The sequence below is a fragment of the Nerophis lumbriciformis genome, linkage group LG06, assembly GCF_033978685.3.
Source record: "Nerophis lumbriciformis linkage group LG06, RoL_Nlum_v2.1, whole genome shotgun sequence".
Taxonomy (NCBI): domain Eukaryota; kingdom Metazoa; phylum Chordata; class Actinopteri; order Syngnathiformes; family Syngnathidae; genus Nerophis; species Nerophis lumbriciformis.
Window position 1 is genome coordinate 45,651,993 of NC_084553.2, and position 68,958 is coordinate 45,720,950.

At 39.7% G+C, this 68,958-nt stretch overlaps 2 protein-coding genes across 3 annotated transcripts in view; both read right to left on the minus strand.

Annotated features, from left to right (window-relative positions):
- The window catches only part of atosa (atos homolog A), a 73,254-nt gene extending 62,230 nt beyond the window's left edge, over positions 1-11,024 (minus strand). Inside the window, exon 1 of the mRNA XM_061964457.2 lies at positions 10,076-11,024. Coding sequence (XP_061820441.2) covers positions 10,076-10,178 — 103 coding nt within the window. The 5' untranslated portion in view covers positions 10,179-11,024. The remainder of the gene's footprint in view (positions 1-10,075) is intronic.
- A 34,020-nt stretch (positions 11,025-45,044) lies between these two features.
- Positions 45,045-53,605, minus strand: onecut1 (one cut homeobox 1). 2 transcript variants are annotated; one of them, XM_061963550.2, is made up of 2 exons: positions 52,543-53,605; positions 45,045-45,481 (listed from the first exon to the last, which is right to left on the minus strand). In XM_061963550.2, exons 1-2 carry the CDS (start codon positions 53,603-53,605, stop codon positions 45,198-45,200), a joined length of 1,347 nt encoding a protein of 448 aa, XP_061819534.1. In that variant the 3' UTR covers positions 45,045-45,197. The 2 variants fall into 2 exon arrangements, with proteins under 2 accessions (XP_061819534.1, XP_061819533.1); XM_061963549.2 differs by having other exon boundaries at positions 52,528-53,605.
- Between the last annotated feature and the right edge of the window lie 15,353 nt (positions 53,606-68,958).

Sequence of the window (68,958 nt, forward strand, 5' to 3'; positions counted from 1 at the left end):
ATTGTAACAGATGAACTGCAGTAGCATTATCACTGGAGGACGAGGCTAAACATGTTATACACGGAAGAGTAGCAAGCGGGAGCAGGCAAGCTAATAGCTAAGCTAGCCGATATACTAGCTTGAAAAAACACAAAAAAAACAAGTGCTTCGTAAACTTTAAGAAGTGTAGATGGAAGCACGTTACAGCAGAAAGCAGATATTAACAGGAAATTAACAAGTACAGTCTAGGGAGAGGAAAATATAACAACCATTGAACTGCTCTGTTACTATTTAGCGGCGACTGTCTGGCATACATAAAAGGGGAAGACAAACTGTTCCATAAATCAGTAGTGTTAATACCAAAGGTAGACCATTATTTTTATTTTCCTCAAATCTTTTTTGTTATTGTCGTTTTTATTAATTCCACATTTACCAAGTTATTGTTTAATACCGTCATGCCCAATGGCATTATTGACATTTTGAAACCGCAATACCGTGGTATCTACAATACTGTTACATTCCTATTGTGTACTATTGACCGTTTTGTTCTAACAAATGTATGTAACAAAATAAAATGAGGATGTAGTTTGTATATTGTGTTGATATTGTTATACTGTCAATACCACAGACCATAAATACACTTTTGTACAATTTTTGTCAGTTAATACATGTGATCGGTATCGGCCGATTTGAAACTAACTCTGATCCTGTGATCCGAGGTTTTGCATCAGTATTATACAGCAGGCATGTGATTTTAACTTAATGAAAAATACTGAAAATATGCCGGGGGTCTGTGTGCCGCAAGAGGGGCAATGTTTATTCCATTAGCTAACTTCCTTTATCTGAATAGCCATTTGTGATGTATAATAACATAATAATAATAACAAATATCTTGCAGTCATGTTTATGTTTCAAAATGATTCAACTATTCAATGTCAAAATATAAACAGTAGAAATAATGAACAAAATGTCAGCTCCTGTCTTGTTCTAAAACACCAATGAAAATGAAATTTAGCATAGACCGGCTATACTGTAGCAAAAGTCATCACGTCTGCCACAATCATGTGTGTTCTTAAATGTGTATTCCACGTCTTCCATGCCGAGAGCAGTTTTTATTTGGGCTTAAATGGTAAACAATTGAAATGAATGGGCATTGTCTTATCTAGACGCATACTTTTGTCCAAATGTGGCCAAATAGACGCATTGTGGGTTTCCTCGACGTCGTCTACATCGCTAAAAGAAAAATCTAAGGAAGAGAATCCCTCTGCCATCTTCCACTGGTTTTTTTTAATATATACAAACCCCGTTTCCATATGAGTTGGGAAATTGTGTTAAATGTAAATATAAACGGAATACAATGATTTGCAAATCCTTTTCAACCCATATTCAATTGAATGCACTACAAAGACAAGATATTTGATGTTCAAACTCATAAACTTTTTTTTTTTTGCAAATAATAATTAACTTAGAATTTCATGGCTGTAACACGTGCCAAAGTAATTGGGAAAGGGCATGTTCACCACTGTGTTACACGGCATTTCCTTTTAACAACACTCAGTAAACGTTTGGGAACTGAGGAGACATTTTTTAAGCTTCTCAGGTGGAATTCTTTCCCATTCTTGCTTGATGTACAGCTTAAGTTGTTCAACAGTCCGGGTCTCCGTTGTGGTATTTTAGGCTTCATAATGCGCCACACATTTTCAATGGGAGACAGGTCTGGACCACAGGCAGGCAAGTTTAGTACACGCACTCTTTTACTATGAAGCCACGTTGATGTAACACGTGGCTTGGCATTGTCTTGCTAAAATAAGCAGGGGCGTCCATGGTAACGTTGCTTGGATGGCAACATACAGGTAAAAGCCAGTAAATTAGAATATTTTGAAAAACTTGATTTATTTCAGTAATTGCATTCAAAAGGTGTAACTTGTACATTATATTTATTCATTGCACACAGACTGATGCATTCAAATGTTTATTTCATTTAATTTTGATGATTTGAAGTGGCAACAAATGAAAATCCAAAATTCCGTGTGTCACAAAATTAGAATATTACTTAAGGCTAATACAAAAAAGGGATTTTTAGAAATGTTGGCCAACTGAAAAGTATGAAAATGAAAAATATGAGCATGTACAATACTCAATACTTGGTTGGAGCTCCTTTTGCCTCAATTACTGCGTTAATGCGGCGTGGCATGGAGTCAATGAGTTTCTGGCACTGCTCAGGTGTTATGAGAGCCCAGGTTGCTCTGATAGTGGCCTTCAACTCTTCTGCGTTTTTGGGTCTGGCATTCTGCATCTTCCTTTTCACAATACCCCACAGATTTTCTATGGGGCTAAGGTCAGGGGAGTTGGCGGGCCAATTTAGAACAGAAATACCATGGTCCGTAAACCAGGCACGGGTAGATTTTGCGCTGTGTGCAGGCGCCAAGTCCTGTTGGAACTTGAAATCTCCATCTCCATAGAGCAGGTCAGCAGCAGGAAGCATGAAGTGCTCTAAAACTTGCTGGTAGACGGCTGCGTTGACCCTGGATCTCAGGAAACAGAGTGGACCGACACCAGCAGATGACATGGCACCCCAAACCATCACTGATGGTGGAAACTTTACACTAGACTTCAGGCAACGTGGATCCTGTGCCTCTCCTGTCTTCCTCCAGACTCTGGGACCTCGATTTCCAAAGGAAATGCAAAATTTGCTTTCGTCAGAAAACATGACTTTGGACCACTCAGCAGCAGTCCAGCTCTTTTTTTCCTTAGCCCAGGTGTTTCTTGGTCAACAGTGGCTTGACACGAGGTATGCGGCAGTTGAAACCCATGTCTTTCAAGCGTCTCTTGGTGGTGGATCTTGAAGCACTGACTCCAGCAGCTGTCCACTCCTTCTGAATCTCCCCCACATTTTTGAATGTTTTTTTTTTCACAATCTTGACCAGGGCGCGGTGATCCCTATCGCTTGTACACTTTTTCTGACCACAGTTTTTCCTTCCCTTTGCCTCTCCATTAATGTGTTTGGACACAGAGCTCTGAGAACAGCCAGCCTCTTCAGCAATAACCTTTTGTGTCTTTCCCTCCTTGTGCAATGTGTCGATGGTTGCCTTTTGGACAGCTGTCAAATCTGAAGTCTTCCCCATGTTTGTGTAGGCTTCAGAACTGGACTGAGAGACCATTTAAAGCCCTTTGCAGGTGTTTTGAGTTAATCAGCTGATTAGTTTGTGGCACCAGGTGTCTTCGAAATGTAACCCTTACACAATATTCTAATTTTGTGACACACGGAATTTTGGATTTTCATTTGTTGCCACTTCAAATCATCAAAATTAAATGAAATAAACATTTGAATGCATCAGTCTGTGTGCAATGAATAAATATAATGTACAAGTTACACCTTTTGAATGCAATTACTGAAATAAATCAAGTTTTTCAAAATATTCGAATTTACTGGCTTTTACCTGTATGTTGCTCCAAACCTGTATGTACCTTTCAGCATTAATGGCGCCTTCACAGATGTGTAAGTTACCCATGTCTTGGGCACTAATACACCCCCATACCATCACAGATGTTGGCTTTTCAACTTTGCGCCTATAACAATCCGGATGGTTCTTTTTCTCTTTGGTCCGGAGAACACGACGTCCACAGTTTCCAAAAACAATTAGAAATGTGGACTTGTCAGACCACAGAACACTTTTCCACTTTGTATCAGTCCATCTTAGATGAGATCAGGCCCAGCGAAGCCGACGGCGTTTCTGGGTGTTGTTGATAAACAGTTTTCGCCTTGCATAGGAGAGTTTTAACTTGCATTTACAGATGTAGCGACCAACTGTAGTTACTGACAGTGGGTTTCTGAAGTGTTCCTGAGCCCATGTGGTGATATCCTTTACACACTGATGTCACTTGTTGATGCAATACAGCCTGAGGGATCGAAGGTCACAGGCTTAGCTGCTTACGTGCAGTGATTTCTCCAGATTCTCTGAACCCTTTGATGATGTTACGGACCGTAGATGGTGAAATCCCTAAATTCCTTGCAATAGCTGGTTTAGAAAGGTTTTTCTTAAACTGTTCAACAATTTGCTCACGCATTTGTTGACAAAGTGGTGACCCTCGCCCCATTGTTGTTTGTGAATGACTGAGCATTTCATGGAATCTACTTTTATACCCAATCATGGCACCCACCTGTTCCCAATTTGCCTGTTCACCTGTGGGATGTTCCAAATAAGTGTTTGATGAGCATTCCTCAACTTTATCAGTATTTATTGCCACCTTTCCCAACTTCTTTGTCACGTGTTGCTGGCATCAAATTCTAAAGTTAATGATTATTTGCAAAAAAAAAATGTTTATCAGTTTGAACATCAAATATGTTGTCTTTGGAGCATATTCAATTGAATATGGGTTGAAAATGATTTGCAAATCATTGTATTCCGTTTATATTTACATCTAACACAATTTCCCAACTCATATGGAAACGGGGTTTGTAAATCGCCCGCTTGAATATTCCCTCATCTCTTCGCCGACTCTCTCGTCGTAATTTGGGATGTACATGTCTGTTGTGATGTCCCTGTCTGGTTCGATGACCCGTCCTATCTTGCCTCTGATTGGCCTGTCCATAATGTTTTGCTCTAATCTTAACCAATCGTGACTCATCATAGTAAACCAACCAACCAATCATGGATTTTCTTATATGTAAACCAACCAATGATCATTAAGGTTTCCCATATAATTTGTCGCCTGCCCGTGGAGTTGCTTCGCTACGTAGCTTCGATTTTTAAATTAATCATTTTTAATGGAGAACCGTAGTTTTTACAACTGTCCATCCATCCATTTTCTACCGCTTGTCCCTTTTGGGGTAGCGGGGGGGGGGGTGCTGGAGCCTATCTCAGCTGCATTCGGGCGGTAGGCGGGGTACACCCTGGACAAGTCACCACCTCATCGCAGGGCCAACACAGATAGACAGACAACATTCACACTCACATTCACACACTAGGGCCAATTTAGTGTTGCTAATCAACCTATCCCCAGGTGCATGTCTTTGGAGGTGGGAGGACGCTGGAGTACCCGGAGGGAACCCACGCAGTCACGGGGAGAACATGCAAACTCCACACAGAAAGATCCCGAGCCCGGGATTGAACTCAGGACTACTCAGGACCTTCGTATTGTGAGGCACATGCACTAACTAATCCCTGTGCCAACTGGATTATCAAAAACTCTTATCATATCTTACCCCAACCTGAAACCCTGAATTTATTTTTCACACCCATATGATCACTATGTCATATCAGTGCCAAACAAGACAGACATGTCCCGACAAGTCCCCTCCAACCAAAACCTACCGTAATGTCCCTCAAACCATAACTGCAGTGAAAGTGCTTGCTCTGTTCACACCACTGTAGGCCCCAAAGACTGCTAAGTAAACACCTTCTCTCAGCACCGCAGTGCCTTTTTCTGAGAAACAAGCAGCCAAGTGAATCCTGAGTCCACCACTTAAGGAACCGTATGTTCTCAATTAACAATAGCCGCCAGTTGTGGAGTAGACTTAGTGCCATGGGCTACATCTACAGTACTGCCACGAGCTGTCATCTTTAGAACATGGCAGCCGAGTGAGTCAAGATGACACGGTGATAGTACATTATGGGTGAAGAACTGACTGAGGGGATGGTTGCACCAGACGGGTTATGACTCAAAACACAAGTGTCGTTTACGTGTCAACATTATCGATATGTGGTGGTAGTTGCTACACTACTACCATGTGCAGTAACTAGTTGCAGTTCCTGCACTTTTAATAATTATGTCTGCTTTTTTCGTTCAGGATTTGAGTTATAATAGTAATGTGTATCCGCTGATCCTAGTAGCTGTACAATTCATTAGGGAAGCATTATTAAGTTAATTATCGATAAAGGCATTCTGCCATTCATGAACAAATGTGATTTACTAGTACGCATGTCTTACATTTTCGAAAACATAGCAATGCATTTACCTAAATCTTTTAAATATGTGGTGCTGAAGGTTCAATAATGTATTTTAACTTGACAAGGCTGAGAGCCCTATGAACTTAACGTTGATTATTAATGGTGCACGATAATTATCGGGTCAATATTAGGAATTATAATATCACACCGGTAACATTAAAAAAACTGCTTTGATAACCAATATAAACTAAACTGCTTCAAAGAGATGCGATCCCTCATACTAGGATGGTTAGGGTGTATCAGACGCTCCTTTTCTCCCAATTGCCTTACTTGTAAACTCATCATCATTGTAAACATTGTGTGGGACTTCTTCACTGTTTCAGAGGAAGACTTTTCATTATCTAATCACAACAAAAGTTCAGCAAATATTACGCGAGGAGGAAAAAGACCTTGAGCTTCGACACATCAAACCTTACCAACCACCTGAAACGGCAGCATCACTGCGACAGTGTTGTGAATGCTCGGAAGACACATGCGCTGCTAAAGAAACTGCCCCAAAGCTAGCCGCAAAGAAAGGCCCTGGCTTGTTCCTAGCGCCGCAGCATTTGAAAATTGAAGTTTGCCAGAGACAAGGGCTAAAGTGATCTGTGATCGTGGACATGATGCTAGTGGAGAACCAGCCCTTTGCCATTGTTACAGATATGGCAGTAACTCAACTTGTGAGCTCAATTGGTTCCATAACTGATATCGTAACTCATATCAATTCATTGGTGCCTGTTGGAGTTGGCGTTGAAAAAGTGGGTATTTGTAGTTATGCTATCTCCTACAAAATCAGAGCAATGAGGGTGAAGAGTGGACACTGCCAGTTCGGAACGTGGCGTAGTGACAGACCGACTGGACACTGCTTCCCAAAGCAGCTTCAGGCGTAGGCCGTAAGTAGGCCGTAAGCCACTGGTGGAGGAGCAAGCCTCAGCAATGCCAAAGGAGGATGTCGCCGACTTCTGTGGGGCTGCTGTAGAAGCTCAACTGCTGCTAATGGTTTCCAATGGTTGGAAAACAAAGTTATTTCGATCTCTAACTTAAAGTAATGCCAGGAAGTAAGACCACCATCTAGGGGCAGAAAGGCTCATAACTCAAATGTATGAAAACAACTTAAAGCACAAAAAAAAGCTGACAGACAGCTCATATCTCAAAATACTCGTAAATTGAGGTACTCGTAAACTGAGAACCACTACTTTGTCAGGACAAATCTACATGTACAGTTTGTTAAATCTGCCTTTGAGTTTTTCTTACATCCAGGTGTGCACAAACCACAATTAAAAATAATAGATACAAATAAGTTATCGGTTATCTAAATCGGAAGCAGGAAGTTGTCTGTATAGGCTTGAAAAAATATTGAGCATCCATAATGATCATGATGGGACTGCAGCTTTTAGTTTCTATTTGGTAATAGCACTGACCGCACTCCGCACTCATTGGGAAAACAAAAACTAGGATACAACAAATGAAGTAAATATAAAAGACGTAATTGTCAATTTACAAAAGTTGGGTTTTGGAGCCTTTAAAGTACCAGTAGAGTACCTCTATATTGAAGCTATTGTCATATACATTTAATTTTTTACACCAAAAGACTTCCATAATTTGCGAATAAATACATATGCTTAAAATAGTATACATCTCATGGAGATTCCCGAGCCATTTTGAGAGATAATGAGCTAGCCAGTCACGTGATCCGTGACGTAGAAGAAGCAACCACAGAACATAATAATCAAGCAGACTTTGTGAGAGCCAACAGGATTACTTTGATAAAATTGTAATCCAGAATCTTATTCTTTTGAACCCAAACACAAAGAGGTTTTTAGAAGCAGAGTGAGAAACGGATGCAGCGTTTTTGGAAAAACTATAGCATCAACAGCATTGCTAGGTGCTAAACATAAAAACTCACCATGATAAACCATAATAAAACACTAACTTTAAAATTTCCAGTCTTGCTGGGATGCCAACCGACGGGATTCTCACATAATCTCGTTTAGATAAAGATTCAATCACAGACCCCAGGAAAGGCTAAAAAAGGGGAACAAGCCTCTCGGTCCATGGCCACATATGTCTACTACCAGGTCAGAGATTAATTATAATCTAGAAGTAACTTTTACCAAGTTTGAGACGAAGCAGAAGCAGCCGCCGGTTTAGTGTGTCAGCAATAGCAGCATATTAGCTCCCTGCTATCAATGCTCTGCTAAAACAGGCCGTCTACGTTGATTGCTCATATTTGGTAAATTTTCAGGTCACGACATGTAAATGGAGTATTGTTTGTGGTTTCTAGATGATTTTAGAAGGGTATATAATGGGCGCAATAGAGGACCCTCTATCTGGTAACTCAATTGTTAGCTATTTACGATTTTGAATGCTTAAAAAAAGCCAAAGGTATGTGTTCTGTCCTACATAAAGTTTGTGAATGATAGACAGCCCATCTCTTTCCAATGTTTGCATATTTCCACTATTACTGATCTGATAATATGGTCAAAGTGCAGAAGTGTTTCTCCAGTGGCGTAGAATCAAAGAAAATTTAAGAAAATATTCTGAGCGGAATATTCAAAATGACCGACTGAATTTGTGGCATTTCGTGCTGTTTAGATGGTATATTTACATATTTGCGGATTGTAAATACAATTGGATATGGTTTAATGGATACAATGAAACACAATTAAGCATATAAAGTCAATTTGTTTTTCCACTCTATTGGTTATTTAAAAATAAAAACCTTTTTCAAGATCACCAGTTCAAAAAACTGTACTTAAGGACAAGCTTTTGGATGTGTCCTTACTTCAGGATATAGGTTAGGGCGTTGAGAAATTACCAAGGTTCCTGCCGGCCATGAACTGGAAACTGCTGGAACACTAGTGTCACTGTCCACCAGTGAAACCAACTTGACATCGTAATGGATTGAAAAGATGCCGAAACTCTTGTTTGGTTAAAATATTCTGCAGCCGGATTACCTTCTAGACAGAAGCTTGATGTTGAGACTCGACAAAGATTACGCTATTTGACCACAGTAATATGCTGTTAAAAATACTTCTCGCACATGGTTTACTACACCTGTGGAGTGGGGACTTATTTATTCATCCACAACTTTTTCTACCAACCAAGGATGTTCGAAATACCTTTTGTGAAGGACCAGTGACATCGCCAACTACTGGCCTGGAGTGCATACTACAATTAAGGTTTGTGTGAAAGGGGATCATATTGACAATGTTCTTCAAGTTATCTTCATGAGGTTGTCCCGGAGCCACACATTTTTATTGGCTTATACAAAAACACAGTTTGTCGTGACCAAACACCACAACACATGACTGCAACTCCCCCCGACCCAGCATGCTGTGCTGCATTAGGAGGCTATAATTACACAAGAGCCAGTCCGTATGCCCTTTATATTCTGGTCAGTCACATCATGAATTTGTCTGCTGTATAAAAGGCTACTCAGAAGCGATTCATTACATGAAAGGGGTGACGGCGCCGATGCGTGTTTACGCCCTTTGTGTGCATTGACCCCTGGCATTACCAATTTACCAATATACAGTCGGCCTGTCAGCAGACTTGAGTGCAGTTTCATAACCCCGTCACAGCAACACAGGCTGTGTTGATTGACTGCAGCTAATCTCATCACAGCTGAGAAGAGTGGCCTTGCCTCACTGCCTCCGATGCCACATTTAATTGTGTTGTCACCAGCAGCCACGATGTACAATCAATCACAAAAGCGCTTATGTAAATACATCGATGAGGCAGAGGACAGCCTCTGCAAATGAACACAGAAGTAATACAAACGAGGGTATCCCCACCGCTCTCCCCTCCCATATGTCTGTCCCCGTTTCCCCTCTGCTGCTGCTGCAGACATCTAAACAGGTTGGCAAACATAAGGTTAGGGCGCCTCGTTTCCACAACAGGGGTGGCTTGTCAGGAACAGTTCTTGCAGCAGCAGCAAAGCCTGTCAAAACAAGAGTTTGCGGTGTATGCACAAAAAATAAGGAAAAGCCTTGAAGTGGAGCAGCAAAAAAAAAAAAAAAAAAAAGTGTCATTTGTTTAGTCTCATAAGAGTTGACCAGCTGTTACATCATTCCTCAGTGAGGAAACACACATATCCATTTTGGGAGATGTGAGGTGGTTTTTTTAGTTTTTTTTAGTGGGGGGGTCAAGGGTGTTGAACCTACCTCTCTCGGGCTTCATGTTGTCCAGTGTCATCGGTGGATATTTTGCTGGGTTCTTGTCTTCAACAGCAAACCGTGCAGGAGCCCCTTGTTGAAGCCCAAACATGCCTTATTTTTTTGTTGTTGTTAGCGAGGCGGTGAAGCCCTGACTGGCCCTATCCCGCAACAAAGCGTCGCTTTGTTAGCATGCTACTACTGTACTAGTCCATGGCAGCGGATCGCTCCAACAACAGCAACAACAAAAAATAACAAATACGCCTGAGAAAACAAGTGAAGCACGGATAGTTTAAAAATCCAGCTGACTATAACACACTCTTTTAAACACCCTGGCCATAGTTACGTGGCTTTAAATACACGCGTGCATTCTTGCAAGTCAGCTGTGTTGACAACACAAAACAACCTGACTAAGCTAGCACTTTGCTCGCCTACCAAACGACTGTGGTCGAGTCGTCCTCCAAGTCGCTATTTAGTTCACAAGAGTCTCCCTTTTTGTCATGTTGTCATTACAACTTTTCTCCTCTCCGACACAACAACAACAACAACAACACGACAGCTCGACTTGACACAAAGCTAACGTCCCCCTGGCACGAGAGCTCCCTTCAAACGGCTAAAAACGGGGCGACGGATCAAAGAGGTAACGACACGGGACTCTTTGGATGTAAACTCCCGTTGAGAAGAACCGCGAGTCTTCCTCGTCGTGATGCTTTTTACAGTCTGACCCTCCTCCTCCTCCGTCTTCTTCCACTCCTCCTCACCACCATGATCATCACTCCTCCGTTGAGCTCTTCCTCCTCCCCGCGGCTTGTCAAAACAGCTCTCGTCACGTGTCCCAACAACAGCGCCCCCCTCTCTCTCTTTCTCTCTCTCCTCGTCCTGTTACAAATTAAAAAAAAAAAGTCAAGACAAGACTCCACGGCGTTTTGTCCACCGAGCCGTCCAAAAAAAACTTTTTAAAATGAAAGCACTCGGTCACATGTTGACGTCGCGTTCACGCGGCGTTAGCTACAAAGGCAACAACAAAGACACGCGAGCTGATTGGTCAACGGAATCGGGGAGCGCGTTCACGTGCGCACGTGTCATGAACATTTTGTTCCTTGCGTTGGTTAGTGTAGTTAGTAGTTGAACAAAGATCGTCTACACATGAGACGATGCTATTTGTCTTTTGTTTCTTTTTTTTTCGAACTGATGCAATTTTCCTGGCACAAACGAACGTTTTTGTGCTTTTTTGTAAGCTCTAACTCAATATAGATATTTTTTAATCTGGTAAATATAGGGTTCTCATATCTGTAGTGTAGAATAGTTAGTATTTGAACAAAGATCCTCTACTCATGAGACAATGCTGTTGATCTTTTGTGTCTTTTTTCGGACTGATGCAATTTTCCTGTCACAAACAAACGTTTTTGTGCTTTTTTTGTAAACTCTTAACTCAATATAGATATTGTTTTAATCTTGTAAATATAGGGTTCTCATATCTGTAGTGTAGACTAGTTAGTAGTTGAACTAATATCGTCTACTCATGAGACGATGCTGTTTTTCTTTTGTTTCTTTTTTTCGGACTGATGCAATTTTTCTGTCACAAACGAACATTTTTGTGCTTTTTGGTAAACTCTAACTCAATATAGATATTTTTTAAACTTGTAAATATAGGTTTCTCATATCTGTAGAGTAGACTAGTTTGTAGTTGAACAAAGATCGTCTACTCATGAAACGATGCTGTTGTTCTTTTTGTCTTTTTTCGGACTGATGCAATTTTCCTGTCACAAACAAACGTTTTTGTGCTTTTTTTGTAAGCTCTAACTCAATATAGATATTGTTTTAATCTTGTAACTATAGGGTTCTCATATCTGTAATGTAGACTAGTTAGTAGTTGAACAAAGATCGTCTACTCATGAGACGATGCTGTTTTTCTTTTGTTTCTTTTTTTCAGACTGATGCCATTTTTCTGTCACAAACGAACGTTTTTTTGTGCTTTTTTTGTAAGCTCTAACTCAATATAGATATTTTTTAATCTTGTAAATATAGGGTTCTCATAGCTGTAGTGTAGACTAGTTAGTATTTGAACAAAGATCGTCTACTCATGAGACAATGCTGTTGTTCTTTTGTGTCTTTTTTTGGACTGATGCAATTTTTCTGTCACAAACAAACGTGTTTTTTTGCTTTTTTGTAAGCTCTAACTTAATATACATATTGTATTAATCTTGTAAATATAGGGTTCTCATATCTGTAGTGTAGACTAGTTAGTAGTTGAACAAAGATTGTCTACTCATGAGATGATGCTGTTTTTCTTTTGTTTCTTTTTTTTCGGCCTGATGCAATTTTCCTGGCACGAACGAACATTTTTGTGCTTTTTTTGTAAGCTCTAACTTAATATAGATATTTTTTAATCTTGTAAATATAGGGTTCTCATATCTGTAATGTAGACTAGTTAGTAGTTGAACAAAGATTGTCTACTCATGAGACGATGCTGTTTTTCTTTTGTTTCTTTTTTTTCGGCCTGATGCAATTTTCCTGGCACAAACAAACGTTTTTGTGCTTTTTTTGTAAGCTCTAACTCAATATAGATATTTTTTAATCTTGTAAATATAGGGTTCTCATATCTGTAGTGTAGACTAGTTAGTAGTTGAACAAAGATCGTCTACTCATGAGATGATGCTGTTTTTCTTTTTTTTCTTTTTTTTCGGACTGATGCCATTTTCCTGTCACAAACAAATGTTTTTGTGCTTTTTTTGTAATCTCTAACTCAATATAGATATTGTTTTAATCTTGTAAATATAGGGTTCTCATATCTGTAGTGTAGACTTGTTAGTAGGTGAACAAAGATCGTCTACTCATAGACGATGCTGTTGTTCTTTTGTTTTGTTTTTTCGGACTGATGCAATTTTCCTGGCACAAACGAACGTTTTTGTTCTTTTTTTGTAAGCTCTAACTCAATATAGATATTTTTTAATCTTGTAAATATAGGTTTCTCATACCTGTAGTGTAGACTAGTTAGTAGTTGAACAAAGATCGTCTACTCATGAGACAATGCTGTTTTTCTTTTGTTTCTTTTTTTTCGGCCTGATGCAATTTTCCTGGCACAAATGAACGTTTTTGTGCTTTTTTTGTAAACTCTAACTCAATATAGATATTTTTTAATCTGGTAAATATAGGGTTCTCATATCTGTAGTGTAGACTAGTTAGTATTTGAACAAAGATCGTCTACTCATGAGACGATGCTGTTTTTCTTTTGTTTCTTTTTTTCGGACTGATGCCATTTTTCTGTCACAAACGAACGTTTTTGTGCTTTTTTTGTAAGCTCTAACTTAATATAGATATTGTATTAATCCTGTAAATATAGGGTTCTCATATCTGTAGTGTAGACTAGTTAGTAGTTGAACAAAGATCGTCTACTCATGAAACAATGCTGTTTTTCTTTTGTTTCTTTTTTTTCGGACTGATGAAATTTTCCTGGCACAAACAAACGATTTTGTGCTTTTTTTGTAAGCTCTAACTTAATATAGATATTGTATTTATCTTGTAAATATAGGGTTCTCATATCTGTAGTGTAGACTAGTTAGTAGTTGAACAAAGATCGTCTACTCATGAGATGATGGTGTTGTTCTTTTGTTTCTTTTTTTTCGGACTAATGCAATTTTCCTGGCACAAACAAACGTTTTTGTGCTTTTTTGTAAGCTCTAACTTAATATAGATATTGTATTAATCTTGTAAACATAGGGTTCTCATATCTGTAGTGTAGACTAGTTAGTAGGTGAACAAAGATCGTCTACTCATGGACGATGCTGTTGTTCTTTTGTTTCTTTTTTCGGACTGATGCAATTTTCTTGGCATAAACAAACATTTTTGTGCTTTTTGGTAAGCTCTATCTCAATATAGATATTTTTTAATCTTGTAAATATAGGGTTCTCATATCTGTAGTGTAGACTAGTTAGTAGTTGAACAAAGATCGTCTACTCATGAGACAATGCGTTTTTTCTTTTGTTTCTTTTTTTCGGACTGATGCAATTTAACTGGCACAAACAAACCTTTTTTTGCTTTTTTCTAAGCTCTAACTCCATCCATCCATCCATTTTCTACCGCGTATTCCCTTCGGGGTCGCGGGGGGCGCTGGAGCCTATCTCAGCTACAATCGGGCGGAAGGCGGGGTACACCCTGGACAAGTCGCCACCTCATCGCAGGGCCAACACAGATAGACAGACAACATTCCCACTCACATTCACACACTAGGGCCAATTTAGTGTTGCCAATCAACCTATCCCCAACTCAATATAGATATTTTTTTAATCTTGTAACTATGGGGTTCTCATATCTGTAGTGTAGAATAGTTAGTAGTTGAACAAAGATCGTCTACTTGTGAGACGATACTGTTGTTCTTTAGTTTCTTTTTTCGGCCTGATGCAATTTTCCTGGCACAAACGAACGTTTTTGTGCTTTTTTTGTAAGCTCTAACTCAATATAGATATGTTTTAAATCTTGTAATTATAGGGTTCTCATACCTGTAGTGTAGACTAGTTAGTAGTTGAACAAAGATCGTCTACTCATGAGACAATGCTGTTTTTCTTTTGTCAGTTTTTTCGGACTGATGCAATTTTTCTGGCACAAACAAACGATTTTGTGCTTTTTTTGTAAGCTCTAACTCAATATAAATATTATTTTAATCTTGTAAATATAGGGCTCTCATATCTGTAGTGTAGACTAGTTAGTAGTTGAACAAAGATCGTCTACTCATGAGACTATGCTGTTTTTCTTTTGTTTCTTTTTTTCGGACTGATGCAATTTTACTGGCAGAAACGAACCATTTTGTGCTTTTCTGTAAGCTCTAACTCAATATAGATATTTTTTTCATCTTGTAAATATAGGGTTCTCATATCTGTAGTGTAGACTAGTTAGTAGGTGAACAAAGATCGTCTACTCATAGACGATGCTGTTGTTCTTTTGTTTCTTTTTTCGGACTGATGCAATTTTCTTGGCACAAACAAACATTTTTGTGCTTTTTGGTAAGCTCTATCTCAATATAGATATTTTTTAATCTTGTAAATATAGGGTTCTCATATCTGTAGTGTAGACTAGTTAGTAGTTGAACAAAGATTGTCTACTCATGAGACAATGCGTTTTTTCTTTTGTTTCTTTTTTTCGGACTGATGCAATTTAACTGGCACAAACAAACCTTTTTTTGCTTTTTTGTAAGCTCTAACTCAATATAGATATTTTTTTAATCTTGTAACTATGGGGTTCTCATATCTGTAGTGTAGAATAGTTAGTAGTTGAACAAAGATCGTCTACTTGTGAGACGATACTGTTGTTCTTTAGTTTCTTTTTTCGGCCTGATGCAATTTTCCTGGCACAAACGAACGTTTTTGTGCTTTTTTTGTAAGCTCTAACTCAATATAGATATGTATTAAATCTTGTAATTATAGGGTTCTCATATCTGTAGTGTAGACTAGTTAGTAGTTGAACAAAGATCGTCTACTCATGAGACAATGCTGTTTTTCTTTTGTTAGTTTTTTCGGACTGATGCAATTTTTCTGGCACAAACAAACGATTTTGTGCTTTTTTTGTAAGCTCTAACTCAATATAAATATTATTTTAATCTTGTAAATATAGGGCTCTCATATCTGTAGTGTAGACTAGTTAGTAGTTGAACAAAGATCGTCTACTCATGAGACGATGCTGTTTTTCTTTTGTTTCTTTTTTTCGGACTGATGCAATTTTACTGGCAGAAACGAACCATTTTGTGCTTTTTTTGTAAGCTCTAACTCAATATAGATATTTTTTTCATCTTGTAAATATAGGGTTCTCATATCTGTAGTGTAGAATAGTTAGTAGTTGAACAAAGATCGTCTACTCATGAGACGATACTGTTCTTTAGTTTCTTTTTTCGGCCTGATGCAATTTTCCTGGCACAAACAAACGTTTTTGTGCTTTTTTTGTAAGCTCTAACTCAATATAGATATTTTTAAAATCTTGTAATTATAGGGTTCTCATATCTGTAGTGTAGACTAGATAGTAGTTGAACAAAGATCGTCTACTCATGAGACGATGCTGTTTTTCTTTTGTTTGTTTTTTCGGACTGATGCAATTTTCCTGGCACAAACTAACGTTTTTGTGCTTTTTTTGTAAGCTCTAACTCAATATAAATATTATTTTAATCTTGTAAATATAGGGCTCTCATATCTGTAGTGTAGAGCAGGGGTCTCCAACCTTTTTTGCACCAGTGACCGGTTTAATGCAGGCATTATTTTCCGGGACCGGCCTTCCATGTGTGGCGGATAAATACATGTATAACAAATAATAGCATTAAAAATGAATACATGAAAAACCTCACCCTAATGTTGACTTAGTGGGAGCCCTTGGCCTTTTGCCTTTGCAAAAAATCTCTCCATAGACTTTTGTTTTGTACTCCTTTTGCTAGGAGTGGCTTTAGTATCTGATGGGTTTTAGGTGATACATCATATTCAAGGACAAGAGCATGGTTATATAATAAAGCTACAAATACTTGCCATTAGTTACAATAGATTCCTGTCTATTTCCATTTTAAAAGTTATGTATTCATATTTTGTGCAATATTTCATACGTAAATACACTAATGTTAGCTTTTTTTGCTCCAATTTTCCATGCGTAAATACATGTGTTATTGCTAACTACTTGTGTAATAGGACTGTGTGCAATAATACCAGCACTTTAACTTACTAAACCAAAGGAAGTGTGTATTTTGTTCCTTCAGCACAATTATTATATGCAACAATTTAGCACTTCTCCATCTTTAACTACTATGGTCACTTTGTTCCTGATCTGCCCTGATCTTAGGTCATCAACTTGCCATGTACTGCAAATGGAACCTAGCTTTTGGCTATGATTTGGCACCTTTACATTTTATATGTTTATTAGTTTGCATTGTCCCACGTAAGAAAGATGTAACAAATAAAGCAAATGACGACTTCCTATCAGGAGTTTTATTATATATCTATTAACAAGCTATTTGGTGTGTCTTTTGGGACTGATGAAAGTTAAGTAGGAGAAAATGTGGCCGTTTATAAATTATTTAATGTCTATGTGCGGCCCGGTAGCAAATGCGTCACGGACCCCAGTGCCGGTCCCCGGACTGGTGGTTGGGGACCACTGGTGTAGAGGTTCATGGGATCTGTGAGGATCAAATTAAAATTAACAATCTCATGATTATAATGAGTAGCCCCTAACTTGTTTGCATAAATTGCCTCTGTGATGTAAATAGGCAAGACGGTGCCTTATAGATAGAGCACAATTCATACACAAGGCAATTCAAAGTGCTGTACAGAAAAGTACAATACGTAAAAATGAAATAATCATGAAAATAATCGTAATTCTATTGGAAAACATCAAATAAACTCCTCTCTGAGCTGCCACCTTAACGTGGTAGAGGAGTTTGCGTGTCCCAATGATCCTAGGAGCTATGTTGTCCGGGGGCTTTATGACCCCTGGTAGGGTCTCCCAAGACAAACTGGTCCTAGGTGAGGGATCAGACAAAGAGCAGCTCGAAGACCTTTATGAAGAAAACAAACAAGGAACCCAGATTTCCCTTGCCCGGACGCGGGTCACCGGGGCCCCCCTCTGGAGCCAGGCCCGGAGGTGGGGCACGATGGCGAACGCCTGGTGGCCGGGCCTGTCCCCATAGGGCCCGGCCGGGCACAGCCCGAAGAGGCAACGTGGGTCCCCCCTCCAATGGGCTCACCACCCATAGCAGGGGTCATAGAGGTCGGGTGCAATGTGAGCTGGGCGGAAGCCGAGGGCAGGGCACTTGGCGGTCCGATCCTCGGCTACAGAAGCTAGCTCTTGGGACGTGGAACGTCACTTCGCTGGGGGGGAAGGAGCCTGAGCTAGTGCGTGAGGTGGAGAAGTTCCGGCTAGATATAGTCGGACTCACTTCGACGCACAGCAAGGGCTCTGGAACCAGTTCTCTCGAGAAGGGCTGGACTCTCTTCCACTCTGGCGTTGCCGGCAGTGAGAGGCGACGGGCTGGGGTGGCAATTCTTGTTTTCCCCCGGCTCAGAGCCTGTACGTTGGAGTTCAACCCGGTGGACGAGAGGGTAGCTTCCCTCCGCCTTCGGGTGGGGGAACGGGTCCTGACTGTGGTTTGCGCTTACGCGCCAAACCGCAGCTCAGAGTACCCACCCTTTTTGGATTCACTCGAGGGAGTACTTGAGAGTGCCCCCCCGGGTGATTCCCTCGTTCTACTGGGGGACTTCAATGCTCATGTTGGCAGCGACAGTGAAACCTGGAGAGGCGTGATTGGGAAGAATGGCTGCCCGGATCTGAACCCGAGCTGTGTTTTGTTATTGGACTTTTGTGCCCGTCACAGATTGTCCATAACGAACACCATGTTCAAACATAAGGGTGTCCATATGTGCACTTGGCACCAGGACACCCTAGGCCGCAGTTCCATGATCGACTTTGTAGTTGTGTCATCGGATTTGCGGCCTCATGTTTTGGACACTCGGGTGAAGAGAGGGGCGGAGCTTTCTATCGATCACCACCTGGTGGTGAGTTGGCTGCGATGGTGGGGGAGGATGCCGGACAGACCTGGCAGGCCCAAACGCATTGTGAGGGTTTGCTGGGAACGTCTGGCAGAGTCTCCTGTCAGAGAGAGTTTCAATTCCCACCTCCGGAAGAACTTTGAACATGTCACGAGGGAGGTGCTGGACATTGAGTCCGAATGGACCATGTTCCGCGCCTCTATTGTCGAGGCGGCTGATTGGAGCTGTGGCCGCAAGGTAGTTGGTGCTTGTCGTGGCGGTAATCCTAGAACCCGTTGGTGGACACCGGCGGTGAGGGATGCCGTCAAGCTGAAGAAGGAGTCCTATCGGGTTCTTTTGGCTCATAGGACTCCTGAGGCAGCGGACAAGTACCGACAGGCCAAGCGGTGTGCGGCTTCAGCGGTCGCAGAGGCAAAAACTCGGACATGGGAGGAGTTCGGTGAGGCCATGGAAAACGACTTCCGGACGGCTTCGAAGCAATTCTGGACCACCATCCGCCGCCTCAGGAAGGGGAAGCAGTGCACTATCAACACCGTGTATGGCGAGGATGGTGTTCTGCTGACCTCGACTGCGGATGTTGTGGATCGGTGGAGGGAATACTTCGAAGACCTCCTCAATCCCACCAACACGTATTCCTATGAGGAAGCAGTGCCTGGGGAGTCTGTGGTGGGCTCTCCTATTTCTGGGGCTGAGGTTGCTGAGGTAGTTAAAAAGCTCCTCGGTGGCAAGGCCCCGGGGGTAGATGAGATCCGCCCGGAGTTCCTTAAGGCTCTGGATGCTGTGGGGCTGTCTTGGTTGACAAGACTCTGCAGCATCGCGTGGACATCGGGGGCGGTACCACTGGATTGGCAGACCGGGGTGGTGGTTCCTCTCTTTAAGAAAGGGAACCGGAGGGTGTGTTCTAACTATCGTGGGATCACACTCCTCAGCCTTCCCGGTAAGGTCTATTCAGGTGTACTGGAGAGGAGGCTACGCCGGATAGTCGAACCTCGGATTTAGGAGGAACAGTGTGGTTTTCGTCCTGGTCGTGGAACTGTGGACCAGCTCTATACTCTCGGCAGGGTCCTTGAGGGTGCATGGGAGTTTGCCCAACCAGTCTACATGTGTTTTGTAGACTTGGAGAAGGCATTCGACCGTGTCCCTCGGGAAGTCCTGTGGGGAGTGCTCAGAGAGTACGGGGTATCGGACTGTCTGATTGTGGCAGTCCGCTCCCTGTATGATCAGTGCCAGAGCTTGGTCCGCATGGCCGGTAGTAAGTCGGACACGTTTCCAGTGAGGGTTGGACTCCGCCAAGGCTGCCCTTTGTCACCGATTCTGTTCATAACTTTTATGGACAGAATTTCTAGGCGCAGTCAAGGCGTTGAGGGGATCTGGTTTGGTGGCTGCAGGATTAGGTCTCTGCTTTTTGCAGATGATGTGGTCCTGATGGCTTCATCTGGCCAGGATCTTCAGCTCTCACTGGATCGTTTCGCAGCTGAGTGTGAAGCGACTGGGATGAGAATCAGCACCTCCAAGTCCGAGTCCATGGTTCTCGCCCGGAAAAGGGTGGAGTGCCATCTCCGGGTTGGGGAGGAGATCTTGCCCCAAGTGGAGGAGTTCAAGTACCTCGGAGTCTTGTTCACGAGTGAGGGAAGAGTGGATCGTGAGATCGACAGGCGGATCGGTGCGGCGTCTTCAGTAATGCGGACGCTGTATCGATCCGTTGTGGTGAAGAAGGAGCTGAGCCGGAAGGCAAAGCTCTCAATTTACCGGTCGATCTACGTTCCCATCCTCACCTATGGTCATGAGCTTTGGGTTATGACCGAAAGGACAAGATCACGGGTACAAGCGGCCGAAATGAGTTTCCTCCGCCGGGTGGCGGGGCTCTCCCTTAGAGATAGGGTGAGAAGCTCTGTCATCCGGGAGGAGCTCAAAGTAAAGCCGCTGCTCCTCCACATCGAGAGGAGCCAGATGAGGTGGTTCGGGCATCTGGTCAGGATGCCACCCGAACGCCTCCCTAGGGAGGTGTTTAGGGCACGTCCGACCGGTAGGAGGCCGCGGGGAAGACCCAGGACACGTTGGGAAGACTATGTCTCCCGGCTGGCCTGGGAACGCCTCGGGGTCCCACGGGAAGAGCTGGACGAAGTGGCTGGGGAGAGGGAAGTCTGGGCTTCCCTGCTTAGGCTGCTGCCCCCGCGACCCGACCTCGGATAAGCGGAAGAAGATGGATGGATGGATGGAACATCAAATAAAATCATCATAAAATGCTCATCATTCAAATCAAAATCAAAGAGTGTAGATAACATATTTTCAGTTGTCATATGCACAAGTGATTATAATTATAATGTATATTAAATGCTGGATTTACTCTATTTTATGCTGCCCTTTTTTTTTTGCTGCAGCTGTTACATTATTGTACATGGTAATTGGGATTTGTTATATATTGTATATATTATATAAAATATAATATAATACTATAATATATCAGTATATATTATATACTGTATATATAATATGTAAATATTACATATGTTATATTTTATATTGCTACTATGGTAAATTTTTAGTCTACTTAATACCTGCACTATCCTTTCCGTCCTTACCCTTTCCATCCTTTGAAACTGAGCTACTGTGTGCAACAATTTCCCTTGTGGATCAATAAATTTTGTCTAAGTCTAAGTCTAAATCTAAGTTAAATAGAAGTGTTTTCAGCCTTGATTTGAAAATTGCCAACGTGGAGGCCTGTCCCACATCTTTGGGAATAGTATTCCAGATTTTGGGAGCATTTCACTGAAACGCAGCGTCACCATGTTTGGTCTTGACTCTGGGCACCAGCAGGAGACCACTGCCTGAGGTTCTCAGCGCTCGAAATGGTTCATATATGTTTCTCAACATGTCAGAGATGTACTTTGGCACAAGACCACGACAATAGTTGTACACCAGGGGTGCTCACACTTTTTCTGCAGGCGAGCTACTTTTCAATTGATCAAGTCGTGGGGATCTACCTCATTCATATATATAATTTATATTTACTTATTTATGAAATATATGTTTTTGTTAACAAGTTAGAGGTGTTTAATGATAATGCAAGCATGTTTAACACATATAGTTAATATTGTTAATAAATGAAAGGTGTTTAATGATAATACAAGTATGTTTAATACATATAGTTAATATTGTTAACAAGTAAAGGGTGTTTAAAGATAATGAAAGCATGTTTAACTCATATAGTTAATATTGTTAAAAAATTAAAGGTGTTTAATGATAATACAAGCATGTTAAATACATATAGTTAATATTGTTAACAAGTTAAAGGTGTTTAATGATAATACAAGCATGTTTAACACATAGTTAATATTGTTAAAAAATTAAAGGTGTTTAATGATAATACAAGAATGTTTAATACATATAGTTAATATTGTTAACAAGTTAAAGGTGTTTAAAGATAATACAAGCATGTTTAACACATATAGTTAATATTGTTAATAAGTTAAAGGTGTTTAAAGATAATACAAGCATGTTTAACACATATAGATTCCTTTCTTTCATGAAGACAAGAATATAAGTTGGTGTATTACCTGATTCTGATGACTTGCATTGATTGGAATCAGACAGTGGTGCTGATAAGGTCCGCATTTTCGAATGGAGGAGAAAAAAAGTCCTCCTTTCTGTCCAATACCACATGAAAGTGGTTGGTTTTTGGCATCTTATTTGTCCAGCTTCCGTACTCCTTTGTATACACTTTACAAGAAATACATTGTCGGCAAACTCCGTAGCTTACTGGCTTGTGCACGCCAGCTTTCTGAGACTCCTATTTTGTTAGCGCAACTGTGCAACTGTGCAGTCGGTCTTTGGAGTTTTGACGACAGGTACGGCGCCAGAGTCTGTTGAAATAAAGTGTTTCTCGCCTTCCAGTCGGTAATTTTAATGAGCTGGCAGCAGCCAGTGTCATCTCAGAAGACCCTCGGGTGCCGTGAATGTCAATCAAGTGACGAAAATGACGTCATTGTGAAGATTTATGATCGCTCATTTTTAGGACTATTTTTTTAATGCGAACTGTGTCGCACTGACGCCTCCTCTGTGCCCTGTGAGCGGATCTTTTCTACAGCCGGAGAAATAATAACTAAGACGAGAAATCGTGTACAATTTAATACGTTGGAAAAACTGTTTTTTAAAATAAAAATGTGTAAAAAAAAATAAATAAAAAATTCCCAGTCCACAAGCATCCTCATTCACAACACGTTCTCTTAGATTTCCATGTTATGATACATGTTCACATTATTTATTGACTGTATCTAAAAAAGATAAAAATATATTTTCATTTAAATGAAGATATGAAATAATCCTAAATGAAATACAATGACTTGGTTTATATTGTTGTATATACTAGGTCATAAAATCAGTGTCAGTTGAGTCGGTCCATAGGTTGCCTGTAGGGATTTTTAATGTCCAGCAGATGTCATTATTTAGTGTCACAGTATCGACACAGTATCAATACAGTTTTGCAATGTGTCGAAACGCTTCATGACGCCTCATCAACCCATCACTAGAAAACGCTAACAGCTATCCGGATTCAGCATACAGCTTACAGATAGTAGCTTACAGCTACAACAACAATACTCCAGCACTGACTGGAGGGAAGGGCAGGTCTAAATAGCAGCCGGCTAATGTTGTGTCGTTCGCGAACGATTCGTTCGAACGAACAAATCTTTTAAGTGAACGTACTGAACCGAATCACCTCATGAACTTGATTCGTTCCTTTCTCAGTTCAGTTGAGCTCCGCCGCGACCATGCCGGTATGAGTGGAACTGGCGCATTCTGTGACTCACTGAACCCTCGACGTCGGCGAACGACGCAGCCAGCTACTCATCATGGGGGCGGGGGGAGGGACTGAGCGAACAATTCATTCACCGCGGATTAACGACATGAATCACTCAGTGAACAACAGAATCAGGACTCGCGAACCTACTGACACAGAGAACTGACTGTGTCGCGTAGGAGGACGTCACATTGAGGCTCTCGTTCAGTCACTGTGCGCGTCGTTCATTGGGTGCTGAGGGCTTGTGTCGTTCACGAACTGACACACACCGAGATCTGCCGCTGGGGAAGCTGTTACTGACTGACTCATGATTCGCCGACCTGCACACAGAACTGCTGCTGCAGAAGTGATTCAGGTTCATGTACTGGACTGTGCTGACTGTGGCGCTGTGTCAGTCACTCACTGCCTGGTGTACTGCATGCACAGAGCTGTGTAGGGACTCGTGTTCACCCTATTTGCTGCTTCTCCCGCGAATGTCTGCACTGTACTGCACTTTGCACGCCCCCACCCTCCTATTTTTTTGGGGGGGGGGGATTGGGTGAACAAATGTTTTGAACGACTCAATTTAAGGAACTGATTCTAGTGATTCAGTACAGTCAAAAGAACTGCCGATCCCATCACTACAGCCGGCTGATTGACACCAGGTGTGGCCAGGTGGCAATCAGCCGCAGCTGAGGGGAAACAGCTCTCAGGGAGACAAGCAGGAAACTGACCCAAATAAGAGCGCCTACAGGACATAAAACAAACACAGAGGAAAAACTAAAACATAACCAAACTGTCAGGGACAAGCCTGACAGTCTATGCATGGCGCAATAGTATGTGCGAAATATGTCTCATTTATTGCTAATGTTTTTGTTTTCTGTTGTGTTTACTTTTGTAGCTGTATGTAGAAATGAGGTCACTGAGGTGGCAGATGGTTTCATCAGCTGTGGTCTCTTTTATTGTCTTTTATGTCCTTTGTGTTCTTTCATGTTTCCCTCTCGTTTTCACGTATTCTAAGTTATTTTTGGTGGACTCTTCGAACCTGCACTGCAGCCACAATATTTCCCTATTGTGGCACACAAAAAGTATCCTATCCTGTCCTAATTTAACTTCCACAAAGCATAACTTCATGTGCACACAAATGACTCAGAATACAAATCTAGTGGCATGTTTCCCAGAAAAGAAGTTAATTTTGTTGAAAGCTGAAAAACAAGAACCTCTGCTTTTAATTCTTTCCAGGAAGTTGTGGTGGAAAATCTGTTTGAACTATAATAAAACAGAAGAGTGGGATCTCTTTATTTTAATCTCCTCTCTGTTGGCTAAATCCTTTAGAAAAGGGCACACAGGGAAAAACTCAAGTGAGAACAACAATTTGTGTTATTGTTGTTTGCTACACTGACTATCATTACAAGTCACTAAAACTAGAGTTTGCAGACAATTCACTGTGGTGCCTATTGCCTAAAATGAGACGTTTTCCTTTGGAATTCTGAACTAATTGCGTTACTTGATGCCACAGACAAAGAAGACAGAATACACAGGGTCACAGGGTCAAAGTTCAACGCAGCAGCAAAGGAACAAAGTGTAACAAAACAACCTCCTAGCACTGATTTACCAAAAAAAATGTCTATCTAATAGGGTTGTTCCGATACCAATATTTTGGTAAGCTTACCGGAACCAAAGTGTATTTCGATACTTTTCAATACTTTTCAAGATAAGGGCACCACAAAAAAAGAAAAAGACATATTGGCTTTAGTTAAACAGAAAAACGTACAATACATTGAACGTATGCTTCGTGTTGCAATCAAATAATAATTTTGCCATTAAACTAGATAGTGAACAAACTAGACAATTTCTCTTTCAGTATTAGGTAAGCAAACAAAGGCTCCTAAATTTGGTGCTGACATATGCAGTAACATATTGTGTCATTTTCCATTCTATTATTTTGTCAAAATTATTAGGGACAAACATATTATTAATCTACTTGTTCATTTACTGTTAATATCTGCTTATTTTCTGTTTTAACTTGTTCTATCTACACTTCTGTTAAAATGTAATAAGAACTCATTCCTTTGTTGTTTGATACTTTACATTCGTTTTAGGTGATACATTTTGGTATCAATCCATTACCAGGTAGTTACCGAATCATACATTGGGCATAAGTAAAGTTTTCAAGTGTCCAATGACTTATTTACAGACTTTGTAACAAAATTGACAAAATACATTTGTGATAATAAAAATATTATCGACAAATCGACTAGATACGGCTCATGTACCTGGTATCGTTACAGTCGATGTCGACGTGACGTAATGTCCGTAACAAAAAAAAAGTACCGGTATTTTAAAGAGGCAGTATAGTACCGTTTTTAATTCCTTAGTACTGCGGTACTTTATTAGTACCTGTATACCGTACAACTATACTATATAATATGTTGTTTAGAGACAATGATAATGTATATAAACCATGTTGGTTACTTTACGTATTACTTTTTTTTTAAACTTACGGTAACTTTGCAGGTTGTGGAACTAAGAAATTCAAACATTTGACATTTTTTGTTGTTTGTAGTAACGCTGTACACGTCGATGTCGACGTGACGTAATGTCCTTTAAAAAAAAAAAAGAAGTACAGGTATTTTAAAAAGGCAGTATAGTACCGTTTTTAATTCCTTAGTATCGCAGTACTTTATTAGTATCTGTATACCGTACAACTATACTATTTGATATGTTGGTTGGAAACAATGATAATGTATATAAACCACGTTGGTTACTTTACATATTACTTGTTTTTAAACTTACGGTAACCTTGCAGGTTGTGGAACTAAGAAATTCAAACATTTGACATTTTTTGTTGTTTGTAGTAACGCTGTACACAGAGGTGCTTAATTGTGGCTTTCACATCTACTTTCTATTTTAACAAGAGAGTGCCAATAACTAATAACTCCACCAAGGCAGGCATGTCGTTACAGCTACGTGTGTAAGCAGAATTACATTCAAACTAACTAATGTTATATTGATACTAGTAATTAGTATGAATGTTTTAGTGTTTCATTAGCACAACGTGCCTTTGAACACAAACCATGAGTGATTTCTGCGACACGGAGAAGGTGGAGGTTTAAATAAGCTCTTCTTCTTTCTACTCCTTTTCTGACGTGTTGCATTGTGCAAGTGCATGTTTGCGACAAATAAGCCACACTCCAAATGAAGGCTGGATAGGCCTTGGTGGAGGTCCACAATCTGTATGGGAATTTTGTGTTGATGATCTCATGTTTGATTTATGATCTTTGTGACAAAATCCAGCTTGAGGTGATGTGATATTGTGTATAATATACGCCATAGCGCCATCTAGTGGAGTAATACGAATAATGCAATGTCACCCTTTTTCCCAGTTCACAGGATACAATACCTTTAAAATACTACTGATATTCTATAATATGAGAACCCGACTCTGGGTCCCTAAAATGCAAACAGATACACATTCACACACAACCGCACACACAGTCCCAAAAAGATTATTACTTCAATGCATTCAGAAAAGCAGCTATATTTGCATTGGGATAGTGCCATGGGTCTCCAGCTTTTTACTCCACCTACCGCCTCAAAACTGTTAAATTTTGCAAGTACAGTACCATTGTGCATTTTTTACATCATTAATTGGCTCGTGGCATTTCAAAATCATAATCATAATCAGAAATACTTTAATAATCCCCGAGGGGAAATTAAGATTTTCAGCACAATCCCATTCAAGAGCAGACAAACATTACAGGGAGACAGAACAGGATCGCTGACGGGTCTGCCAACTTCCAGGGCCCCTTACAAAAAAGGTGAGAAACAGTCTAAGTCTTGGCTACTGGAGAGGGGGTCCAGACTGAGGCCAAGGGAAAAAAACCCCATAGCCATAGCACACATAAACATGAGTGTAAGAGGGAAACATCAAAGAACACAAAGGACATTAAAGACATTAAAAGAGCAGAGCTGATGCAACCAGCCATTTCTACACGCCGCCACAAAAGTAAAACAACAAAAAAAAAACTAAAAATAATTAACCAATAATATACCGTATATTGCGCACACATGATTGCACCATGCATAGACAAGCAACCAAACAAAAACATAATTTCAACACCCAGACACACTGTGGTGGCCTCTGCTGTGTTCCACGCCATCGTCTGCTGGGGGGTGGGGGTGGGGGGGCATGACCAGAGATAAGAGCAGACCCAACAAAGCAACCAAGAGAGCCGACTCCACCCTCGGCCGTCCACTAACTCTCGACCAGTGTCCAGTCCGCATGGATGAGTGAGGAGACTGAAGTGTCCGATACCTGCTCATTCAGCCAAGACACGGTGAAGCTTGTCCGTCCCGGTGCTCAGCACCAGCTCCGCAGCCCTGTCTCTTCATCCGCATATCCTCCAGTCTCTCCAAACGGACTCTGGTGTGGCAGAGACCCAGCAGCTGGTCTCCATGGCCAAAAGGCTACCGGGAGGCAGATCCAGAAGTTCACAAAAAAGCACTGCAGAAGTCATGAAAGTACCACCCCTTGTCACACGGTCCCAAAGGGTCCCGAACCAAAAGGCAAAAAAACACATGAAAACAAGAGGGAAACACCAGGAACACAAAAGGATGACACAAGAGCACAGAGCTCCTGCCAACAGCAGCCATTTGAGCAGCCTTTGAGGTGAATAATTTGATTTTAATTCAATTTCAACAAATCTTTGATTGATAAATGTATATTTATATTTCATATGTGGATGTCTCTAATGTAATTACATCCATCCATCCATCCATTTTCTTCTGCTTACCCGAGGTCGGGTCGCGGGGGCAGCAGCCTAAGCTGGGAAGCCCAGACTTCCCTCTCCCCAGCCACTTCGTCCAGATCCTCCCAGGGGATCCTGAGGCTTTGCCAGTCCAGCCGGGAGACATAGTCTTCCCAACGTGTTCTGGGTCTTCCCCGTGGCCTCCTGCCTATCGGACATGCCCTAAACACCTCCCTAGGGAGGCGTTCGGGTGGCATTCTGAGCAGATGCCCGAACCACCTCATCTGGCTCCTCTCAATGTGGAGGAGCAGCGACTTTACTCTGAGTTCCTCCCGGATAACAAAGCTTCTCACCCTATCTCTAAGGGAGAGCCCAGCCACCCAGCGGAGGAAACTCATTTCGGCCGCTTGTACCCGAGATCTTGTCCTTTCGCTCATAACCCAAAGCTCATGACCATAGCTGAGGATATGAACGTAGATCGACCGGTAAATTGAGAGCTTTGCCTTCCGGCTCAGCTCCTTCTTCACCACAATGGATCGATACAGCGTCCGCATTACTGAAGACGCCGCACCGATGCCGCCTGTCGATCTCACGATCCACTCTTCCCTCACTCGTGAACAAGACTCCGAGGTACTTGAACTCCTCCACTTGGGGCAAGATCTCCTCCCCAACCCGGAGATGGCACTCCACCCTTTCCCGAGAACCATGGACTCGGACTTGGAGGTGCTGATTCTCATCCCAGTCGCTTCACACTCGACTGCGAACCGATCCAGTGAGAGCTGAAGATCCTGGCCAGATGAAGCCATCAGGACCACATCATCTGCTAAAAGCAGAAATCCAATCCTGCAGCCACCAAACCGGATCCCCTCAGCGCCTTGACTGCGCCTAGAAATTCTGTCCATAAAAGTTATGAACAGAATCGGTGACAAAGGGCAGCCTTGGCGGAGTCGAACCCTCACTGGAAACGGTAATGTAATTACATTTTTATTAAAATGTATGTGTACCACTAGGTGGAGCCCACATGCCACAGTTTGATAATGTATTATTGTATTTTTTTTCCCTCACCACAAGATGTCACCACAACCTTGTATAACAAGCATTGTCCCCATGACTCATATTAAAGTTAAAGTACCAATGATTGTCACACACACACTAGGTGTGGCGAAATTATTCTCTGCATTTGACCCATCACACTTGATCACCCCCTGGGAGGTGAGGGGAGCAGTGGGCAGCAGCGGTGGCCGCGCCCGGGAATCATTTTTGGTGATTTAACCCCCAAAGTACGACCCTTGATGCTGAGTGCCAAGCAGGGAGGTAATGGGTCCCATTTTTATAGTCTTTGGTATGACTCGGCCGGGGTTTGAACTCGCAACCTACCGATCTCAGGGCGGACACTCTAACCACTAGGCCACTGAGTAGGTTTTACTTCATTGTTTCACATGGCTGCAAATGACATTTGTGGCCCCACCTATGACTTGTAGTTATAATTATTTGGAAGACTGTCATACATGTGATACAGACATCTTCAACGTTTTATAACCATGAGAAAGATGCTCAATAAGTTATGGGCAATTAGTTGCTAAGCCCTTAAAGCGGGGATCTGCAACGCGCGGCTCTCGAGCCACAAGTACCGCCTATAGTGGCTCCATGGAGCTTTTTCAAAAATGTATGAAAATGGAAAAAGATGAGGAAAAATTTTTTTTTTTTTTTGTTTTAATATGGTTTCTGTAGGATGACTAGCAGGACACAAACCTTCCTAATTGTTATAAATCCCACTGTTTACATTAAACATGCATCACTGATGAGAGTTATTGGCGCGCGCCACTTTGTCCTACTAATTTCGGAAGTCCTTAAACGCACCATAGTTTGGTTACATGTACAACTTTCCCCGACGCTGCCACAGAAAGATGTGTTTAATGGGCCTGGGGCGTGGTTGGGGGCGTGGCTAAAAGGGGAGGAGTATATTTACAGCTAGAATTCACCAAGTCAAGTATCTCATATATATATATATAAATATATATATATATATATATATATATATATATATATATATATATATATATATATATATATATATATATATATATATATAAGAAATACTTGACCTTCAGTGAATTCTAGCTATATATATATATATATATATATATATATATATATATATATATATATATATATATATATAAAATAAATACTTGAATTTCAGTGTTCATTTATTTACACATATACACACACATAACACTCATCTACTCATTGTTGAGTTAAGGGTTGAATTGTCCATCCTTGTTCTATTCTCTGTCACTATTTTTCGAACCATGCTGAACGCCCTCTCTGATGATGCATTGATGTGTGGCACGCACAAAAGTGCTTTCATCAAATGCACTAGATGGCAGTATTGTCCTGTTTAAGAGTGTCACAACATTGCTGTTTACGGCAGACGAACTGCTTTACGGTATACAAAAACGTGACTGCTGTTGTTGTGTGTTGTTGCCGCGCTGGGAGGACGTTAATGAAACTGCCTAAAAATAAACCCACATAAGAAACCAAGAACTCGCCCTCCATCATTCTACAGTTATAACGTCATTGGGCAGGTATGCTGTTAGGACCTGAGTCCGCCTGAATTTCGGGAGAAAATTTGTCCCGGGAGGTTTTCGGGAGAGGCGCTGAATTTCGGGAGTCTCCCGGAAAATCCGAGAGGGTTGGCAAGTATGGTCTAAACACTCCAAAGTGCTTCAAATCTGATCTTTTCAGATTCAGGCTACATCAGGAGGGAGTCCAAATCCGATTGGAATCTGATTTTTTCAAATGTGACTTCAGTCAAAACGGCAATGCGACCTGAATGCGACCTGTATGGGACTTTTTCGTCAGCTTTGGGCGAGCTACGTCATTCCTGTGCGCGGTGAAAGACGCAGCCCAGCCAGCAGAAGTGGATACTTCATCTCAAGAGACAAAAGTCTTTTTTCAACGGCCAAATTCTTGGTGCATCACTAGTCAATAATGCGCAAATAATAGGCTGTATGTAATATATAAATATGTATTTTGATTTCGAAGAAATAGCGATTGTTGAAGGACCGGAATGAACGCTGTGGCGTATTTGCTTACATGTTACGTACATTGCGTGAGTTGTTTACGTAAGTGAGTTGAAAAATAAATCTAACGTAGATCCACGCTGATGTCCGTGTTTCCTCTATTTAACAGCCATAAAAAGGTAGAACCCTCCCAAATATATTACACTATATATACCTGTATATCCATTCATACATTATATTATTTTAAATTATTTTTATGTAAAAAAACACTTTTAAGGTGTGGCAACTTTTATTTAATTTTGTAGTAGTAGTAACAGTGACTTCCTTTTTCATTAACGGAATCCGGTCAACTTCCTTTGTTTGCACTTTATCAAACTGCATGCAAGTGACGTCGAGGCCACATTGGGGCCACATTGGAGCCTGTGCGCTTTTACACCGGAGTCTGATAAAGAACACATTTTACTTACAGTGTAAACAGTCAGCTGGAAAAAATCAGATTTCGGGAAAATCCGATTTGGGTCATTTTGGCCTGCGATGTAAACATACTCTATGACAGGGGTGTCAAACTCAAATACAGAGTGGGCCAAAATTTAAAACTGAACAAAGCCACGGGCCAAGGTTGAACAAGTTAACCTTTTAATAGGGACCCAAACAAGTTTTGCATAAGCAAGGCTTATATAACTTTATAGTGACATGCAAAATCGAGTTTCAAATAATAATAATAATACTTAAAAAATATCAATGGCATATCAAATACAATTTAAATGTAGAAGGCTGCAAATGTATTCTATTTGCAGCCTTCTGAGGTAAATATCAACATTAACTTTTTCCACAGGCTAATAAATTTGAAAATAAAATAACAATGAATAAACCATCCATTCAGGACTTTAAACTGCTCAGTTTGCAACACACTGATCTAATCTGATGTGCCCAAGCCAGATACCTGGCATCTTTTCTTGGATGCTAGTTCATTAATGTCGGGGCTCAGACTTTGAGCTGAGGCAACCTTCATTATCGAACGAAGGTGTTCATCAGTCATTATATCTTGTAGTCCACCCTGACCACAGTCTAACAACATGCCGGCCCAGTCACAAGATATGTGCGGCTTCTATACGCACACACACGTGAATGCAATGCATACTTGATCAACAGCGATACAGGTTACACTGAGGGTGGCCGTATAAACAACTTTAACACTGTTTGAAATATGCGCCACACTGTGAATCCACACCAAGAATGATAATTAGTGGTGAATGCGGTGTTACCGCGGCACCGCCGCCGTATATAATCGGCGGGCCAGCTCTAGTGTTAATTTGATATCTCCTCAAGGGCCAAGTTAAATTATACGGCGGGCCAATTTTGGCCCGCGGGCCAGAGTTTGACACCCATGCTTTATGACTTTAGCTCCAGACTTCTTCTGTTTGTTGGATGTTGTCATTACTGACACGAGTGGTGGAAAAGTGTATTACAACTAAGCACTGCTGCAGCCCATACACACGCACCACAGCTGAGAAAATATATTTTTGGCAGCCCTTAAGGGGGCGCTCGCAGCCCAACAATGGGAAGAAACACTGCCCTAAAACATTCTTCATTTTTTTATTTTGAAATGTTTTTTTTTAATAATATACAGTGTAGTAAAAAATCGATACATTTTTCTTTTTTATACATTTTTATTAGTATATTAACATTAATCAAGTATTTACTTTTTCTTTCATGAAATTGTAACTTTTTTCATTGTGTAAATCACTTTTTGTTCTGATTGGCTGGGAGAGGTCACATGGTTCTACTTGCCATATAGTGAATCATATATACGGTAGTCTTGTCCATTTATTTCTCAAACTGTGGTACACGCACCACTAGTGGTACACAGGCTCCATCTAGTGGTACGTACGCCAAAGAATCACTTGATTAAAGTACAGTGTTTTATTTTCCTATATTCAAACACAGTGTTACTGTTCAAACTGTGTGTAATGTTACATTGGCCTGGCCAAAAAATATTAAATATACTTGTTGAATATAAAACCACTGCCTTGTTTTAATGAATACTTAGGCCTACTAAGCTACTGTGTTTTAATGTTGGTCTTAAAGGTGATACATGGAGAGACAAGTTTTTTCTGAGTTGGTACCACCTTCATTTCAACCTTAGCAAAATATTTTTTTATTTTTTTAGACTTTATACCACCCAACAATATCTAACAGACTAAACAAAAATAGTAATAATAATGACAATAATATACATTTAATAATAATAATAGTAATAAAAATAATAATGACAGGAGACATGATTTAGAAGCTGGAAATACCGACAGTTTATTCTCTACTTTTTGTGACTACAGAAAAAACATTTGAACACTGAAAAAAGCTGGATGACATCATCACTTGCCTCTCAAATGTCTTGTCTTTTTTTTTCTTGCTTAGCAATCACAACAGATGATATTGCACGGCACTGAGAAAGCAGTATAGCAAAACTTTGGGAAACAGTCATGACCAAAAAAATCATAGCGGGAAACATACATGGGAGGGTAACACAATAGTAGTATGACGCATACACACACTCACACACACACACACATTCACACACACTTATTCACACACTGTAAAAACTGGCAAAAAAAATATTGTGGGAGAAAACAAAAGCAAAAGCAAATAAAACAAATAGATTTCATTCAGCAAGTGCAAGCCTAAATCCTCAATATGGATGATAAGAAAAACGCTTGTTTATTACAAAACCCTTCAAGCATCTTTGCGTGTGAATTGCCGGAGGACACTCCTCTGTGAGTGAGAAACTACGTTCCCCAGCGTTTAGAGGGCCCGATGATTGTCTGAGGCGCCGAGTATTTGTTGTGACACTTGGAATCAAGCTATACCCATCACATGCTGTACACGGGAACTCCTTATATGGGCAACATGATATCATGGCAGGGGGGAATAATAGGTGCACTTGCTATCAGTCATTCCTTCACAAATACTTTAATATCATAAAATGCAACCTGCACTTAAAAAAACATGAGTTTGTAACATTTTTACTGCATAACCAAATCAATGAAAAGTTGTCTGTACTCATGTCAACCTGCTGCATGTAATCAATAAACAAATATCCAAAATAATGACAACAAAGTATTGTTTTCTTGTCACACAGTTGTGTTATTTTAGTCAATCACAAAACACAATTTTGTACTACAATGTAATTGTGTGACAATAAATGAATAATTCCTGTCAACAGTTACTTTCTTTGGAGTGTACAGGAAACGTTAAATGTGAAGAGGATATTTTAGTGATGACGACAGTTTAATTTCAGGAAACTTTCCATGGGAAGTTTAACTGGGGAATTTAGAAACATATTCAAAAGGGGGAAAATGTATACATTTTATATTACATATTAATACATTTTTATGATCACTATTTGTTTTCAAAAATATTCAAAAGTTAAAATGTTAAAAAAATTATAAATTTATGGGAAAAAAAACACTTACTTAAAAAGTTGTAAGAATAGTTGTTCTAAAACTCTTTCACACCAAGGACAGCCCTTCAAAAATATTTAGCTTTCTAAGTACCGTACTGCTACTTTATTTACTTTTTTAAGAGCCAAAAACACAAACTAAATGTTGAAAACACTTATACAATTTGGGGAAAAAAACGTTTTTAGTTTTCGGGAAGTGGTTCTGAACCTTTTGTACACCAATTACATCCCTCCGAAATAGTTTGCTTAGTAAGTTTTACTGCTTTTGGTAACGGCCTAAAAACGAAAACAAAATGTAAAAAAAAAAAGAAAAGAAAAGATAAAAACAATTAATTCAAATAAAAAAGAAAATGTTAAAATATGTATTAAAGTTACAAGAATTTAAAAACTTTACCTTTTGTTAAATAATGTTGTAGGGTAGTGGTTCCTAAACGTTTAGTGCAACCCTCCAAAATATTTCATTTTGTAAGTACTACTGTTTTTGCTACTTTTCGTTAAAGCCGAAAAACAAAAATGAAATGTAAACGATTGCTAAAAGTAGAGAAAATTTAGGGAAATGGTTCTAAAACTTTACTTCCCACCAGAATATTTCACAGCGTAAGTATCACTGTTTTAACTACTTTTAGTAGCAGCCTAAAAACAGAAACTAAATATATATTTAAAAAAAATTACCAGAAAAAATCTAACCCCCCCATCCAAAAAAAAGTAAAAATGTTTTAGAATTATCATTACATTTTTTATTTTTTTTTAACCAATTACCACTTATTTTGATACTTTTTTGATAGGGGCTTAAAAAGAAAAAAAAAATTTGCTTTGAAAGTACCACTGTTCACCTGATTTAGCTTTAAATATATGCTTGTACTCATGCATATATTCAATCATGAAACAATAAGGACCATTACAAGTCAGTTTTGCCGACTCTTTGGTTAACGCGTTAGTCGAATTATTTCATATATATTTCATAAAGTCATCAAAAACGGTGCAGCCTGCTTTCCTGATATCGCCGTTTAAGCATCAATGAGTGCCTTGTGCAAATGATGGAGGATACTACCCATGGAAAGTTTCCAGTCACCACCTTGCATGAAAAAAAGGTGAAGCAGTACAATTATGACGACATCAGCAGATATTTCCATAGGAATGAAAATGTGTTGCAGTTTTATTAGACTTTGCTGGTAGTCATGACACAAGTACCTAAAGATCAGATACTAGATGGGGTGAGGCGGCAGTGCCACGGCGATTTTAAAAGAAAAAATAAAGCAAAAGTGTCCAATAAAAAAAAAAGAAGAAGAGCTAGTTCCGTGGCACAGCGCCCCCTGGCAGACCGGCTGCCCGGCCTCCACTCCTGTGGCTCCCACTCTGTGTGCATGAAGGCAGCAAAGTGAGCAGGGGCTTGCAGCCCTCGTTACCGCAGATTGTACAGTGGACAGGAGATTGAAAGTCCTACTACGCCTTCTACATTCTATACCCGTGCCAATGATGAATAAAAAAAAAAAAAACTACTTCACAAAAGCCAGTGCTTTTCAACATTATACATATTCCCCCCCACTTTTTTTGGTTTAAAAATCTTTGGATGTGCATTAATAATACCCATTTTTTTTTTTTTTTTAGAAAGTCAAAAACAATTAAAAAACACATACACATACAAATATTTCAACAAAGTAGCTCCTGTTTTTGGGAGGAGGGGGTTGGTGTTCTGGCAGTGTTTAAAACACACAGCTGAATAATAACAAACTACAAGGCTGTAACATAAAGCTCTTTTTTTTCCCTTTGGTTTTTTTCCTCAAAAAAATTCTACTATGTACAAATCTAGAGTTTCTACAAATGCATAAATTAAATTCAAATAGTGGTTCAACTATATGGCAAAAAAAAAAAAAAAAAAGCATTTAAATTAAAACACAACACAGAAGTAATTAAAAAAAATAGGCGGGGGGGTTGTGAACACAATATCACAGCAGTTGGTTTTACCCTGTAAAAAGCAATCTAGCATTATCATAAAATATGCTTCTCCCTCGTTCTGATACTCATCAACCCTGAAACAACACGCCTTTGCCCCCCTTCCACACACAAAAAAATCATATATTGAACAGTTAGCACACACAAGTTCTGCTTAAGTCGCACAAAGATGCAGAACTCAAAGTTACTATGAGGTATTCAGAGACAATTGGAAAAGTCACGCACGGCCACGGTGGGGGAAGGGGGATGGGGGGTGGGGGGAAAGACCTTTGGTTTCATCAACACAAGTCGCTTTGGTATGTTTGTCATTGCATGTTTGAGCTGGCGAAAGCACCACAGTGTGATTTCAACTTGAAAAAAAACAAACATCTTCAGTTGCGGCCCTTCGACAGGCTTGAGGTATTCACAAGAGAGAGTGAAAAAGGTCAGAGGTCAAGAGCGGTTCAACACTTTGGTTCAAGCAAGGCACTCGTCCTGGGGAGTTTGCTGGATAGAAGGATGGGATTTCAACGAGCGACTACTGGCAGGAACATGGCTGCCGGGAGAGCGAAAGGGGGAGGGACTGATGGTGGCGCAGACCATGAAGTACACACAAGGCGGCCAGGAGGGAGCGCTAAGGGGTATCAGGATGCAGTAGAGCCAAGTCGGTTTCAAAATTGGTAGCAAACATGACGCCTGGTAGTTTTCACCAATCATTTAGGCCATCCTCTGGCTATACTCTCTCTTATGGGTTGAAAGCCCCTCACGTGATCACAGGGCGCCATGATTGCTATCAACTTTGAAACTGAGTTGGGCAAACTCTGTTAGGATCGAATCAAAAGCTGAGTAAAGTCACATTTTATGTAAAAATATGCTACAAAAAAAAAGGTAAAATCTTGCAAGAAATGTCAACTTTGCGTATGTGTTTTGTTTAGTTTTTAGGGGGAGAAACAACAACAAACAGGACGTTTTGTTAAGTGACTCAAATATTAGCTAGTTTTAGTCATTGTTTTAATGTTTTGCAATGTACTGTTACAAAAGAATGTGAAAAAACAAAAACCTTTTTTTTTTTTAGCATGAACAGGGGCTAAACGTATTTTTTACATTTGCATGACAGTGGACAAAGTTCTGCAAAAAATGTGCCTCTGCATTGGAATAATTTTCAAGGTATGCTTTAAAAAATTTTCTTGTTTGAAGTTTAGGCCAATTTTTTAAATATATATATATTTTTTACTTATTCTTACGCTTACATGACATTACATGACAAGGCAGAAAGAAAAATATTTGCCATTGTTTACATCTTAGTATTACCTTATTTTTACACTTGCATGACAGTGGACAAAGTTCCGCAAAAATTGCGCATCTGCAACATGAGTCATTTTCAAGGTATGCTATAAAACATTTTTTTAATTGAAGTTTAGGCCAATTTAAAAAAAATATATATCGATTTTTTTACTTATTCTTACGCTTACATGACATTACATGACAGGGCAGAAAGAAAAATATTTGTCATTGTTTGCATCTTATTATTAACTTATTTCTATACTTGCATGACAGTGGACAAACTTCTGCAAAAAATGCGTATCTGCAACGTGAATCATTTTCAAGGTATGCTTTAAAAATGTTGTTATTGAAGTTTAGGCCAATTTATATATATATATATATATATATATATATATATATATATATATATATATATATATATATATATATATATATATATATATATATATATATATCTATATCCATTCACTTTCTACCGCTTGTCCCTTTTGGGGTCGCGGGGGGTGCTGGAGCCTATCTCAGCTGCATTTGGGCGGAAGGCGGGGTACACCCTGGACAAGTCGCCACCTCATCGCAGGGCCAACACAGCTATATATATATATATAAATATATATATATAATTTTTTTTTTCTTTAACTTATTTTTACGCTTACACGCCATTACATGACAAGGCAGAAAGAAAAATATTTGTCACTGTTTACAGCTTAGTACTAACTTATTTTTACACTTGCAAAAAAATGTGCATCTGCAACATGATTCACATCTTTTTTAATTGATGTTTAACACCGATTGTTTCATATCTTTTTGCATTTCGGTTCACTAATTTTACTCTTGCATGACAAGTAACCCAGCGGGCACAAGACATTGATTCAACGTTGATTATACATACATGTCCTTTAAAACTGACTTTGAAACAATGTTGCAAAATAGTTGTACTTGTAAATTGAGACAACGTTGGATGGGAAATGACCACATTTCAAAAAGTGAAATCAACATTGACATTGAATAAACGTTGTCAAAGAGCTTGTTGTTTCAACTTTGTATTTGTGTTATAGAATATTGGTTGGAAAATGACCAAAATTCAATGGTCAAATAAACATCAGAACCCAACATTGATTAAACGTCGTCAAAAAGTTGCTCAAAATCAGGACCTAATTCAACAAGTTCTCAACGTTGTTTTAATGTCTTGTGCCTGCTGGGAAGAATGAACAAAAAAGTGAGCTGCAGATGAAAATATCGAATAAAAGTAAAACTATCAGTCAGCTGTTAATTTAGTGTTACACTTGCGTGACAAAGATGTAAAAAAAAAAAAAAGGAAAATATTTCTCGTTTTTACATTTCAGAATTAACAGAGCTGATCTTATTTTTACACATAAAATTACCATAAAAAATGTGCACCTTCGCAATATTCTTTTCATCGAAGTTTAAGACTGAATCTTTGAATATCATTCAGGTTTACTTATTTTTACACTTGCATGACGAGTAGGAATGAACAAGCAAGTGAGCTGCGGATGAAAATATCTGATAAAAGTGAAACTACCAATAACTTAGTGTTACACTTGCAAGACAAATATTTTTTTTAAAAAGGAAAATGTTTTCTTGTTTTCACATTTCAGAATTAACAGAGCTGACCTTATTTTTACACATGCGTGACAGTAAAATGACCATAAAAAATGTGCACCTTCGCAATATTCTTTTCATCGAAGATTAAGACTGAATGTTTGAATATCATTTAGGTTCACTTATTTTTACACTTGCATGACAAGTAGGAATGAAACAAAAAGTGAGCTGCAGATATAAAATATCAAACAAAGGTAAAATGATCAGTCATAAAAGGGGTTAACTTGTCTTTACATTTGCTACCTGTTGACTATTTTTGCTCGCTATGCTAACAGGCTAATAGTTAGCATGTGAACAGATTTTCCCCTACACATTGTCAGTTGCTTTTTTTCCACATTTTTACAACAGAACGGTCCCAATTTGGATACAAAGCACCCCCTGGCCTTTGCGCGTGTGTATCTATGGTTGCACCATCATATATTAAAACTGCACCATTTGACCATTAGACTGAAGCGAGAGCAGGAGTGCATGGGGGATAGGGACACACAATATTGTTTTTTTGAACTTCACTCACAGAGGCCGTGCGATGACATTGAAAAAAAACAACAAAAAAAACACAAGAAGAAGAATAAAAAGATCTTTGGTTATCTTTGGTATCGTCAAAGTGATAGAAATCACACATGGAACTTGAGTGAGGTAGCATCTTTGGTTTCACACTAGAAAACATCAGCAGGTGACGCATTTGTTGTTGTTTGGTTTGGTTTTTTCTTTTTCTTTGGGTGCTTCTTCTGATGAATGTAGAGCTGCTAACCGTAGCCTTGAGGAAGGGGAGGGCGAGGAGGAGGACGATGACAAGGGGGGCCCGGCTAATTTATCAAACGTGCTACGCCCTCCAACCCCTCCGTGTAGTGCTTTCCTCCTTGTGCTGAAATGCATAGCTTTGCTTTCCAGGCTTTGGATGAACGGCTCGTCGCTATCGATCCTTTTCTACTTGACGTGTTTGATGACACAAAATGAATCAAAGAAAAAGGCAAAGGGCGTCGGCGGCTCACCGTGACAACACTCACCACGTGTTCTGATTGGCCCTCACCGTTACATTCACATCACTCACTGGGAGGATACAACTGATTCTAGAAGGCGTCCGTAAGGCAAAACGTTCATTAAAGGCCTACTGAAACCCACAACTACCGACCACGCAGTCTGATAGTTTATATATCAATGAGGAAATCTTAACATTGCAACACATGCCAATACGGCCGGGTTAGCTTACTAAAGTGCAATTTTAAATTTTGCGCAAAATATCCTGCTGAAAACGTCTCGGTATGATGACGTCAGCGCGTGACGTCACGGATTGTAGAGGACATTTTGGGACAGCATGGTGGCCAGCTATTAAGTCGTCTGTTTTCATCGCAAAATTCCACAGTATTCTGGACATCTGTGTTGGTGAATATTTTTCAATTTGTTCAATGAACAATGGAGACAGCAAAGAAGAAAGCTATAGGTGGGAAGTGGTGTATTGCGGCCAACTGCAGCAACACAAACACAGCCGGTGTTTCATTGTTTACATTGCCGGAAGATGACAGTCAAGCTTTACCATTGGCCTGTGGAGAACTGGGACAACAGAGACTCTTACCAGGAGGACTTTGAGTTGGATGCGCAGACGCGGTACCGTGAGTACGCTTCCAAACATTTGATCGCTTGCCCGTACGTGTGTGCCGCTATGTGCATGTCACGTACGTAACTTTGGGGACTTTGGGGAAATATATGTGCTGTATGAACTTTGGGGAGGTGAACGGTACTTTGGGCTGTGGGATTGAGTGTGTTGTGCAGGTGTTTGAGTTGTATTGGCGGGTTATGTGGACGGGAGGGGGGAGGTGTTTGTTATGCGGGATTAATTTGTGGCATATTAAATATAAGCCTGGTTGTGTTGTGGCTAATAGAGTATATATATGTCTTGTGTTTATTGACTGTTTTAGTCATTCCCAGCGGAATATCAGGTCCCACCTGCCTCTCACAGCATCTTCCCTATCTGAATCGCTCCCACTGCCCTCTAGTCCTTCACTCTCACTTTCCTCATCCACAAATCTTTCATCCTCGCTCAAATTAATGGGGAAATCATCGCTTTCTCAGTCCGAATCGCTCTCGCTGCTGGTGGCCATGATTGTAAACAATGTGCAGATGTGAGGAGCTCCACAACCTGTGACGTCACGCTACTCGTCTGCTACTTCAGGCAAGGCTTTTTTATCAGCGACCAAAAGTTGCGAACTTTATCGTCGATGTTCTCTACTAAATCCTTTCAGCAAAAATATGGCAAATCGCGAAATGATCAAGTATGACACATAGAATGGACCTGCTATCCCCGTTTGAATAAGAAAATCGCATTTCAGTAGGCCTTTAACATACAGTGCAGCTTAGTGGTGACCTCAAACTGATTGAGAATGTGTGCCATTGGTAAGGTAGTGGTCCACATAGCAGACCTTAGTCCAATCCCTCTAAATGTCAACAGTGGTAAGACAAAAAAAAAAGATAAATAAAATTGATTTAGAATGTTGAGCCATTGGTAGTGTAGTGGTTCACACAGTTGACTTTAGTGCTGTCCAGTATTTCAGCTCTGCACTAAAGGCAGTAGCCACTGTTAGTGGAGTGGTTTGCATAGCTGACTCTCATCAAATCACCACCACCCCGAAAAAAAATCAATGCACAATTTAGTATATAAAGCCACTGGTAGTGTAGTGGTTCACAAAGCTGACTTTCATGCAATAACTAAATGACCTGCTCAGTGGCCTTGTGGTTAGAGTGTCCGCCCTGAGATCGGTAGCCTTAGGTATACCTAAGAGTATAAAAATGGGACCCATTACCTCCCTGCTTGGTACTCAGCATCAAGGGTTGGAATTGTGGGTTAAATCACCAAAACTGATTCCCGGGTGTGGCCACCGCTGCTGCTTACTGCTCCCCTCAGGACAAATTTCACCACACCTAGTGTGTGTGTGACCATTGTTGAGACTTTAACTTTAATTTTTAACTTAAATAGGTGAGCTGGGATGGGCCACAACTCTGAACGGGATAAATAACAAAGACAAAAAATTGTGGCTGGTTGGAAAAAACGACATAAGTGCTCCATTGGTAGCGTAGTGCTTCACATAATTGAAGTCAGCTGGGGTAGGCTGCTGCTTCTACAGTGACTCTAAACAAAATAAAGACAATTGATTATTATAGAATAAAGCCACTTTGGTAGTGTAGTGGTAATTAAAGTCAGCTGTGGTAGGCTCCAGCTCATACATTGATCCTAACTCAAAAGAAAATGATTATAATGATTACAAAGCCACATTGCTCGGGTAGTGTTTCCCATAATTGACTTCCAGCTGTCCTATAAGTCATCTGGGGATAGGCTCCAGCTCCTACAGTCACCCTAATCAGGCCTAACTCCAAACAAAATGGGATGGTTATAGACTAAAGCAAATTAGGCAGTGTTGATGTCAGCTGGGGTAGCCTCCAGCTCCTACAGTGACCGTTGACAAGTCTAACTAAAGAAAACGGATACTTAGAGATTTAATCAACTTTGGCAGGGTAGTGGTTTATTATAACAGCCCTATAAGTCAGCTGTGGTAGGCTCCAACTCCTAGAGTCAGCCTGATTAGGCTTAACGTCAAAGAAATTGGATAATGGAATAAAGCAACTTGGGTGGTGTAGTGGTACACACAATTAAAGTCGGCTGGTGTAGGCTCCAGCTCCCACAGTCAGTCTAATCAGGCCTAGTGTAATGTTTTACATAATTGACTTACAGCTTCCCTATAAGTCATCTGGGGTAGGCTCCAGCTTATACAGTCACCCTAATCAGGCCTAACTCCAAAGAAAATTGATGGCAATAGAATAAAGCAACTTTGGAAGTGTAGCGGTTCACAAAATTGATGTCAGCTGGGGTAGGTTCCAGCTCCTAGAGTGACTGTTGACAGGTCTATCTAAAGAAAATTGATAATTAGAGATTAAATCAACCTTGGCAAGGTAGTGGTTCATTATAGCAGCCCTATAAGTCAGCGATGGTAGGCTCCAACTCCTAGAGTCAGCTTAATTAGGCCTAACTCCAAAGAAAATGGATAATGGAATTAAGTTACTTCGGTGGTGTAGTGGTACACGCAATTGAAGTCGGCTGGGGGTAGGCTCCAGCTCCCACAGTCACCCTAATCAGGTCTAACTCCAAAGAAAATGAATGGTTATAGAATAAAGCAACTTTGGCAGTGTAAGCGGTTCACAAAATTGATGTCAGCTCTGGTAGGCCCCAGCTCATACAGTGACCGTTGACAAGTCTATCTAAAGAAAATGGACAATTAGAGATTAAATCAACTTTGGCAGGGTTGTGGTTCATTATAGCAGCCCTATAAGTCAGCTGTGGTAGGCTCCAACTCCTAGAGTCAGCCTAATTAGGCCTAACTCCAAAGAAAATGGATAATGGAATAAAGTAACTTGGGTGGTGGAGTGGTACACACAATTGAAGTCAGCTGGGGTAGGCTCCAGCTCCTACAGTCAGTCTAATCAGGCCTAACTCCAAAGAAAATTGATGTTTACAGAACAAAGCAACTTTGATACTGAGTGGTTCACCAAAGTGAAGTCAGCCGGGGTAGGCACCAGCTCCTACGGTGACTGTAAACTAATTTAACTAAATAAAATGGATGATTATAGGTGATTATATCCCGAGTGGTTCACATAATTGACTTATAGCTGCCCTATAAGTCAGTTGTGGTAGGCTCCAGCTCCTGCAGTTAGCCTAATCAGGCCTAACTCTAAATAAAATAGATGATTATTGAATAACGCAACTTTCATAGTGGAGAAGTTCATGTAATTTAAGTCAGCTGGGGTAGGTTCCAGCACCTACAGTGACAGTTAAGCCTAACTGAAGAAAATGAATGATTAAAGAATCAAGTGTCTTTGGATGTGTCGTGATTCACAAAGATTCACAAATGAAGAAATGGATGGTGATTAAGAATGTTGAGCTTTTGGTAGCGTTGTGGTTCATATAGCTGACTTTTGTGCAATCCCTCAATAAGTCAGCTGGGGTAGGCTCCAGCGCCCATGAATTGGATACGTGGTCAGTGGACGGATGATTTAGACTGTGGAGCGGTTCACAGAGTAGACTTGCACGCTGTTGCCCCTATATGAGCTGGGATAAGTTCCAGCTTATGTGGAAATGGAGTGATGTATGAATGATTGAGAAAACCAGCAGCAGTGTTGAGGTTATCAACTACATCTTTGGTCAAAGCACTGCTGCTGCGGTTTCAAACGATGTTTCAGCACGTGGAAGGAAAGCACTACATCACACTGTGGACTTTGGTTGGCTTTCAAACTACGCTTTTTGGGGCTTTTTTTCCCTTTTCTTTCCGGAACAGTCCATGGATCCAAGAAACAACAACAATCCAGCAACAATCGCTCCTGTGGGATTGAGTTTTCTTGAACGTTGATTGGCCAAATCCCACCGGAGCTCCGCCTTCTTGGTTGTTTTTGATTGAGAAGCTCCACTTTAAGATGAGTGATGGATTGATGCTGGGGGGGTTAGGGGGTGTAGTAAAGCTAGAGACCATTGAGAGTAGGGGGCGAGTGGGCAAGGGGGCGGGGTCAAACTGTGGCCTTTTTGCAGTGTGTTACACAAACATGTCAAAGCAGGTCGAACAAGAAGTCTTTGGTTTGTTTTTTCTCATCTTTGGATACTATAAATATCAATATAGTACAGATTTAAGGGCAAAAAAAAAAAAAAAAAAGTTTGTAAGTTTCTCTAAAGTTTTAAAGCTTTTCCACCGAGTCAAGTCCATGAGTTAAGGTCAAAGCGCTCCCGTCGTTCATGCTTTGGTGCAGGCGTTGGGCCCGCCCGGGTGACCGGAGCCGTCGTCGACCCATTTGTCCAAGCTGCGGCGCCGCGCATTCATGAAGAAGTTGCTGACGGTGGTCAGCTCCAGGCCCAGCTGCTGTGCGATGGTCAGCTGCAGCTCTTTGGACGGACGCTTGTTCTCCTTGAAGATGGCGTGGAGGGTCCGCCGCTGAACGTCCGTGAAGACCAGGCGGGGCTTCTTGGTCACGTTGCCCCGCTCGCTGTGTCCGTGGTCCTGTTCCTTGCGCTTGCAGGCTGCGAACACAAGAGGGAACGGGTTTGTGAGTTGTCGATCGTTGATTGATTGATTGATTGAAACTTTTATTAGTAGATTGCACAGTACAGTACATATTCCGTACAATTGACCACTAAATGGTAACACCCGAATAAGTTTTCCAACTTGTTTAAGTCGGGGTCCACGTTAATCAATTCATGGTACAAATATATACTATCAGCATAATACAGTCATCACACAAGTTAATCATCAGAGTATATACATTGAATTATTTACATTATTTACAATCCGGGGGGTGGGGTGCGGAGGGGGTAGGGGCGGGGGTTGGCAAGGTTAGGCTGGGTTGCTATCAGCATATTCAGTCATCAAGAATTATATAATCTGAGAAATGGACATTGTAACAGTGTCGGTCTCACTTCGTAGGATATGTACAGCGAGCGGTGAACATAGTGAGCTCAGAAAGCATAAGAACAAGTATATACATTTGATTATTTACAATCCGGGGAGGTGGGATGTGGTGGGGGGAAAGGGTTAGGCTAGGGTTGTAGCTGCCTGGAGGTGTTCTTTTAGTGCGGTTTTGAAGGAGAATAGAGATGCACTTTCTTTTACACCTATTGGGAGTGCATTCCATATTGATGTGGCATAGAAGGAAAATGAGTTAAGACCTTTGTTAGATCAGAATCTGGGTTTAACGTGGTTTGTGGAGCTCCCCCTGGTGTTGTGGTTATGGCGGTCATTTACGTTAAGGAAGTAGTTTGACATGTACTTCGGTATCAGGGAGGTGTAGCGAATTTTATAGACTAGGCTCAGTGCAAGTTGTTTTACTCTGTCCTCCACCCTGAGCCAGCCCACTTTGGAGAAGTGGGTTGAAGTGAGGTGTGATCTGGGGTGGAGGTCTAGAAGTAATCTGACTAGCTTGTTCTGGGATGTTTGGAGTCTAGATTTGAGGGTTTTGGAGGTGCTGGGGTACCAGGAGGTGCATGCGTAATCGAAAATGGGTTGAATGATGTTGATGATGGTGCTTTTGTTAACCAGAGAGGAGATTCTGTCGAGAAATCTTGTTCGTTGGTTGACCTTTTTGACTACCGTATTTTTCGGACTATAAGTCGCAGTTTTTTTCATAGTTTGGCCGGGCTCCAGTGCAACTTATATATGTTTTTTTCCTTCTTTATTATGCATTTTCGGCAGGTGCGACTTATACTCCGGTGCGACTTATACTCCGAAAAATACGGTACCTTGGTTGCCATTTTATCACAGGAAAGATTAGCCTCTCGTTAACTCAACTGTAGAGAGTAACAGGCATTTATTTTAAGTTAGTGCATGCCTTAGTTTTATTTGAGGTACTTTCATAAGGTATTACTTACATATCTAGTGGTACGTCAAATAATTACGTGATTAAAGTACAGTGTTTTATTTTCCTATATTCAAACACAGTGTAACTATTCAAACTGTGTGTAATGTTACAGTGGTCCAAAATATAAAATATACTTATTACATAAAATCTCCGCCTTGTATTTTAATGACTACGTAGGCCTACTATGCTATTGTATTTTAATGTTGGTTTTTATAATTAATAGTACGTATTTTGAGAACCACTGATGTATACTATATATTAGGGATGCAAAAAAAAATTGATTCAAATCTGAAACGCGATTCTTATTACCCCAATTCAAAATTGATTAATGGTTTTCAAAAATCTATGAATTTTTTTTTGTAAATTTTTGTTTATTATTATTATTATTATTTTTTCTTTCTTTTACAGCAGTCAGTTTAAAAAAATATTTTTTAGGCTGTTCCATGCAATCAGAAGGAGCTTTCCCAAACTGTAACCTGCTTTGAAAAAGTTTCATTACCATTATTATACCAAATCGAAGAATCGAGAATCGTGTTGAATTGAGAATCGATTCTGAATCGAATCGTCACCCAAAGAATCGGAATCAGGTCCAAAGATCGCACCTCTACTACAGTATATATAGTTTCCTTGTACACTGTAAACATTTTCATTGTAAATTCACAGCAAATGTCTGGCTAAAAATGCATTACTTTCACGGTAATATTTACATTTATTTACGCAAAATATCTTGACAGTAATTTACTGTAACTGTAGAGATGTGATTTAACGGTTAATTACCATAAAATCAGAACTAAATGCTGTAACTTCAGTTTGAATCTACAGTAAGTTGCTGTGATATTAAATAGGACTATGATTTATTATTACGATTACATTATGTTTCACTGTGAAATAACAGTTAATTGCTGTGAAATTTAAGCATATCATATTTTTTTACAGTTTTACAAATCTTGTAGGATTCTGTGTAAGCACCTGATGGTGTACAGCTTGACCTCGGAACGGATTAATTCAACATATAATCAATTCAATGGAAAAATAATTGTTTCAATGACCGAACAAATTGGAGTTTAATCAGCTTCCAACAGATTAGGTTCAAACTTTGACCATCATGCGATCTATCATATTCACAACCTCCACCAGGACATTATGTAATCGCCAGGGTTTGTTTGTCTGTCTGCTAGTTAGGTATTGTTGTCAGTTTGATAGCAGCATAACTCAAAAAGTTATGGGCTGATTTTAATGAAAGGTTTAGTAGATGTCAGAAATGGGATAGGCAACAAGTGATTAGATTCGACCTCACGTTTATATTCCTTGTATGTGTACAGTATATGTTAGCGGCCCCGCTTCCACCCACACAGACAAAGAGAGTGGATGATTGACAAGAGGGTTCACTCTGTTTATTTCATTCTGTTATACAACAAACCCTCTTGCAGTCTGTTTGGATTTTATAAATTCTTTGACACCCTGCGGTTTGTTTGTATGTCTGTTTGTTAGTTAGCAACATAGCTCAAAAAGGTATGGCAGGATTTGGATGAAAGTGAAAGGGAAATGTCAGGTATGAACCAGTTAAATCAGGGGTGTCAAACTCATTTTAGATCGGGGACCACATGGAGAAAAATCTAGTCCCATGTGGACCGGACTGGTATCGTCACAGCACGATAACTTAAACATAAAGACAACTTCAGGTTGTATTCCTTGTTTGAAAATAGAACAAAAATGTACAAATCATAATGTTTATTTATTTATTTATTTTTTTACACTTACTTGTTGCGGTTAATAGTATTCTACTTTTATTTGTCTTTATTTATACATTCTGAATAAATTATGTGATAATGTTCATCAGTCAACTCATTGGTGTTAAAGATAAAAAAAAAATATCAAAATCAAATTACAGGATGTACTGATGTACTAACATCATGTAGTTAATTTTTTTTTAAATTGTTTTTTTTTTTTTTTTTTTACATATATAGCATAATCTACATAGATACAAAGAATTGCTATTGCGACATCTACTGGACACATTTAGAACAGCAGTTTATTTCATTCAAAAATTTCGGCTCATTTTTATACTTAACAAACTCATTCCGCGGGCCGGATAAAACCTGTTTGCGGGCCTCATCCAGCCCGCGGGCCTTACGTTTAACACCCCTGGGTTAAGCACTACCAAATTTTTCTATAAATGAAATGCAATTCTGGAATGGGACAGTGCCAAATGTTTCTGTTATTGCATGTGGAATACTAAACTCTTGATGACAATCTATGCAATATGGTAACCTGCAATATTTTTAAAGTGAGGGAGTGTGTGTGTTGGACTGTTTTGATGACTGTTTAAATTTTTCTTTGTTTCTTTGCATTGCACTGATGGATGACACTTAAACTTGTTGGTAACTGTGACAACAATGACAATAAATGGATTATATTCCATACCATTTTATTCTAAATAGGATAGGTAACAACTGATTAGATTTTGGGAGTGATCCGGATTACCATTTGGGTTCAGGCCCTTTTTTTTTTTTTATAAAGGATTCTTTTCTTAAAGGACTGCTTTTCTAATAATTTCTATTGTTTGACCAGAAACCTTCTAAAATATTCATTTAGTTCTGGACACATTTTTAGTGGAAAGCATAAAGGTTTGCTTTTACAAATTAGTCACAAACAATTCATGTTGAAAATGTTCCTACCAAACTACTAACTTAAAATCAGAATATTTAATCGATTCCTGGACAATTATTTAATCTAAGAACACCAAATCAAGTGAGTGCAACATGAGCTTCCTAGATATCAAAGACCAATTAACAATAATCCACAAATACCTCAAACAGCTATTTTTATACAAAAATATGTCAAAACTGTAATTTCTAAAAAAAACTATATTTTTTATTCTTCATTTCCCACTATTATGTAGTGGTTCACATTATTACAATTAAGACTATCACGGCTATATTAAAATCATGGTTTTGTTGAATATGCTCAACAAGTAAACACACATTGAAATATTTCAACCAATTTTTTATCTTTAAAACGTTAACATGTCTTCTATTCATGTTAGCATTTCAGCTAGCTAGCGATTAGTACGCTAGCTGCTTCTCGAGAAAATGAGCAGAATCACAATTTTCTTTTTTAACATGTGGTAATCAATCACAATTTTACAATAGTTCACATGGGTTAATTATTTGTATAGGATCAATGTTCACTCAGTGGGCTCTGGTTAACAGTGTCTGTGGATGAATGTTAAATTGGAAGATTCATGCAAACAACTTTCCTACATTTCCAAATAGAGAAGAGGGCTATAAGTTAAAATCCATATTAACGCATACTGTTAATCTCCAATATAATATATTTTGGTGAGAATTGAAACAAACTGACCCACTGACACCGTTGAGTCAGCAGAGTGCCAATGAACGCTGTCCATGGTGCTGAAAACAATCAACCCCCAGCTCCTACTGTAGAACGCGCTCATGTAACACACATTTAAACAACATCTAGATCTCTCTGTTTGATCACCTTCACACTGACACATCCAACCTAATCAAATACAGATTTATGGACCAGGAGGGGGCAGAGTTGGGCTGCTGCAGACCCGATAAGAACTATAAGGCCCTCCAATAAGTGCATCTACACACACAATGCAATATTTAACTGGAAATTTACCAAGAGCACAGCACTATTGATGAATCAACACTGAGCATTATCTCCCACACATCTCCCAACCTTTTTGCCACCTTTTTGCCACCTGAAGCACACTCGACATTAACGTCATTATTTTGTGCAAAGCGTACACTGGCGCCCTCATATCAGAGCACACCTGATTATCAAGACCAGCAGCTTGTATCCACTGCTGCTAAATATTAACTGCTGGTGTCAGAGCTGCTATAAATCAGCAGGAGTGAAGGCCATGCAGACAGCAGGAGAACCTGCAGCGCGGCCCATGGCTCAGCTTGGAACACACACACACACACACACACACACACACACACACACACACACACACACACACACACACACACACACACACACACACACACACACACACACACACACACACACACACACTCAAATACACTGCGGCTGCTCTCAGCTAATCATTACAAGCACACAGATAACTTCACACACAACACACACACACACACACACACACACACACACACACACAATCACACACACTGGGTGCAAGGAGGTGACGACAAAGACAACACACAACTCCGCATGCAAAATGGTGCACATTCTGGCTGCAGGACATGCTCTAAATATACATGAATAAAACAACAATCTACTGATAAACCAGCCAATACACATCAAAACATATACGCACATTTTTAAACATGATATTGTGTTTTGTGTTGCAATATGGTGGGAATAATTAAATATATAAAGGGGGGTGGGAGGGAGAAGGCCTGAGATGAATTTCAAAGGCTTAAAAATCAATAATGATATCAGACATACACACGCGCGTGCACGTGCGCGCGCACACAAACACAATAGTTCACATAGGGACGAGGGGATCAATAAATGCAGGGCTCACTGATCAAATATCCGAAATAATTTTTCACATTATCTTTTCAAATATTTGGTAAGTGTGTGCACACATGGTATATAATTAAATATATGGCATGTTAAATATTAGACTGTCATGTTTACAGGTAAATGGCAAAAATAATCTTTGAAATTCTGACTATTGGGCCATTTTTTTTAAATCTCATTGAATACAATAATATTCATTATAATAATAACAATGATACTAATAATACTAATAATAATAAGAATACATATACATTTCCAAGAGATGCACGCGGCATTTGTTTTTACAGCTATTTTATAATTGAAAAAAATGATGTGCACTCACCCACACACACACATAAAACAGCAGCTGCACAAAAAAAGAACTAATCAATTGCGATTACACACACACACACACACACACACACACACACACACACACACACACACACACACACACACACACACACACACACACACACAAATGTGCATATGTACACACCTTGCACTGATATATGGCCTCCATTTTCAAAACCAAAAATATTAGATTCGTTATAGCATCAAATAATCCAATCCCCCCCAAAAAACGTCCAATTGCGCGCGTTTGAGTGTGTGCGTGTGAGCGTGTCACCAATTGGCGCCCTAATTGACTCCTGACCACCACAGGGACAAATTAATTCAGAGGTCTATCAGTTAATTAAAGACACCAAAACACACCCCCGAGTGGAAATAAATAAATAAATAAATATATAAATAGAAACCAATTGAACAGCAATGCAATGCGCGATAATAACACCACTATTAGTTTTTTTCCACCACAGGAAGGCCACATGTCTATTTGAATCCCTGCACCCACGCGGTGTGTTTACAAGACCAAAAAAAAGGCTGATCACTTGCATCTCCACCAAAATAAACACATCCCTAACGATTCCCGGCTCACGGATCGACTTACTTACAAGAGCATGGGGTCGATATTTGGAGGTAAAATTACACCAAAAATGTTGCACATGCACAAATACCCCAATAATCTGCGCCAGGGGTGCACATTTTAGACATGTTATTTTTCATTTTGCATGCATTTGATTGGAAAATCCCTGCACAAAAAAACAACAACATAATATGCACAAATGAACAGGCTTGTTGGATTATTATTCGAATAAGAATCAATGTTAATCAAGATTTATGGAAGGAAAATGTAGGAAAAAAATGTTGCTTTACCGAGGCTTCGCTCACCTGCGAGCCTGAGTGCACTCATGCGCTGGAACTCAGGCTCCTGCAGCCACTTCCACATCCGCCGAAAGGTCTCCCTCCCGGACTTGAGCTTGGACCAGGGCTTGGGGTTCCTCAGCAGGTCGGAGAGGGTCCCCTGGGACCTGCACAGGACCCGCTGGGCAAAGATGGCTTGGGGGATGCTGTAGCGCTTGAGCTCCGTGGTGATCCTCTGCGCCACCTCCTTGGTGTTCACCTCCTCCATCTGGCCTCCGCCCGCACCGGCGCCGCCGTTGATGGCTCCTTGCTGCCCGAGCCCGGAGGCCTGCTCCCGGCCGCCCACCAGCCCCTGGCCGTGGCCCTGCGCTCCGAGATGGGCGTGGGGGTGGTGGTGCAGGCCGTTGAGCTGCACCATCCCCGCCGAGGAGCTCATGTGCTGCTCGGCGTGTCGACCCAGCATGGCGGGGTGGTGCGCCTCGAAGCCGCTGGGGGTGAGCATCTTCTCGCCGGGCATGGCGGCGCCCGGGTGCGCGTAGGGCGGGAGGCCGGCCTGGCTGGTGTGGATGCCGGCCAGACCGGAGCCGGACAGCGGGGAGAGACTCTGGCCCATGCAGGGGTCCTTGTGGTGGTAGGCGGGGTAGAGACTGTTCATGGGCGCCAGGCTGCGGTCCTCCCGCATGAGCGTGAAGCTGCCGCTGACATTCCCGGGGATCCTCTGGTGGGGATGCGGGTGCGGATGGTGCGGATGATGGTGGTGATGGTGGTGGTGGTGATGGGGAGGAAACTTGTCGGACACGGTGGAGATGGGGGGTAGAGGCTGCAGGGGGGTCAGGGTGGTGTAGGTGCTGCTCGCGCTCATCCCGGGGGCCTCGCACATGCTGATGGCGGGGTGCAGGTGCCCCGGGTGGTGGTAGTCTCCGCCGTCCAGGAGGGTCGCCATGCCCATCGCGCGGTGGCTCTGCAGACCCCGCGGGTTGGGACGGGAATGCGGGCTGTGGCCGCTCAGCAGCTCCCCGTGGCCGGTCACGGACTCATGGCTCACTCCGTGCAAGTCGCCGATGTTTTCCATCGACAGCTGGGCGTTCATTCTGTGGACCAACCATCTATGTGACCTGCGTGGCCCCCCGAAGTCCTCGCACGCAGGAAACTTCTTTTGTTGCAGCCTCCTCGCCTTAAAAAAAAAAAATCTTCCTATCAACCTAAAAAAAAATATATATACCTTTGATTTGTCTTCAAAAATGTCTTCTCGAGCGTAATTTTGAAAAAAAAAAAAAAAAGAGTCCTATTTCCTGATGATGATGATAATAATAACAACAAGTCAAGCCCCCCCACCGCCGGCCAGCTGTCCTTGCGCTCCGGTCGTGTGCCGCGCCATCTCTCTGAATGTCCACTGGCCGACACCGCAGCGCTGCACACCGTCTGCACATGCGCACTGCAGCCGCCCTTTCTCTCTCTCTCTACCCTCGCCACGTGACCACGCCCATTTCTGTGACGTCACCGAGTTTATTAAGGAAGCGAGGCAGGGGCGGGGAAAAACAACCGATTGAAGCTTATTTTCACTTGCTGAAACAAATAAAATGCACGTGTAGGAAGGTTTTTTTTATTGAAAAATTAACAACAACAACAAAAAAAACCCTTGTTGAAATGATCCTCAAAACATCATGGCGTCCTTGTCACATGAAGGAGCTTTGATAAGTCATACAAATCATCTTTGACTAAAGTTTTTTGCAGTGCCCTCAGAAACAGAATATTTTGAACATATTTTTGCCGTCAGGTCTAAAAACAGACTATTGTCATGTATAGAGGATCTTTGACTCACTATTTTGCAGAACTGTGGATCCCAAAAAAATCAGTAGTGTGCTCTTGTCATAGTGAGGATCTTTGACTAAAGTTTTTTGTCTTTACTGAGAATCTTTGTCAAGGGTTTTTGCCATCAGGTCTTGAAAAACAGAAGCGCATTACTGTCTAAAAAACAGACTATTGTCATGTATAGAGGATCTTTGACTCACTATTTTGCAGTAGTGTGGAACCCAAAAATCAGTAGCGTGCTTTTGTCAGAGTGAGGATCTTTTTTTGTCGTAGGTTCTTAGCTTCTAGAAAATCCCTAGTCAAAGATCCTCTATATGCCAGGAGGAACCTGCCGTTTTTGTTTTTATTGAGAATTTTTGTCAAGGGTTTTTGCCATCAGGTCTTGAAAAACAGAAGCGCATTACTGTCTAAAAAACAGACTATTGTCATGTATAGAGGACCTTCGACTCACTATTTTGCAGAGCTGTGGATCCCAACAATCAGTAGCGTGCTCTTGTCATAGTGAGGATCTTTGACTAAATTTTTTTGCAGTAGGTTCTTAACTTTTAGAAAATCCCTAGTCAAAGATCCTCTATATGCCAGGAGAAAACCTGCCGTTTTTGTCTTTATTAAGAATCTTTGTCAAGGGTTTTTGCCATCAGGTCGAGAAAAACAGAAGCGCATTATTGTCTAAAAAATAGACTATTGTCATGTATAGAGGATCTTTGACTCACTATTTTGCAAAGCTGTGGATCCCAAAAAAATCAGTAGCGTGCTCTTGTCATAGTGAGGATCTTTGACTAAAGTTTTTTGCAGTAGGTTCTTAACTTCTACAAAATCACTAGTCAAAGATCCTCTATATTCCAGGGAGAAACTGCCGTTTTTGTCTTTATTGAGAACCTTTGTCAAGGGTTTTTGCCATCAAGGTTTGAAAAACAGAAGCGCATTACTGTCTAAAATAGAGGGTCTTTGACTCACTATTTTGTGGTAGATCTTTAAAAACGGTAACATGCTCTTGTCATATGTAGGATCTTTGACTAATGTTTTGCAGTAAGTCCTTGTATAAAAAAAACTGCTAGTCAAAAATCATCCTGTCATATAAAGTGATTTCAGAATAGTAAAGGACCTACTGCAAAAATGTTAGTCAAAGATCTTCTAAACATGACAACAGCACGCTACTGTTCTTAAGGATCAAAAGAAAAAAAAATGCTGGCCAAACAAAATACTTCTTTTTTTTTTAAGGACCTGCTGCAAAATAGTGAGTCAAAATGTCTTTCTATATGAGTGGCATGCTTCTGTTTTGGGCAAAAACACGAGTCAAAGACCTCTATGACAAAACTACTGTATCTTTGACAAGGGATTTTGCCAACAACAACGTACTGCAAAAACATTAGTCAAAGATCCTCTATATTTGTATGACAAGAGCATGCTACTGTTTATAACGATCTACAGAAAAAAAAAACTATAGCTGTTTTTAAGGACCTATTGCAAAACAATCCCTTATTTAAGACAGTAGCGTGCTTTTGTTTTTGGCTAAAACGAAGATCCTCGATATACTATGATGACCTTTGACTACTGAAAATCCTTTATATAATAAGAGGACCAGCAATTTTTCCGAAACAACTTACTGCAAAAATGTTAGTCAAAGATCCTCTATACATGACAAGAGCACGCTACTGTTCTTGAGGGTTGAAAAAAAAATATTGCTGGTACCAAGTTTGCTGTTTTTAAAGACCTACTACAAAAAAGTTAGCCAAATATTCTCTACATGACAGGCGGATCTTTGCAGTTTTGCCAAAAATAACCTACTGCAAAAGCGTTAGTCAAAGATCCTCTATATACGACAACAAGCATGCCACTGGATATACATAAACAATGATGGCCAAACAAAATACTTAATTGTGCAGTCGATAACCTGCATTGCAAAAACATTGGTCAAAGATCCTCTATATAACAAGGGCACACTAATGTTTTTAAGGATCTACTACAAACAAGCTGGTCAAAAAAAGTTAGCTGTTTTTAAAGACCTACTGCAAAATAGTGAGTCAAAGATCCTCTATATATAACAGTATAGCATGCTTCTGTATTTCAGACCCAATGGAAACAATATTTAAAGATCCTTAAATGACAGAAGTGCTCTTGTGTTCATAAGGGCACTGCATAAAAAAGGTATAAGATCTATACAGGAGCCCTCTGCTGTTTTTAGGAACCATGATCTATTCAGAAAAAATAGTCATAGATCCTCTACAATATAAAATCACGGAGTCCTCCTGTCTTATAAATGATTTTTGACTAGCGATTTTGTGTACAGGTACTGGAAAAATGTAGATCGAAGATCCTCTATATGACAGGAAGATCTTTCACTTGTGATTTTGTAGTATAGGACTTACTGCGAAAATGTTAGTCAAAGATCCTATGTAAGACAGGAGCTCTCTGCTATACCTGTATTGAATGACCTACTGCAAAAACAATATAGGAGACTTCTATATGACAAAAGGGCTTTTCTGTTTTAATGACCTATGTTGGAAAAAAATCATCAAAAATCTCTGTAATATATATATATATAAAATCAACAGAGTCATCATGTCATATAAAATTATTTGAGCAGTGATGTGGCAGTAATAAATGACCTACTGCAGAAAAAAAAAACATGTCAAAGATCCCTCTGTAATATAGGGGATCTCTGACCTATGTTTTTCTATGTGATCCTAAACTACTGCAAAATCATTCAAAGTCAAAGATGTTCATATATGATAGGAGGAATCTGCTGTTCTTGTTTTTATCGAGGATCAGACTAGTGATTTTTGCAGAAGTACATCCTTAAAAACAGCAATATCCTCTTGTCAAATAGAGGCTCTTTGACTTACATTTTGCAGTCGGTCCTTATACTGCAAAATCGCTAAAGTCAAATATCTTTTAGATATGATGGGGGACTCAGCTGTTTTTTATCCTTATTACAGAAGATCTTTGACAATTTAAAAAAATGAAAAACAGAAGGTCTCCTCATGTTTTTGCAGTAGGTCATTTAGAATAGCATAGAGCTCCTGTCATAGAGGATCTTTGCTTTACCTCATTAAAAACATCACAGCTTTGCTGTCATATAGGATCTTTGACGAGCGATTTTGCAGTCAGTCCTATCTTTATGACAGGAGAGCTCTGCAGTTTCCTATGGATCTATACTGCAAGATCTTTGACAAGTGTTTCTTGCAGTAAACATCTTTAAAAACAGCAATACCTGTCTTATATAGAGCATCTTTGACCTGTGTTTTAGAAGTAGTTCCTTAATTACTACAAAATCACTAGTCAAAGATCCCTTAAATTTCACTCAGCTATTTTGATTAATATTACAGAGAGTCTTTGACTATGTTTTCATTACAAACAGAAGATCTCTTCTATGATGTCGCAGTCCCCTAACGTTTTGCCATAGGTCATTCAAAATAGCAGAAAGCTCCCGTCATTATGAGGATCTTTGACTTGCAATTATTGCAGTACCTCACTAAAAACAGCACAAAACAGCAACATCACTAGTCAAAGATCCTCATATATGACAGGAGGACTTTGCAGTTTTTATCTTTATTGAGGATCTTTGACAAGTGTTTCTTGCAGTAAAACATCTTTGAAAACATCAATGCCTGTCTTATACAGAGCATCTTTGAACTGTGTTTTAGAAATAGTTCCTTAATTACTGCAAAATCACTAGTCAAAGATAATTTATATTTCACTCTGCCGTTTTTGTCAGTATTACAGAGGATCTTTGACTATGTTTTCATTACAAACATAAGATCTCTTCTATGATGTTGTAGTCTCCCAACGTTTTTGCCATAAGTCATTCAAAATGGCAGAAAGCTCCCGTCATTATGAGGATCTTTGACTTGCAATTATTGCACGACCTCACTAAAAACAGCACAAAACAGCAACATCACTAGTCAAAGATCCTCATATATGACAGGAAGACTTTGCAGTTTTTGTCTTTTTTGAGGATCTTTGACAAGTATTTCTTGCAGTAAAACATCTTTAAAAACATCAATGCCTGTCTTATATAGAGCATCTTTGACCTGTGTTTTAGAAGTAGTTCCTTAATTACTGCAAAATCACTAGTCAAAGATAATTTATATTTCACTCTGATGTTTTTGTCAGTATTACACAGGGTCTTTGACTATGATTTCATTACGAACAGAAGATCTCTTCTATGATGTCGCAGTCTCCTAACGTTTTGCCATAGGTCATTCAAAATAGCAGAAAGCTCCCGTCATTTTGAGAATCTTTGTTTATCAATTATTGCATTACCTCACTAAAAACAGCACAAAACAGCAACATCACTAGTCAAAGACCCTCATATACAACAGGAGGACTTTGCAGTTTTTGTCTTTATTGAGGATCTTTGACAAGTGTTTCTTGCAGTAAAACATCTTTAAAAACTTCAATGCCTGTCTTATACAGAGTATATTTTATCTGTGTTTTAGAAGTAGTTCTTTAATTACTATAAAATCACTAGTCAAAGATCCTTTAAATTTCACTCTGATGTTTTTGTCAGTATTACATAGGGTCTTTGACTATGATTTCATTACGAACAGAAGATCTCTTCTATGATGTCGCAGTCTCCTAACGTTTTGCCATAGGTCATTCAAAATAGCAGAAAGCTCCCGTCATTTTGAGGATCTTTGACTTGCAATTATTGCATTACCTCACTAAAAACAGCACAAAACAGCAACATCACTAGTCAAAGATCCTCATATACGACAGGAGGACTTTGCAGTTTTTATCTTTATTAAGGATCTTTGACAAGTGTTTCTTGCAGTAAAACATCTTCAAAAACATCAATGCCTGTCTTATATAGAGCATCTTTGACCTGTGTTTTAGAAGTAGTTCCTTAATTACTGCAAAATCACTAGTCAAAGATAATTTATATTTCACTCTGATGTTTTTGTCAGTATTACAGAGGGTCTTTGACTATGATTTCATTACGAACAGAAGATCTCTTCTATGATGTCGCAGTCTCCTAACGTTTTTGCCATAGGTCATTCAAAATAGCAGAAAGCTCCCGTCATTTTGAGGATCTTTGACTTGCAATTATTGCACGACCTCACTAAAAACAGCACAAAACAGCAACATCACTAGTCAAAGATCCTCATATATGACAGGAAGACTTTGCAGTTTTTGTCTTTTTTGAGGATCTTTTACAAGTGTTTCTTGCAGTAAAACATCTTTAAAAACATCAATGCCTGTCTTATACAGAGCATCTTTGAACTGTGTTTTAGAAATAGTTCCTTAATTACTGCAAAATCACTAGTCAAAGATAATTTATATTTCACTCTGCCGTTTTTGTCAGTATTACAGAGGATCTTTGACTATGTTTTCATTACAAACATAAGATCTCTTCTATGATGTTGTAGTCTCCCAACGTTTTTGCCATAAGTCATTCAAAATAGCAGAAAGCTCCCGTCATTATGAGGATCTTTGACTTGCAATTATTGCACGACCTCACTAAAAACAGCACAAAACAGCAACATCACTAGTCAAAGATCCTCATATATGACAGGAGGACTTTGCAGTTTTTGTCTTTTTTGAGGATCTTTGACAAGTATTTCTTGCAGTAAAACATCTTTAAAAACATCAATGCCTGTCTTATATAGAGCATCTTTGACCTGTGTTTTAGAAGTAGTTCCTTAATTACTGCAAAATCACTAGTCAAAGATAATTTATATTTCACTCTGATGTTTTTGTCAGTATTACACAGGGTCTTTGACTATGATTTCATTACGAACAGAAGATCTCTTCTATGATGTCGCAGTCTCCTAACGTTTTGCCATAGGTCATTCAAAATAGCAGAAAGCTCCCGTCATTTTGAGAATCTTTGTTTATCAATTATTGCATTACCTCACTAAAAACAGCACAAAACAGCAACATCACTAGTCAAAGACCCTCATATACAACAGGAGGACTTTGCAGTTTTTGTCTTTATTGAGGATCTTTGACAAGTGTTTCTTGCAGTAAAACATCTTTAAAAACTTCAATGCCTGTCTTATACAGAGTATATTTTATCTGTGTTTTAGAAGTAGTTCTTTAATTACTATAAAATCACTAGTCAAAGATCCTTTAAATTTCACTCTGATGTTTTTGTCAGTATTACATAGGGTCTTTGACTATGATTTCATTACGAACAGAAGATCTCTTCTATGATGTCGCAGTCTCCTAACGTTTTGCCATAGGTCATTCAAAATAGCAGAAAGCTCCCGTCATTTTGAGGATCTTTGACTTGCAATTATTGCATTACCTCACTAAAAACAGCACAAAACAGCAACATCACTAGTCAAAGATCCTCATATACGACAGGAGGACTTTGCAGTTTTTATCTTTATTAAGGATCTTTGACAAGTGTTTCTTGCAGTAAAACATCTTCAAAAACATCAATGCCTGTCTTATATAGAGCATCTTTGACCTGTGTTTTAGAAGTAGTTCCTTAATTACTGCAAAATCACTAGTCAAAGATAATTTATATTTCACTCTGATGTTTTTGTCAGTATTACAGAGGGTCTTTGACTATGATTTCATTACGAACAGAAGATCTCTTCTATGATGTCGCAGTCTCCTAACGTTTTTGCCATAGGTCATTCAAAATAGCAGAAAGCTCCCGTCATTATGAGGATTTTTGACTTGCAATTATTGCATGACCTCACTAAAAACAGCACAAAACAGCAACATCACTAGTCAAAGATCCCCATAAATGACAGGAGGACTTTGCAGTTTGTATCTTTATTAAGGATCTTTGACAAGTGTTTCTTGCAGTAAAACATCTTCAAAAACATCAATGCCTGTCTTATATAGAGCATCTTTGACTTGTGTTTCATAAGTAGTTTCTTAATTACTGCAAAATCACTAGTCAAAGATCATTTATATTTCACTCTGATGTTTTTGTCAATATTACAGAGGGTCTTTGACTATGTTTTCATTATAAACAGAAGATCTCTTCTATGATGTCGCAGTCTCCTAATGTTTTTGCCAAAAGTCATTCAAAATAGCAGAAAGCTCCCATCATTATGAGGATCTTTGACTTGCAATGATTGCATTACCTCACTAAACACAGCACCAAACAGCAACATCACTAGTCAAAGATCCTCATAAATGACAGGAGGACTTTGCAGTTTTTGTCTTTTTTGAGGATCTTTGACAAGTGTTTCTTGCAGTAAAACATGTTTAAAAACATCAATGCCTGTCTTATATAGAGCATCTTTGACCTGTGTTTCATCAGTAGTTCCTTAATTACTACACAATCACTAGTCAAAGATCCTTTATACATCACTCTGCTGTTTTCACTATGTTTTCATTACAAACAGAACATCTCTTCTATGATGTCGCAACGTTTTTGCCATAGGTCATTCAAAATCGCAGAAAGCTCCCGTTATTTTGAGGATCTTTGACTAGCAATTTTTGCATTACCTCACTAAAAACAGCACAAAACAGCAACATAGTCAAAGATCTTCATATATGACAGGAAGACTGCTGTTTTTGTTTTTTTAGTGACGATCTTTGACCAGTGCAGTACAGGTGTTTTCAAAATAACAGATTGCTTCTATGGAGAAGATCTCTGACTTTCACAAATATAAGGTATTGTTTTTTTTTTAGCCATTTTATGAAGCAAAACATGAAAGTAGGCTGAAAACAAACCCTTGCTTAGGACACAAACTAAGAATAAAAGTGAATGGAGAAGTCTGCTCTCCTGCTCTTGTGGTTAGAGTGTCCGCCCTGAGATTGGTAGGTTGTGAGTTCAAACCCCGGCCGAAGACTATAAAAATGGGACCCATTACCTCCCTGCTTGACACTCAGCATCAAGGGTTGGAATTGGGGGTTAAATCACCAAAAATTATTCCCGGGCGCGGCCACCACTGCTGCTCACTGCTCCCCTCACCTCCCAGGGGGTGATCGAAGGTTATGGGTCAAATGCAGATAATCATTTTGCCACACCTAATGTGTGTGTGCGACAATCATGGGTACTTTAACTTTAACTTTAGCAAACAATTTAATGTTTCTGTTTCTATAGATAGATTTTACATTTGTATAGCATTTTTATTGGAGTTTTTAGAAGGAACAAACATATAGACTTGATAGAAAAATATAAATAAAATAAAATAAATGAATAAAGAAATAAAACCAACATAGTAATAATACTATTAATACATAAACAAAACATGCTTATGAGAGCATACATAATTTTCTATGTTTTTACCTTTTCTGTTTCAGCATACCCCAAAAACAGTTTTTGAAGTGTAATCAAATATTGAGTTCATTAGTATAATTGAGCAGTCCACCTTAAATGACAAGAGGCAACAAAGTCCACTTCCTGGTTCATTCCAAGTCGATTGCGAGGAAGAAAACAGCCTCGATACAACTTATTTCCAATCGTGACACCTCCCTAATTGAATTAACAGCCATCATGCCAGCCAAGTTCAGAGGCACTGTTTCATTATTAGGCCACGCCCCCTGGCCCCTTCCCCCCGCCCCCTCTAATGCCAAGTATTTGGCAGTTTAAACCAACATGAGGGCGACTGGAGCACCTTTGATGGAAAACGATGAGCAGATGTTGTCTATTGTTTGAGCATTTGGGCTTAACGAACCAAGCCCAGCAGTGTGTGCGTGTGTGTGTGTGTGTGTGTGTGTGTGTGTGTGTGTGTGTGTGTGTGTGTCAATCGCATTGAACAACTACTTAAGCACAATACCACCTCATTTGCTGACATGCTGACTCATGTCTTTATTGTGGCCGAATTATGTAAATATAAGCACAAATTGTACATCATTAGTGATAATATTCAATAAGCTCTACTTCAGGGGTGTTAAACGTACGGCCTGTGGACCGGATCAGGGACGGAAACAGGTTTTATCCGGCCCACGGGATGAGTTTGCTAAGTAAAAAATGAAATTTTTGAATGAAAGAAACTGCTGTTCTAAATGTGTCCACTAGATAGTCGCAATAGCAATTCTTTGTATCTTTGTAGATGATGCTACATATGTAAAAAACAAACAAAAAAAACACATGCACCAGTCGAGGAAAATGAGCAAACTACATAAATAACATCCTGTTATTTGATTTTGATATTATTTTTTTTATGGGGATAGGTTGATTGGTAACACTAAATTGGCCCGAGTGTGTGAACGTGAGTGTGAATGTTGTCTGTCTATCTTGTCCCAAAAAAAGGACAAGCGGTAGAAAATGGATGGATGGATGATTGAAAGTTAACACCAATGAGTTGACTGATTAACATTATCACATACTTTATTCAGAAAGTATGAATAACAACAAATAAAGATAGAATACTCATATTATGATTTGAACATTTTCAGAATGTGCTTGTCGGAATAAAACTGGACTCACTGGTGACGGTGGCAGAGAAGAGGACTGTGGAAAAACTAGTGAGCATACTGGATGATGCCAGTCACCCTCTGCATTCCGTTGTCAGTAGCCAGAGGAGCCTGCTCAGTGCTAGACTGGGGGGGGGGTTCTCATTGTTGCTTTTTATTTTTATTCTATTGTAATATTTTTCTATTTTGTTTCCATTTATACCTCCATTATTTACCTTTTACTTTTTAAATTCGATCTCAATTTTGTACACTGCTGCTGGAATTTTAATTTTCCTGAGGGAACTCTCCTGAAGGAATCAATAAAGTACTATCTATCTATCCATCTATCTATCTATCTATCTATCTATCTATCTATCTATCTATCTATCTATCTATCTATCTATCTATTGTTCTATTTTTAAACAAAGAAAACAATCTGAAGTTGTCTTTATTTTTAAAGGCCTACTGAAACCCACTACTACCGACCACGCAGTCTGATAGTTTATATATCAATGATGAAATCTTAACATTGGAACACATGCCAATACGGCCGGGTTAGCTTACTAAAGTGCAATTTTAAATTTTGCGCGAAATATCCTGCTGAAAACGTCTCGATATGATGACGTCTGCGCGTGACGTCACGGATAGTAGAGGACATTTTGGGACAGCATGGTGGCCAGCTATTAAGTCGTCTGTTTTCATCGCAAAATTCCACAGTATTCTGGACATCTGTGTTGGTGAATCTTTTGCAATGTATTCAATGAACAATAGAGACAGCAAAGAAGAAAGCTGTAGGTGGGAAGCGATGTATTGAGGCCGGCTGCAGCAACACAAACACAGCCGGTGTTTCATTCTTTACATTCCCGGAAGATGACAGTCAAGCTTTACCATGGGCCTGTGGAGAACTGGGACAACAGAGACTCTTACCAGGAGGACTTTGAGTTGGATGCGCAGACGCGGTACCGTGAGTACGCTTCCAAACATTTGATCGCTTGCCCGTACGTGTGTGCCGCTATGTGCATGTCACGTACGTAACTTTGGGGACTTTGGGGAAATATATGTGCTGTATGAACTTTGGGGAGGTGAACGGTACTTTGGGCTGTGGGATTGAGTGTGTTGTGCAGGTGTTTGAGTTGTATTGGCGGGTTATATGGACGGGAGGGGGGAGGTGTTTGTTATGCGGGATTAATTTGTGACATATTAAATATAAGCCTGGTTGTGTTGTGGCTAATAGAGTATATATATGTCTTGTGTTTATTTACTGTTTTAGTCATTCCCAGCTGAATATCAGGTCCCACCCGCCTCTCACAGCATCTTCCCTATCTGAATCGCTCCCACTGCCCTCTAGTCCTTCACTCTCACTTTCCTCATCCACGAATCTTTCATCCTCGCTCAAATTAATGGGGAAATAATCATCGCTTTCTCGGTCTGAATCGCTCTCGCTGCTGGTGGCCATGATTGCAAACAATGTGCAGATGTGAGGAGCTCCACAACCTGTGACGTCACGCTACTCGTCTGCTACTTCCGGTACAGGCAAGGCTTTTTTATCAGCGACCAAAAGTTGCGAACTTTATCGTCGATGTTCTCTGCTAAATCCTTTCAGCAAAAATATGGCAATATCGCGAAATGATCAAGTATGACACATAGAATGGACCTGCTATCCCTGTTTAAATAAGAAAATCGCATTTCAGTAGGCCTTAAAGTTATTGCGCGTGATTTTACCAGTCCGGCCCACTTGGGAGTAGATTTTTCTCCATGTGGCTCCCGATCTAAAATGAGTTTGACACCCTTACTCTCCTTCGTCCTACTCCTATTCGGACATGTTGAGTTGTGCACTTCAAATACACCAAACATGCAACATAACATTGAGGTGTCCCAAAACCTGTTTCCGTGACGTCAGGAGGGCCGTTTAGACTAATATGGCAGAGGTGACAGCTTGCAGCGGTCAGTGTCCTGTTGCCCCCCCCCAGCACTTGCCCGTCGCTGAATGAGGGGACATGTCAAAGGTGACGCTTCAAGACTCCTAAAGCCAACATCTGCGCGTGCAGTGGGAGGACGAGGGGATCGAGGGGGTGCACAGATTAACCTTTCAGACTTTTCCCTGTCCCCGGACCTGCTAAGGGGGCCCCCGCATCTGCCAAGGAGTCCCCTACAATAGAGGCAGCGCTCGCTTGAACGAGTTGAACAAAAGGAAGGAGGGGGGGGGAAAAAAAGGAGTTAAAGAAGTTAAACTGTCTCTGATGTGAAGTCAATGTCAACGGCGTGTGTGTGTGAGGGACGTGTGTCCGGACAGAAGGACCCTTAATTCCTCCAAAAGTGTGCCTGACCAAGCGTGCACTGCAGTGGACATCATGGAGACCACATGACATAGAAGGAGACACAACAAAGGCTATAAATGATATGTCAATACAAGCCTCATGTCAGGGAACCTCGTCTTGCGTCACGACGGATGGACGTTATACAACACGTTATTGTGTACGTGCCTATTAATCAGTTTGTCCAATCATGTAGCTTCCCAGACTGTGAATCGTGAATAAATAAAAGTGGTACCGTTTTTCAATTTACAGTTATGCACTGGAAAAAATTTAATTCAGTAGATTTTACGGGGAAAAAAATTATGGTAGCTCAGTTGCGAAAATTTAACCACATAAATAAAAGTGGTATTGTTTTTACATTTGCAGTAATGCAAATGTAAAAAAATCTGGCAGCTCGTTCGCCAGAATTTTATCGCAAAAATACCCGTGGTAGCTTTTTTTTTTATTTACAGAAATCCACTGCAAAAACAACGACTGGAGATTTTGCGGTAAATTTTTTTTTTAGCTCAGTTGCTAGAATTTTACCGTAAAAATATAGTTGGTGTCTCTTTCTTCTCCTCCATTTATCTGCTTTCTTTTGTATTCCAAGCTATCATTAAACAATTGTATTGTTGATACTAGAAGTAATTATTATTATCATTCATTATCAATAGTGCTATTTATATTGATGTATGTAGTGCTCCATTTGTAGTGTAATAATGTTCATTGTCATTTCTGTGTTATTAATATTTATTTCACTAGCTGCTTCTTTACTATCACTTTTACCATCATATTTGTACATATCCTATTTGCTGATGTTGTTCTATTGTTGTTGTTGTTGTTGTGGGTATTGTTATTGTTGTGTTTGCTGTTGTTGTTGTCTCTCTGTCTAATCCCCCTCTTGTCCCCGCAATTTCCCCCTCTGTCTTCCTTTTTTTCCTCTTTCTATCCTCTCCTGCTCCGACCCGGGTGCACCAAATGATAATATAAATCCAATTAATAAAGTCAAATACAAATAAGGCAACAAGAGAAATATCCCACACCTCTCTTTTGTAAAGTAGATTTGTACAGCCAATACGGGCATCTACATCAACAATATGATTTGCCTGAGTAGCTGGACAGGACAAAAAAAAAAAAAAAATGTAAATAATAGGGGTACAGTTTTTCCATTTACAGTAATGCACCGTGAAAATAATGGCTGCAGAGTTTACAGTGAAAAACAACAACCTGGCAACTCATTTGCCAGAGTTTTATCGCAAAATTATCAGCATTTTTCCATTTACAGAAACGCACTGTAAAAACAACGGCGGCAGACTTTCCAGTGAAAAAATTGCAGTGCAATCACCAGAATTTTACCATAAAAATAACAGTGATACCGTTTGTTCATTTACAATAATGCAATGTAAAAAAGTCACTCTATTTTACAGTAAATATTTGGCAGAGCAATTGGCTGAATTTTATCATACCGTTTTTCCATTTACAGTAATGCACTGTAAATACAACCGCCGTAGATTTTATGGGGAAAAAATGGGAGCTCAGTCGCTAGAATTTTTTTTTTTTTGAAATGTTGTACCGTTTTTTATTTACAATAATGTAGTGTAAAAACAACAGACGTAGATTTTATAAATTTTCTGCCAGCTCATTTGCCAGAATTTTATCGTGAGAATATCAGTGGCAGTGTTTTTCCATTTAGAGAAATGCACTGCAAAAACAAAAGCGGTATATACATTTTCCAGTAAAAAAATGGCAGCTTAATCGCCAGAATTTTACCCCCAAAAATTACAAAAAGTCATACCATTTATCCATTTACAATAAAGGACTGTAAAAAAGACACAAGATTTTACAGTAAATAATTGGCAGCTCAATCGGCTTAATTTTATCATACCGTTTTTCCATTTACAGTCATGCACTGTAAATACAACCGCCGTAGACTTTATGGGGAAAAAAAAAGGTAGCAGTTGCTAGAATTTTTATTTAAAATTGTTGTATCGTTTTTAAATCTACAATAATGTAGTGCAAAAACAACAGACACAGTTTTTATGGATTTTCTGGCAGCTCATTTGTCAGAATGTTTTCGTAAGAATATGAGTGTAATGTTTTTCCATTTACAGTAATGTACTCCAACTAAAACAGCCGTAGTTTACAGAAAAAAAAAAAAAAGGCAGCTCATTTGCCAGATTGTTATCGTAAGAATATCAGTGGCAGCATTTTACATTTACAGAAATGCACTGTAAAAGCAAAAGCGATATATGGACTTTCCAGTAAAAAATGGCAGCTGAATCGTCAGAATTTTACCCAAAAAAATTCTAAAAAGTCATATTGTTTGTCCATTTACAATAACGCACTGTAAAAAAAGTCAGTAGATTTTACAATAAATAATTGGCAGCTGAGTCGACAGAATTTTATCATAAAAATATCTGTGGTACTGTTTTTCCATTTACAGTAATGCACTGTATATACAAGGACCATAGGTTTTTTAGAAAAAATGGTAGCTCAATCACTAGAATTTAAAATTTCTCAAATGTTTTAATGTTTTTTTCAATTTACAGTAATGCACTGTAAAAACTATAGACGTAGATTTTACGTAAAAAAAAGCAGCAGCTCATTTGCCAGAATGTTATTGTAAGAATATCAATGGTACCATTTTTACATTTGCAGTAATGCATTGTAAAAAAATGGCTGTAGATTTTCCGGTAAAAAAAAAAAAAACTGCCAAAATTTTATCGCAAAAAATATCAGCGTAGCATTTTTCCATTTACAGAAATGCGCTGTAAAAACAACGGCCGCAGATTTTGCGGTAAAAAACCCCAACCTAACTCATTTGCTTGAATTTTACCGTAAAAATAATAGTGGTACCGTTTTTTTTAATTTACAGTAATGCACTGTAAATAAGTCACTCGATTTTACAGTATATATATGGCAGCTCAGTCGGAATAATTTTATCATTAAATATCTGTGGTAATGTTTTTCTATTTACAGCAATGCACTGTAAATACAAGCACCGTATATTTTCCAAAAAAAAGTT

What these genes read in the sequence shown, in the direction of transcription:
- onecut1 (XM_061963549.2), bottom strand. Translation starts at nt 53,605, where the DNA reads ATGAACGCCCAGCTGTCGATGGAAAACATCGGCGACTTGCACGGAGTG. An exon ending in CGCAGGTGAGCGAAGCCTCG is followed by an intron (nt 45,482 to 52,527) that starts GTAAAGCAACAT and finishes TTGTGTTCGCAG; the next exon opens with CCTGCAAGCGCAAGGAACAG.